The 72089-nt window shown below is 40.1% G+C and overlaps 3 protein-coding genes across 8 annotated transcripts; 1 reads left to right on the plus strand and 2 right to left on the minus strand.

The window, feature by feature from the left end:
- Nucleotides 1–3641: 3641 nt before the first annotated feature.
- Nucleotides 3642–20267, minus strand: LOC133545410 (zinc finger and SCAN domain-containing protein 31-like). 2 transcript variants are annotated; one of them, XR_009804820.1, is made up of 4 exons: nucleotides 19848–20267; nucleotides 12386–12568; nucleotides 4950–5521; nucleotides 3642–4865 (listed from the first exon to the last, which is right to left on the minus strand). XR_009804820.1 is itself a non-coding variant. In XM_061890977.1 (4 exons), exons 1-4 carry the CDS (start codon nucleotides 19960–19962, stop codon nucleotides 3823–3825), a joined length of 1689 nt encoding a protein of 562 aa, XP_061746961.1. In that variant the 5' UTR covers nucleotides 19963–20267; the 3' UTR covers nucleotides 3642–3822. The 2 variants fall into 2 exon arrangements, 1 of the variants encoding a protein (XP_061746961.1); XM_061890977.1 differs by having other exon boundaries at nucleotides 5174–5521.
- A 2464-nt stretch (nucleotides 20268–22731) lies between these two features.
- On the minus strand, nucleotides 22732–31872 carry LOC133544970 (zinc finger protein 182-like). Of its 2 annotated transcripts, XR_009804691.1 has the most exons (3): nucleotides 31360–31872; nucleotides 24674–24747; nucleotides 22732–24558 (listed from the first exon to the last, which is right to left on the minus strand). XR_009804691.1 is itself a non-coding variant. In XM_061890232.1 (2 exons), exons 1-2 carry the CDS (start codon nucleotides 31544–31546, stop codon nucleotides 23801–23803), a joined length of 1134 nt encoding a protein of 377 aa, XP_061746216.1. In that variant the 5' UTR covers nucleotides 31547–31870; the 3' UTR covers nucleotides 22732–23800. The 2 variants fall into 2 exon arrangements, 1 of the variants encoding a protein (XP_061746216.1); XM_061890232.1 differs by having other exon boundaries at nucleotides 22732–24747; nucleotides 31360–31870.
- Nucleotides 31873–31894: 22 nt separating this feature from the next.
- LOC133544972 (uncharacterized) lies at nucleotides 31895–47167 on the plus strand. Of its 4 annotated transcripts, XM_061890235.1 has the most exons (10): nucleotides 31895–32327; nucleotides 37825–37958; nucleotides 38028–38266; nucleotides 42736–42827; nucleotides 42943–43026; nucleotides 43116–43172; nucleotides 43272–43409; nucleotides 43600–43820; nucleotides 44144–44303; nucleotides 46992–47167. In XM_061890235.1, exons 3-10 carry the CDS (start codon nucleotides 38142–38144, stop codon nucleotides 47135–47137), a joined length of 1023 nt encoding a protein of 340 aa, XP_061746219.1. In that variant the 5' UTR covers nucleotides 31895–32327; nucleotides 37825–37958; nucleotides 38028–38141; the 3' UTR covers nucleotides 47138–47167. The 4 variants fall into 4 exon arrangements, with proteins under 4 accessions (XP_061746219.1, XP_061746217.1, XP_061746220.1 ...); XM_061890233.1 differs by having other exon boundaries at nucleotides 37825–38266; XM_061890236.1 differs by having other exon boundaries at nucleotides 37825–38257.
- The last annotated feature ends 24922 nt before the right edge of the window (nucleotides 47168–72089 follow it).

Below are 72089 nucleotides of genomic sequence, written 5' to 3' on the forward strand. Positions count from 1 at the left end.
CTCTTCATAAACCCTCAGTCTTCTCTTGAAGTCTTTGAATGTCACGTTGTCCTCATTTTGTGTAACGTGGACAGCAAGTGGTCTGAATGAGTCTGGCCGTCCATTCAAAATGGTGGCCACAAGCAGCCCGTCACTCATGTTCTCTCCTGCATCACGAAGAGCTGAAATTATATTCTCAGCCCTTATCATATAATCAGTCACAGTCTCATTACCTTCCATTTTTATGGTGGTCAATGAAGTGTACAGGTTTAGAATCCTGGACTTGCTCTTTCCAGAATAATGTTCTCTTAATAATTTCAAGGCTTTCCTTCCATCATCGGCGGCGTCATGTCTTATCAACGATAGGCTCTTATCATCTAGTGCGTTCACTAATTGAGCATAACAATCGGCATTCTTCGCTGGATCTGCCGCGATGGCAGCCTCGCCAGTGTGCTCTCTCAAAATGGTGTCTTTTAGCTTCATGATGTGTAAACGGCTGAGGAATCTTGTTTCCCATAAGTCATACTTATCTTCTGTTCCATCGAAGACAATCTGCAGTTGTAGCATTCCTGCTCCGGCCATTTTCACTTGTATTCTTTTTATAGTTGGCTATCTCCAAAATGTTGCTCAGGCTGTGGCTTGTAGAGTCCTCAATTTTCGCGGGGTTCTCTCGGCGCCATCTTTATCCGAGCTCGCCTAGTAGCTTCTCCTGGCTAACAGTTCTTCTTACTTCTGTTACCTTGTTGTTGCTCTAGACTTGCGTTACTGGGCCCATAACCTGATGAGCATCGTGCGTTGCGGTGGAGATGTAGTCAAACTCTCATGAGACACACTTTGCCTTTGGTCTTGTAGATATATTTATTGTATCGGCAGCATCGTAAATGTGCTGCCGCTAGACACACAAATTGAACTCATGACCCCGGAACAGGAAACATGGGTGTCAGGTAACACAGAGGTAAACACTGCCCTCAAATGGACACAATGAGTAAGGGTGTACAACAGTACAACACTTAACACAAAGAAATCATAAAGGTGAGTTTTGTTGATGTTGTTGACTTATGTGCTAATCAGACATATTTGGTCGCGGCGTGACTGCCAGCTAATCGATGCAAACATGCTATTAAGGCTAGCTGTATTTACATTTGAAACTATATTACATTTCCTTCCACCCACATTTAATGTGAAAAAAACACTTACCAATCGACGGATTTAAGTTGCTCCAGTGTCACAAGATGCGAAAGTCCTGATCGTTTGGTCCGCACATTTTACCGGCGATGCTAACGCAGCTATTCGGCCATGCTATGGCTATGAATAGCGTCAATAGCTATTCGCTCAATAGCTTCAGTTTCTTCTTCAATACTTTCATACAACAGCCATCCGTTTCAAAACATGCATAATCTGTTGAATCGCTTAAGCCGCTGAAATCCGAGTCTGAATCCGAGCTAATGTCGCTATGTCTTGCTGTGGTATTCGCCATTGTTTGTTTGTATTGACAGCACTGTATGACGTCACAGGAAAATGGACAGTGTCTTCGCAGAGAGCAAAAAAAAGGCACTTTAAAGCTTTTTTTTAGGGATATTCCGGGACCGGTAAAATTTTGAAAAAAAATTCAAAAAATACAACAAGCCACTGGGAACTGATTTTTATTGTTTTTAACCCTTTTGAAATTCTAATAATGTTCTCCTTTAACTTCGGCATGCGCAGCTTCTCTCGGTCAACTTTAACACAGCGTATTTAAGCCAGGACACTCACCCTTTTCCTTCTTTGCATGGGGCTCGGTCTGTGTCCCTCTGTAACTGTTATTTTCTGCCGCCTGTTTTTACGGGCTTTAGATCCTCGTGCACGGCTTCTTTTGCGGGCTATTCCAGTGCTTCTCAGCGTCTCTTTTATGATTCCATTCAGCTGTGCTGCGTGTTTCTACAAGTTCATTAGAAAGTGTGGAGGGTATTTGCGATTATTTAGTCCTTCCATCTCGTTTGAATCCTACCGATGGTCACACACTGATGCATAAAACCGCTAGCCGTTGCCTTGTAAATGTTACGATTAAAAAATACAGGGAGAGCTTAAAAACACATTTAAAAATCGAGGGCACACGCCGACGACAAACACTGCGGCTGCCTTGAAGCGCCACCTATCTGCAGAATTTGGAAAAATGGTGAATGGATTATTTAGACCCAACAAATCATAAAGACAAACATTTTAAAATTGTACAAAAGACAATTGTTGAAATGATGTATAAAGTAAATAATAATATGCTTCCTGAAGTGGTCCAGAAGATGTGTCAGATGTGAACCAGTACATATGTATATCATATAAAGGTGCTAATCTTTGGGATCAATAACAATTAGATATAAAAATATGTAACACTTCAATATTTCAAGCACCTATAAAAAACACTATTATGAATAAGTCTAAAATTGCATTTTGAATATATATACACACTAGAGTTGCGCGGTTTGCGGTCTCATCCGCGGGTCGGGCGGTTGACATGACGAAAAAATAGATTATAATTAGATTCGGGCGGGTGGCGGTTGAACCATCCGGAAATATTTGATATGCATGGTTCTGGGATCGGTATCCTTTGCAAATCAAAGTGCCATTTGAGACCCGTGTCACAAAGCGAAGAAGACAATAAGAGACGCTATTATTCTCCTGAATGACTGCAGGTAGTCACCCAGATAATAAGTATTATGGCGTGCTATGAGTCCATTGGCTTTGTCGCCTTCTACAGCATGTACGATCTGCTTGTCAGTCCAGCATCATGTTGTGTGTAGCTTCCGCGGCAACACACACACGACTGCAAGGCATACTGGGTGACACAGAGTACACTAATGGTTGTGATATAAACAATTTTAACACTCTTAGTAATATGCACCACGCTGTGAAGCCACAACAATTAAGAACGACAAACACATTTCGGGAGAACATCCTCACAGTAACACAACATAAACGCAACACAACAAATACCCAGAATCCTTTGTATTCATGACAATTCCTGACTATTTTATACACCTCACTAGCAGCAAACCCCGCCCACCTTACCGACGGGGCGCGGGGGTGTAAAATATATTCAGGAAGTGTCACTGATACAAAGGATTATGGGTATTTGTTGTGTTGCGTTTATGTTGTGTTACTGTGAGGATGTTCTATATCACAACCATCAGTGTACTCTGTATCACCCAGTATGCCTTTCAATCTTGTAGCGTATTTGCGGAAGCTGTACACAACATGTTGCCGGACCAACAATCGGTTCGTACATGTTGTTGAAGGTGTCTAAGGCAATGACTTCACAGCACGCCCATATTCTTGTTATCAGGATGAACGCAATTGGATAGTCGCAGGCACGTTAGTGACTCCAATTGTCTTCATTACTTTGTGAAGCAGGATTAAATAGTTCTTTGAGGGGTAAAGGCGGACAACCTCTGATGTATTTCAGCGGGCGGTTGGCGGACGGGTACGGTCCTGATAGAATGTTGGTTCGGGTGGACGGCGGGTGGATGACGACTTTGGTTCTGCGGATGCGGATGATTATAATTACCTATCCGCGCATCTTTAATATACACACATTAAATATTTATTTTATGTAAAATATGTCTTGTACTGTTTATACTCACCTTTTCAGTCAAATTTTTCTGTTCAATTTTTAATAAAAGTACACAACGTTGCATAATATAATGCATGTATTTGACTGAAAAAAGCACTGATATAAAATATCTAATCTATAAATGTAGAAGCATATTAAAAGATTGTTACACAAACAACAATGTCACATATGTTATACGTGCTGATGTTGTTAGAAAGTCAAAATTAAAGTCTTGACAGTTTATTTCAAATCCTGCAGTTTCATTTGCTGCTGCTGTTCTCACCAGCACACTTGTGTTTCTTACACTGGTACTTATAAGAGAATCTTTCACCACACACACTGCAACTCAACACTTTCTCTCCTGTGTGTGTTCTCATGTGTGCTACAAGGTTTGGTCGTTGACAAAAGCTTCTGTTGCAGATTGAACAGGAATGTGATTTTTCACCAGTGTGTGTTCTCATGTGTCTTTTCAAATTGTGACTTTCTCTAAAGCTTTTTCCACAGATTGAACAGGAAAACGTTTTTTCACCAGTGTGCGTTCTCTTGTGTACTTCCAAATGGTTTCTTTGTACAAAACTTTTACTACAGATTGAACAGACATAAGGTTTTTCTCCGGTATGTATTCTCATGTGTACTTTCAAATTCTGACTTAGTCCACAACTTTTACCACATACTGAGCAGATAAATGCTTTTTCTCCAGTGTGTATTCTCATATGTGTTTTCAGATTACTATGGTCATTAAAAGTTTTGTCACAGAGAGAACATTTGAAGTGAGTGTTGTCAGTGTGACATGTCTTATCATCTTTAGAGTCTTCATCATCAGTGTCAGGAGAGTGTGACGTTGTGTCCTCACTATCTGATAGTGGAGCTAAGAGCTTGTCTGCTTGTGATCCTCCACAGAGGTCTCCATCAGCTTCTGTTGTCATGTGTTGTGTTGAGCTGCTGCTTGGAGGCACCTCCTCTCTCTTCTCCTCACTTTCACCTTTGACCTCATCATATTCACTCTTCACAGGGACACCAGTCACTGGGAACTCCTCCAAACATTTAGGCTGACTGATGCGGTGTTCCTCCTCTTCCTCTTTAATGTGCGGCAACTCTTGGTCCTCCTCTTCCTCTTTATAGTAGGGGGTCAGTGGGTCCTCCTCTTCATTTTTGATGTGTAAGTTCAGTGGGTCCTCCGCTTGCCCTTTAATGTGAAGGGTCAGTTTCACATTACGGGTCTGTGGCGTCTCATGTTCCTCTTTAATGTGGTGGGGCTGTGGCTCCTCTTCCTGCTCACAAGAAAGATGTTCTTCTTCGACATCTACAAGAAAACAAACATTCTTTAGAAAAGTTCAGCTTTGCTCAGTCACATGAGACATTGTCCTGCACCAACATATGATCTCACAATCTCATCAGTTTCCCCCTCACAGCAGTCAGGGTACTTCCAGCTGACACATAAAGAAGACCTTCAGGGGAATGCCTTCCCAGGCCAACATCCAATTCACCTTATTCATATAAAAACATCCTAAAAGTCATTCCTGCAATCCTTAATGGTAGATGCCATACGTGAAATTGTGCTGTTCTCCCTCAGAATAAGTCATACACACAAGAAACCTTTGACCTCATCACCTTCACTCGTCACAGGGACACCAGTCACTGGGAACTCCGCCACCCTTTCAATATGCTCTCCCTCCTGACTGATGTTGTATTCCACCTCCTCTTCTTTAATGTGGTAGGTCTGTGGCGCCTCCTCTTCCTCTTTAAAGTGGGGGGTCAGTGGTTCATCCTTGTTCCATTTAATGGTGGGGGTCAGTGGATCCTTCACTTTCTTTATAAAGTGTAGGGTCTCTTCGTCTTTTGTGTGGTTGGGGAGTGGGTTCTTGTCTTCCTCTTTCAAGTAAGAGGGCTGTGGTTCCTCCTTCACCATCCTGAAGCTCCACTCCTGTTGCTCAGAGAGAAGATTTTCTTCACGGACGTCTGCAAGACACATTACAATGACTTTTATTAGAAATAAACAGGACTTTTCCTAATGTGTTTGTTTCAACTCTGAAGGTGCAGGCAGGGAAAAGGATAAGCCCACACAAACCCTCATGGTCACACAAGACATTATTCTATCCTTCCTGGGTGGGCCCACACAAACACACACACGCATTAAAGTCCTACTGAAACCCACTACTACCGACCGCGCAGTCTGCTAGTTTATATATCAATGATGAAATATTAACATTGCAACACATGCCAATACGGCCGGTTTAGTTTACTAACTCACGATTTTAAATTTCCCGCGGAGTTTCTTGTTGAAAACGTCGCGGAATGATGACGCGTGCGCGTGACGTCTCGGGTTGAAGGGGACATATTAGCCCAGCACCACACACGGCTAAAAGTCGTCTCTTTTCATCGCATAATTACTAAGTAATTTGGACATCTGTGTTGCTGAATCTTTTGCAATTTGTTCAATTAATAATGGAGACTATAAAGAAGAATGCTGTTGGTGGAAAGCGGTGGATTGCAGCTGCCTTTAGCAACCGAGACAAAGCCGGTGTTTCTTTGTTTGTTGTTTAACACAAAGCGGTCAAACGAACATGTTTTCTGTGTCAACCAGCAAGGTTTTGGATGAGAAAATTGTGATATTAAGTCAGCTCTTACCGGAGACTTTAGTGGATTACGCGACTTCCTCCTGCAGCTGTCAAAAAGGCGGCTGTGATCTTGGCTCCTCCATTGGCTTCTCTGAGAGACACTGGCGTTCACCGCAGTCATCAGACTTTCAGGTATGTCTTTACAATCTCACTAAAACATTATTAAAACATTAAGCAGATAAGCGATCCTTTAGAATTATCCTAGTAAATGTGTCTAATTACATCTGAAACGGTCCCACTGCCGCCGCCTGGAGCCGTCGCTTTTTCTTTTTTTTTGTGCTTCACTCTTACTTTCCTTATCCACGAATCTTGCATCCTCGCTCAAATTATTGGGGAAAATGTCGCTTTCTCGGTCCGAATAGCTCTTGCTGCCGGAGGCTCACATTATAAACAATAAGAGGAGCCCTACAACCCGTGACGTCACGCGCACATCGTCTGCTACTTCCGGTAAAGGCAATGCTTTTATATGAGCGACCAAAAGTTGCAAACTTTATCGTCGATGTTCTCTACTAAATCCTTTCAGCAAAAATATGGCAATATCACAAAATGATCAAGTATGACACATAGAATGGACCTGCTATCCCCGTTTGAATAAGAAAATCTCATTTCAGTAGGCCTTTAACATGCCACACATAGCACCCTCTCCATTTTGTTAGAGTTCCAACAAGTTCACATACACGCTCCTGTCAAATGAAGTATATTACATATATAGAGTTGACATAGACACAATAGGTTAATTGGCAACACTAAATGGGCCCTAGTGTGTGCATGTGAGAGTGAATGCTGTCTGTCTATCTGTGTTGGCCCTAGGATGAGGTGACGACTTGTCCAGGGTGTACTCCGCCTTCCGCCCGAATGCAGCTGAGATTGGCTCCAGCACCCCCCGCAACCCCGAAAGGGACAAGCGATAGAAAAGGGATGGATGGCTGGACATGGACACATATTTCATAGATTTTCAAAACAACTGGCTTCCGACAAATCAGACTGTTAGTATCAGACTGTAAAATACATGGTCATCTTTAATGGATTGATCGGTCAAATCATACTGTCACTGACCTACTGAACACATCAAAATCCGGGGGCGTGGCTTAGAGGTCATGAATCATTTTCATTGATGGGTTTTTGACTATTTGACAGAGAGTGGGTCCTATATCCTCTTATGGCCCCCACCTGTGGAACAGCCTGCCAGAGAGCCTCAGGACTGTAGAGACCGTTGATATTTTTTTAAAAGGGCTAAGGACACACCTTTTTAATCAGACTTTTTACTGATCATGTTCAACTCTTGTTTATTATTATTCATTGTATTGTTTACTATCAGTGTGCCTAAGAATTATTGGGGGCAATCCCTCTTAGTGTCATTTTTAATAAAGCTATTGAGTTCTTCTTCTTGAAGTTTCCGTCATATATTGCGAAAACTGGCAGATGATTACTAATGTTGGTTATAACTAGACCACTCGTAATGTTGTTATCACAATCATTAGTAACAATATGATCAATAAGGGTGGCACAGTGTCCTGTGATTCTGCTTGGCTTTGTGATTTTAGGATATAAACCGATGCTGAACATTATATCGATGAAGTTATCAATGGACTTTTGCTTGTTAGGGTTCAGTAAGTCAATATTTAAGTCACCAGATAAGAAAATTATTTTTTGACCATTATCCATGTTATTTTCCTTGATCCAATTTTCAAATGTTTATATACTTGACTTAGGTGATCTATATATACAACCGATGAATATCTGTTTGCTTTTTTTCCTGACATATTTCAATGGTTATAAATTCTACGAAACCAGTAAAGTAAATAAAAACAGAATACAATGATTTGCAAATCGTTTTCAACCTATATACACCTGAATAGACTGCAAAGACAAGATACTTGACGTTTGAACAGGAAAACGTTATTTTTTGCAAATATTAGCTCATTTGGAGTTTGATGCCTGCAACATGTTTCAAAAAAGCTGGCACAAGTGGCAAAAAAGAATGATAAAGTTGAGGAATGCTCATCAAACACTTATTTGGAACATCCCACAGGTGAACAGGATAATTGGGAACAGGTGGGTGCCATGACTGGGTATAAAAGGAGCTTCCATGAAATGCTCAGTCATCCACAAACAAGGATGGGGTGAGGGTCACCACTTTGTGAAAAAAAGCGTAAGCAATTTTTTCGAACAGTATAATAACATTTCTCAAGGAGCTATTGCAAGGAATTAATGGATTTCACCATCTACGATCCGTAATATCATCAAAAGGTCCAGAGAATCTGGAGAAATCACTGCATGTAAGCGATGATATTACCGACCTTCTATCTCTCAGGCGGTACTGCATCTAAAAACCGACATGAGTGTGTAAAAGATATCATTACATGGGCTCAGGAACACTTAAAAAAAACACTGTCAGTAACTAGAGTTTGTCGCTACATCTGTAAGTGCAAGTTAAAACTCTACTATAGATAGTCAAAGCCATGTATCAACAACACCCAGAAACACTGGTGGCTTTGCTGGGCCCCAGCTCATCTAAGATGTACTGATGCAAAGTGGAAAAGTGTTCTGTGGTCTGACGAGTCTACATTTTAAATTGTTTTTGGAACCTGTGGACGTCGTATACTCGGGACCAAAGAAGAAAAGAACCACCCTGAATTTTCTCGGCGCAAAATTCAAAAGCCAGAATCTACGATGGTAGAGGGGTGTATTAGTGCCCAAGACATGGGTATCTTAAACATCTGTGAAGGCACCATTAATGCTGAAAGGTACATACAGGTTTTGAAGCAACATATGTTGCCATCCAAGCAACGTTATCATGGACACCCCTGCTTATTTCAGCAAGACAATGCCAAGCCACGTGTTACAACAGCGTGGCTTCATAGTAAAAGAGTGCAGGTACTAGACTGGCCTGCCTGTAGTCCAGACCTGTCTCCCATTGAAAATGTGTAGCGCAATATGAAGCCTAAAATAATACAACAGAGACCCCGGACTGTTGAACAACTAAAGCTGTACATCAAGCAAGAATGGGAAAGAATTCCACCAGAACAGCTTCAAAATCTGGTCTCCTCAGTTCCCAAACGTTTACTGAGTGTTGGTAAAGGGGAACATTATCACAATTTCAAAATGGTTAAAACCAATAAAAATCAGTTCCCAGTGGCTTATTTTATTTTTTGAAGTTTTTTTCAAAATTGTACCCGTCCCGGAATATCCCTAAAAAAAAGCTTTAAAGTACCTTATTTTCGCTATTTGCGAAGCCACTGTCCATTTTCCTGTGACGTCATCCAGTGCTGCCAATACAAACAAACAATAGCACAGCACGATATAGCGACATTAGCTCGGATTCAGACTCGAATTTCAGCGGCTTAAGCGATTCAACAGGTCATGTATTGAAACGGAGGGTTGGAGTATGGAGGCAGATAGCGAAAACGAAATTGAAGAAGGAACTGAAGCTATTGAGCGAATAGCTATTGACGCTATTCGGCCATGTCTGCCTTAGCATCGCCGGTAAAATGTGCAGACCAACGATCGGAAGTTCCGCATCTTGTGACACTGGATCAACTTAAATCTGTTGATTGATAAGTGTTTGTTTGGCATTAAATGTGGGTGGAAGGAAACGCTGGATGTAAATATAGTTTCAAATGTACATACAGCTAGCCTAAATAGCATGTTAGCATCGATTAGAGTGCAGTCATGCCGCGACCAAATATGTCTGATTAGCACATAAGTCAACAACATCAACAAAACTCACCTTTGTGATTTTGTTGACTTTATCGTTGCAAATGCATCTGCAGGTTATCCATACATCTCTGTACTATGTCTGTCTTAGCATCGCCGGTAAAATGTGCAGACACTCCGGCACATTCAATGGGGGTCTGGCGGCAGATTTCTTTGACTTTATCGTTGGAAATGCATCTGCTTTGAGTGTCGCAGGATATCCACACAATCTTGCCATCTCTGTAGTAGCAGAGCTATCGTCGGTAAAGTGTGCAGAACAAACAACTGACCATTTCGTCGGCCTTCCCCACACCCTCGTATTTTGAACAAATTTCGTCCAATTTCTTGCCACTTTCGCATCTTTGGGCCACTGGTGCAACTTGAATCCCTCCCTGTTAGTGTTGTTACACTCTCCGACAACACACCGTCGAGGCATGATGTCTCCAAGGTTCCAGAAAATAGTCGAAAAAATGGAAAATAACAGAGCTGAGACGCGGTGTTTGTAATGTGAGAAAATGAAAATGGCGGCTTTATCACCTAAGTGACGTCACGTTCTGACGTCATTGCTTCGGGAGCGATAAATAGAAAGGCGTTTAAATCGTCAAAATTCACCCATTTAGAGTTCGGAAATCGGTTAAAAAATATATGGTCTTTTTTCTGCAACATCAAGGTATATATTGACGCTTACATAGGTCTGGTGATAATGTTCCCCTTTAAAAGGAAAATCCATGTAACACAGTGGTAAAAATGCCCTTGTGACATTTTTTTCTCAATGTGCAGCTGCCTTTAAATTCTAAGTTAATGATTATTTGCAAAAAAACAATACGTTTCTCAGTTCGCACATTAAATATCTTGTCTTTGCAGTCTATTCAATTGAATATAAGTTGAAAAAGATTTGCAAATCATTGTATTCTGTTTTTGTATACGAATTAAACAACGTGCCAACTTCACTGCTTTTGGGTTTTGTAAGACAAAGTGAACATGGTAAATGGGTTGTACTTGTATAGCGCTTTTTTACCCCTTTTTAAAGGGGAACATTATCACAATTTCAAAAGGGTTAAAAACAATAAAAATCAGTTCCCAGTGGCTTGTTTTATTTTTCAAAGTTTTTTTTCAAAATTTTACACCTCACGGAATATCCCTAAAAAAAGCTTTAAAGTTCTTGATTTTCCCTATTTGCGATGGGACTGTCCATTTCCCTGTGACGTCATACAGGGCTGCCAATACAAACAACATGGCGGTTACCACAGCAAGATATAGCAACATTAGCTCGGATTCAAACTCGGATTTCAGCGGCTTAAGCGATTCAACAGATTACGCATGTATTGAAACAGATGTTCGGAGATTGGAGGCAGATAGCGAAAACGAATTTGAAGAAGAAATTGAAGCTATTGAGCGAATAGCTATTGACGCTATTCGGCCATAAAATGGGTGTACCTAATGAAGTGGCCCATAGCATGGCTGCCTTATTAGCATCGCCGGTAAAATGTGCAGACCAAACGATCAGGACTTTCACATCTTGTGACACTGGAGCAACTTAAATCCGTCGATTGGTAAGTGTTTGTTTCGCATTAAATGTGGGTATCTAGTTTCAAATGTACATTCAGCTAGCGTAAATAACATGTTGGCATCGATTAGCGTAGCATGTTAGCATCGATTAGCTGGCAGTCATGCTGCGACCAAATGTCTGATTAACACATAAGTCAACAACATCAACAAAACTCACCTTTGTGATTTTGTTGACTTAATCGTTGCAAATGCATCTGCAGGTTATCCATACATCTCTGTGCCATCTGTCTTAGCATCGCCGGGAAAATGTGCAGACACTGTGGCACATTCAATGGGGGTCTGGCGGAAGATTTCTTGCCAGTGGTGCAACTTGAATCCCTCCCTGTTAGTGTTGTTACACCCTCCGACAACACACTGACGAGGCATGATGTCTCCAAGGTTCCAAAAAATAGTCGAAAAAATGGAAAATAATAGAGCTGAGACCCGGTGTTTGTAATGTGTTGAAAATGAAAATGGCGGCTGTATTACCTCGGTGACGTCACGTTCTGACGTCATCGCTAAAAGACCGATAAACAGAAAGGCGTTTAAGTTGCCAAAATTCACCCATTTAGAGTTTGGAAATTGGTTAAAAAAATACATGGTCTTTTTTCTGCAACATCAAGGTATATATTGACGCTTGCATAGGTTTGGTGATAATGTTCCCCTTTAAGGAGCCCAAAGCGTTTTGACACTATTTCCACATTCGCCCATTCACACACTGAATGCAGGAGCTGCAAGGCATGCAAGGCGCTCACTAGGATCCATCAGGAGCAAGGGTGAAGTGTCTTGCCCAAGGACACAACGGACGTGACTAGGATGGTAAAAGGTGAGGATTGAACCAGTAACCCTCAGATTGCTGGCACAGCCACTCTACCAACTTCGCCACGCTGTCCCCAGAACCGTCCAGTTGTGATGGATTGAATGCCCTGAGAATAAAAAGATATGTGGATGTTGTGCTTACTTGGACTGTGATGAAGCTGTGAGGACTCAGGTGGTTTGTCTTCATGCTCTTCAGTCTTCACAGAGACAACAGTCAGTGGAAACTTGCTGAGATCAGCCTCCTCCTGCCCTAGAAGACACTCTTCCTCCTGAGTGATCCACACTTCCTCCTCTTCCTTTTTAATGTGAGGGGGCTGCTGGATGTCTGTTGGGTAAATTAGTAAATAAGATTAAGAGAGGATATAAATAGTTTTTGACTGACACTGTTAACACAATGTGTTATTTTGTGTGTTGTGTTAAAAGTGTGTAGTTAATAAAAACACACGAAAGACTTCCTTTTGTCTCAGCCTCTAAAATTACTTCAAAAGTGGTACAGTGAGTAAAAAAAAAAACAGGCTTGGAAATTTGGAGGGTGGGGATTTGAAAAGTCCTTCTAAAAAGTAACCAGAATTGATCGAGGTTTTCTTAATTTATAACATGACCGTGAAGTGCTTTGACAGGCTGGTCAAAGGTCACATCGGCTCTATCCTATCCCACTTCACTTTGCATATCAAAGCGTTTCACCGAGGATAATAATAATAATAATGGATTAAATTTATACAGCACTTTTACTCAAAGCTGCTTCACAGAGAAGTGAGAACCCATCATTCAATCACTCCATGTTCACACGAGGTGGTGGTAAGGGATGTCATAACCACCGCACTACACCTGTCCCTGCAACACCTGGGGGGAAAAATTAAAACAATGGTCCGGATGTTGTTTGTGGATTTCAGCTTGGTCTTTAACACCATAATCCCACAGCACCTGATCAACAAAATGGGCCCACTAAGACTGAACACACCCCTGTAATACTAAATACAGGACTTTTTAATAATGTGTACGGGGGAGGGAAAAACAGATCAGACACCATTATGCAGAGCACAGGCATTCCACCGGGTTGTATTTTCAGCCCCCTACTTTTTACACCCTGATGACCCATGACTGTTGTGGTCCGCACAACACAAACCACAACGTTATATATGTGGATGACACAACAGTGGTGGGTCTCATCCATGACGACAAGAAGCACTACAGAGAGGAGGTGGAACTTTTTTTTTACGGGCAGCAGCAGGGTTTCTACAGGTATCAGCAAATATAATGTATTTGTGTATTAATAATGCAATTTTTAATACCACTTACAAAAAAATCAATGCCCATGTCCAAACCACATATGATTATACTTAGTTTAAAGCATAGAGTGCCAAAACATATCTGTTTCCAGCTGTGGTCTGTATGGTACTCAGTTGTAATACACTTTTCCACCACCTGTGGCAGTAATGACAACATCAAACAAACAGAAGAAGTCATAGAGAAGTTATGACTAAAGTGGTGAAACTGTTTTTTATGTGCACTTTAAATTTGTTGGCAGTTTAGTTAAGAAACCTATTAACTATTAGTTTATGTAGTATTCTAGTTCTACTCAGTTCAGGTCATTTTTTTTTTAGTTGTGCAAAAACTTTTAAGATGAATATAATCTCAGAGAAAAATATAATTTAAAACATTTGTACGTACAACACTTAAGACCTTCAGTATATCAGTATGTGGAATTAGATTAATGGAATGGATTAAGCAAAGACATCAAACAATGTACTAATATAATCCACTTCAAGAAACTCTTCAAACGTAGTGTGTACAAAGTAAAAAGAAGAAACATGATAAATATTCTGAATTTATTTCATCCATCCATTTATTTTCTAGATACTCTTATTTATATCACCATATGAAATAGAACTTACTTTATTTTTAATGTTATTACCTATGGAGTATATAGTGCAGGGGTCACCAACCTTTTTGAAACCAAGAGCTACCTCTTGGGTACTGATTAATGCGAAGGGCTACTAGTTTGATACACACTTAAATAAATTGCCAGAAATAGCCCATCCATCCATTTTCTACCGCTTATTCCCTTTGGGGTCTCGGGGGGCGCTGGCTGGCGCCTATCTCAGCTACAATTTTTTTTTTTTTCCAAGATGGCGCTGATGTAGTGGCTGCTGTAGGCAGGAGCTCTGTGCTCTTGTTTCATCCTTTTGTGTTTCCCTCTTGTTTTCATGTCTTATTATATTTTTTTGCCTTTTGGTCCGGGACCCTTTGGGACTGTGTGACAAGGAATGGCACTTTCGTGACCTCTGTGGTGCTTTTTTTGTGGACTTCTGGATCTGCCTCCCGGGAGCCTTTTGGCTATGGAGACCAGCTGCTGGGTGTCTGCTACACCAGAGTATGTTTGGATGTACTGGAGGAGATGCGGATGAGGGGACAGGGCTGGGGAGCTAGCACTGAGCGCTGGGACGGGGAGGCTCCGCAGTGTCTTGACTGGGTGAGCAGGTGTTGGACACCTCAGTCACCTTGGACGTATCCTCGCTCATCCATTCGGACTGGACACTGGCCGAGAGTGGAGTCGGCTGTCTTGGTTGCTTTGTTGGGTCTGCTCCTGTCTCTGGCCATGCTCCCTCCTCCCCAGCGGACGATGGCGTGGAACACCGCAGAGGCCACCACAGTGGACATGTTTCTTTTACTTTTTATTCATAGCTGTATGTAGAAGTGTCTGCTTGTATCTGCTGCTTTAATGTCTTAAATGTCCTCTGTGTTCTTTGATGTTTGATGTTTCCCTCTTACACACATGTGAGAGGGATGTGTACCATGGTTATGAGTTGTTTTTTTATTTTATTTTTATTTATTTGTTTTTTTCCCTTGGCCTCAGTCTGCACCTCCTCTCCAGGGCCCAGGCAAAGACCGATTTTTTAAATTTTATTTTAATCTTCTATTTTTTTTCTCCCCCCCTTTGTTTACCTTTATCTCATCTTTATTGTAAGGGGCACTGGAAGCCGGCAGACCCGTCAGCGATCCTGTTCTGTCTCCCTGTAATGTTTGTCTAAACTTGAATGGGATTGTGCTGAAAATTTTAATTTTCCTGAAGGAACTCTCCTGACGGAATAAATAAAGTACTATCTAATCTAATCTAACCTGGACAAGTCGCCACCTCATCGCAGGGCCAACACAGATAGACAACATTCACACTCACATTCACACACTAGGGACCATTTAGTGTTGCCAATCAACCTATCCCCAGGTGCATGTCTTTGGAAATTGCCAGAAAGAGCCAATTTGCTCAATTTATCTTTAATAAAAAAAATGGGTATTTCTGTCTGTCATTCCGTCGTACATTTTTTTCTTTTTACAGAATGTTTTTTGTAGAGAATAAAAGATGAAAAAAACACTTAATTGAAAGGTTTAAAAGAGGAGAAAACTGGAAAAAAATGAAAATAAAATTTTGAAACATAGTTTATCTTCAATTTCGACTCTTTCAAATACAAAATTCAACCGAAAAAAAGAAGAGAAAAAATATTTTTGAAAAAATTAAAAAAATAATTTATTGAACATCATTAGTAGTTTTTCCTGATTAAGATTAATTTTAGAATTTTGAAATATATATAAATAGGTTAAAATCCAATCTGCTTTTTGTTAGAATATATAACAAATTGGACCAAGCTATATTTCCAACAAAAACAAATCATTATTTCTTCTAGATTTTCCAGAACTATAACTTTAAAAGGAATTCAAAAGACTTTGAAATAAGATTTAAATTTGATTCTACAGATTTTCTAGATTTGCCAGAATATTTTTATTTTTTTTATTTTAATCATAATAAGTTAGAAGAAATATTTCACAAATATTCTTCGTCTAAAAAACAGAAGCTAAAATGAAAAAAAATATATTATTATGCTTTACAATAAAAAAAATTAATTATTTGAACATTTATTTAAATTGTCAGGAAAGAAGAGGAAGGAATTTAAAAGGTAAAAAGGTGTTTGTGTTTAAAAATCTTCAAATCATTTTTAAGGTTGTATATTTTCTCTAAAATTGTCTTTCTGAAAGTTATAAGAAGCAAAGTAAAAAAATGAATGGTGGTGGTAACCATGGTAACCTACAGTACCCTTGTTATTTTGTGTCTCAGGAACTTTGACGGCTGTGGCTTAAAGGCCAGTTACAGTTGAGTTTCGAATAGTTTTGTTGTCTTCACAAGTCTCCCGCTCTCTTGTTCTATTTCCTCTTACCCGGCCGTCCCTTATTTGGGCACATGGAAACAACCGGAAAGAATATAAACTGTATAAACAAAATAAATACAACATTTGTTACTTGAAATTAATAGTGATCTGATCCGATAACAACTAAATAAGAATTCCTGCATACCATAAATTACTTTCTCGGGTTGTACGGTATACCAGTATTAGTATAGTACCGCGATACTAATGAATCATAGTTGGTGCTGTACCGCCTCTAAAAAGTACCAATCCCCCACTCTCCCATTGTGTCATTGCTGGTTTACAAGCAGAGGAGCATGTTCGGCAGCGCACAAACACAGAGTACTTACAAGCAGACACGGTGTGTAGACAAAGAAGGGAGAACGGACGCATTTTGGTCTAAAAACTAATGATAAAGGTGAAGTTATAACTGAAACGCCCTCAGGAAAAGGTGCTTTTAGACATGGCTAGCTAGGTAGCAGCTAAGGTCGATTCCACAGTCGGCAGTGTTTTAGCTACTTCTAAATCACAAATTCTCGCCTCCATGGTGACAAATAAAGTATGTTTCTTATAAGTATCATCCCTGCAGGAAGAGGAATAGCTAAACATGCTTCACTACACACCTTAGGAGGATACAATAGCTCACCGGTGTCACAATGTAAACAAACACCATTGGTGGATCTACACCTAACATCCGCTGTAGTGATACCAAGTACAGGAGTGTCTCTCGAGTATCTCGTCGATACTATGATAACATCGATATTTTTTAATCATCACAAAATCTTCTTTTGATTTTTTTATTCATATTATGTTTATAAAGTCAGGAAATATGTCCATGAGGACTTTGAAAATGACTGATGTATGATCCTGTAACTACTTAATATTGGATTGATGCCTAAATTTGTGGTATTATCCAAAACAAATGTAAAGTATCAAACAACAGAGGAATAAGTGATTATTACATTTTAACAGAAGCCTTGATGGAACATGTTAAAATAGAAAGTCACCGACCCCCACCCACATCTGCAGTCCTCTCCAAGGTTTCTCATAGTCATTCACATTGACGTCCCACTGTGTTGTGAGTTTTTCCTTGCCCGTATGTGGGCTTTGTGCCGCGGATGTCGTTGTGGCTTGTGCAGCCCTTTGAGACACTTGTGATTTAGGGCTATATAAATAAACATTGATTAATTGATTGATTGATGATTGAAAGTAAGCAGATATTAACAGTAAATGAACAAGTAGATTAATAATTCATTTTCTACCACTTGTCCTTAATATTTTTTTACAAAATAATAGAATATGAATGACACAATATGTTACTGCATATGTCAGCAGACTAGTTGGGGATAGGTTGATTGGCAACACTAAATTGCCGCTAGTGTGTGAATGTGAGCGTGAATGTTGTCTGTCTATCTGTGTTGGCCCTGCGATGAGGTAGTGACTTGTCCAGGGTGTACCCCGCCTTCCGCCCGATTGTAGCTGAGATAGGCGCCAGCGCCCCCCGCGACCCCAAAAGGGAATAAGCGGTAGAAAATGGATGGATGGATAGTTAGGAGTCTTTGTTTGCTTACTTATTCTAAAAGACAAGTTGTCTTGTATGTTCACTATTTTATTTAAGGACAAACTTGCAATAAGAAACATATGTTTAATGTACCCTGAGATTTTTTGTTAAAATAAAGCCAATAATGCAATTTTTTGTGGTCTCTTTTATTCAGAAAAGCATCAAAAAGTCCTGAAAAGAATCAAAATACATTTTGGTATAGATTCCGGACTTTCCATTCTTAAATAATAAAACCAGACCAGATTAAATGTTACACAGCTCCAAAAAAAGTCTACACCCCACTGACATAAACCTCTTATAAATATTGTGTGGCTAAACTGTCTCGTTTTCATGAATCAATCAATCAATGTTTACTTATATAGCCTTAAATCACAAGTGTCTCAAAGAGCTGCACAAGCCACAGCGACATCCTCGGCTCAGATCCCACATTATCACATATAATTAGTGTTGCAGCTATCCATTATTTTAGTAATCAATTAATCTATTGATATAATTGTTTGTTCAATTAATCGAGTAATCAAAAAACACACATTATAGTTGAAATAAAAAAATATCTTTCTGATGATTTTTTTTCCTACAAATCATATAACATCGAAATTGCACTTTTAACATGTTAGAATCATTATATCAGGGTTTCTACAAGTATCAGCGAATCCAATTTAATGTTTTTTTAATACCCCAAAAATTGCTAGCTAAAAATATATAATGCAAACATCTGAACCCATATGGTTATTCTATATAGCCAATAGCTTACAATTGCCTGTATACATATAATTGTAAGCATTTGACAATGATGATGTTGAATAGTAGAAAAGTTTAAATTACCTTAGACCAGGGGTCGGGAACCTTTTTGGCTGAGAGAGTCATGAAAGCCAAATATTTCAAAATGTATTTCCGTGAGAGCCACATAATATTTTTTAACACTGAATACAACTAAATGCGTGCATTTTTAAGTAAGACCAACATTTTTAGAATATAATAAGTCCCTTATTCTTTTTAATAAAATTGTTATTTTAAAGTTAACCAATAATAAATATAATACTTCTTACCAATAATGCGACATCTTGAACAGGTGCGATAGAAAACGGATGGATGGATTAAAATGGATGAGAATGTTTTATAATTTGAACCTTATTTTTAACACTGTGATTACCAGCGGAATTATTAATTACTTATCATGCTAAATAAATGTAATGTAAATAAAATACTATCTACTCTAATCTAATCCAATGTTAAGCAATGTCAGCTAAGATTTATCCGAGAGCCAGATGCAGTCATCAAAAGAGCCACATCTGGCTCTAGAGCCATAAGTTCCCTACCTCTGTCTTAGAATATCTAGTGAATTAGAATTGCCTCTCAAGACTGTTTCATCCGAGAATTTTTTTTTTTCTGTGGTAACTGAGTGTTCTGAATTTGTGCACGTCCATAGACAATAACCAATTAAAAGGTTCCGCCTATCAATCATCAAACTGTACCGTCAATCAAAATTATTAGAGGGGAACTGCACTTAAGCATTCTAAAATAACACCCAATTTAGAATGAGTTGATTAACATAATATACCCAGTAGTCGTTTTATTGTATCTCTTTTAAACATGCGGGGTTTTTTCCTTCTAAATTTGACATGTAATACTATCTGTTGAATAATAATAAGAACAACAAAACACATTCTGTAAGCTTCTTAATATTTACGCGTTATAAATTGAGAGGCAAGTATTTAAAAGTGTAACACATTTAAAATGGTACTAGTTGGAGGCAGTGCATCATCCCCACAAGACAAGTCACCTTCTTATACACACTATGTTTAAGAAAAGTGTTGTTAATCAAATATAAAGTTACGAAAGTTGTGCGTAAGAAGTAAACAAACCGTTTCTGTGTAACACAACTTGATGTTTCTCGAAAACAGCGCCCAGTAGTTGATTGTTCTCCTCTTTTGTTCTAGAAAGTTCCTCCTCGTACTCTGCTATCGTTCTTTCACACATTTTCACACAATCACAACACTTTACACTCACATTTGATCTCTACTTAGCGATGTGTTGATAACGTCCGCGTCTCTTTGTTAGCAGCTAACAAGCTAAGCTAACTAGCACGAGTCGCTTCTCAGCTTCACAGTACTGACTAACTAAGCAACGCAAAGATTCTTGCAGACCGAGACGTTCTACCCTGAAATAAATAAATATGCCTCTTGTACGACATAAGTATTTACAAAATAGCGAACAAATAATAACACTGATGTATTTATTAGCGCCCGCCTTTACTTCCTCTTTATTTCCATGTTATTTTACGACAGTTGGGACACTTATACGTCACGAGCCAGCCCGGCTATGCTCTCGCGAGATGTTCCGTGCTTTAGAAACGTTTTAAAAGCGATTAAATAAATTGTATTAATAGTTTTATATTGTTACATTATATAGTAGTCTTATATTACACGTTTATATTGTTCATTAATATGATAAAATATTTGTCCTGCACTCCACCCTTTTCCGGGCGAGAACCATGGACTCGGACTTGGAGGTGCTGAATCTCATTCCGGTCGCTTCACACTCGGCTGCGAACCGATCCAGCGAGAGCTGAAGATCCCGGTCAGATGAAGCCATCAGGACCACATCATCTGCAAAAAGCAGAGACCTAATCCTGCGGTTACCAAACCGGAACCCCTCAACGCCTTGACTGCGCCTAGAAATTCTGTCCATAAAAGTTATGAACAGAATAGGTGACAAAGGACAGCCTTGGCGGAGTCCAACCCTCACTGGAAATGTGTTCGACTTACTGCCGACAATGCGAACCAAGCTCTGGCACTGATCGTACAGGGAACGGACCGCCACAATAAGACAGTCCGATACCCCATACTCTCTGAGCACTCCCCACAGGAAAAGGGTGGAGTGCCATCTCCGGGTTGGGGAGGAGACCCTGCCCCAAGTGGAGGAGTTCAAGTACCTAGGAGTCTTGTTCACGAGTGAGGGAAGAGTGGATCGTGAGATCGACAGGCGGATCGGTGCGGCGTCTTCAGTAATGCGGACGTTGTACCGATCCGTTGTGGTGAAGAAGGAGCTGAGCCGGAAGGCAAAGCTCTCAATTTACCGGTCGATCTACGTTCCCATCCTCACCTATGGTCATGAGCTTTGGGTCATGACCGAAAGGATAAGATCACGGGTACAAGCGGCCGAAATGAGTTTCCTCCGCCGTGTGGCGAGGCTCTCCCTTAGAGATAGGGTGAGAAGCTCTGCCATCCGGGAGGAACTCAAAGTGAAGTCGCTGCTCCTCCACATCGAGAGGAGCCAGATGAGGTGGTTCGGGCATCTGGTCAGGATGCCACCCGAACGACTCCCTAGGGAGGTGTTTAGGGCACGTCCAACCGGTAGGAGGCCACGGGGAAGACCCAGGACACGTTGGGAAGACTATGTCTCCCGGCTGGCCTGGGAACACCTCGGGATCCCCCGGGAAGAGCTGGACGAAGTGGCTGGGGAGAGGGAAGTCTGGGTTTCCCTGCTTAGGCTGTTGCCCCCGCGACCCGACCTCGGATAAGCGGAAGATGATGGATGGATGGATATTTGTCCTGCAATACAAGTATTTTATAGCGCTTTAAGTACTCTTAACATTTAAAAAAATAGACTTTATGTTAACTATAACCCATAAATTACAACATGATGCCTGCCAAAAGGTGATTTGCAGTATGTTTTGAAATTATTGACACATATTTTCTGGTTCAAAGTTAATGGATTGAAATCTGAAAAGTTAAAAATATAATACTACTTATTCAGTACTGTTGACTTGTTGCAATACCTAAAAGCTGAAATCTTCCCATAACTATACATTATGGCAGTGGTTCTCAAATGGGGGTACACGTACCCCTGGGGGTACTTGAAGGTATGCCAGGGGGTACGTGAGATTTTTTTTTTAATATTCTAAAAATAGCAACAATTCAAAAATCCTTTATAAATATATTTATTGAATAATACTTCAACAAAATATGAATGTTAGTTGATAAACTGTGACAAGAAATGCAACAATGCAATATTCAGTGTTGACAGCTAGATTTTTTTGTGGAAATGTTCCATAAATCTAATAATAATAATAATAATAATAGATTGTATTTGTAAAAAGCACTTTACGTTGAGCAAAAAACCTCAAAGTGCCACAATGTGAAAAATTGTGCTACTAATAAAAAAAGATAAAAGATAAATAAAATATTAAACTAGAAACAGCCCGAAAGCTAGAACCAGCATGTATGTCTATAAAAAGGCTTTTTAAAATTAAAAAAGGGGGTTTTAAGCCTTTTTTAATAGCATCCATGTCAAATATTGACGTTAAAGATTTCTTTTTTTGTGAAATGTTTAGAATGAAGTTCATGAATCCAGATGGATCTCTATTGCAATCCCCAAAGAGGGCACTTTAAGTTGATGATTACTTCTATGTGTAGAAATCTTTATCTATAATTGAATCACTTGTTTATTTTTCAACAAGTTTTTAGTTATTCTTATATCTTTTTTTCCAACTAGTTCAAGAAAGACCACTACAAATAAGCAAAATGTTGCACTGTTATACAATTTAATAAATAAGAAACTGATGACATAGTGCTGTATTTTACTTCTTTATCTTTTTTTCAACCAAAATTGCTTTGCTCTGATTAGGGGGTACTTGAATAAAAAAAAACGTTCACAGGGGGTACATCACTGAAAAAAGGTTGAGAACCATTGCATTATGGCACTTAATATAAAGTGATGTGGAAAATATTTACTTACTGACACATCTTTTCTGCAATAAATCAATCAATCAATGTTTATTTATACAGCCCCAAATCACAAATGTCTCAAAGGAATGCACAAACCATTACGACTACAACATCCTCGGAAGAACCCACAAAAGGGCAAGGAAAACTCACTCCCAGTGGGCAGGGAGAATTCACATCCAGTGGGATGCCAGTGACAATGCTGACTATGAGAAACCTTGGAGAGGACCTCAGATGTGGGCAACAGAGCTAAATTGCCCCCCCCCCCCCCCTTCCTGGGCAAACGACACCCTCTCCATCTTCACAGGACTTTGGGTATTCATTCCACTGGTGTACTGTATGTAAATGAGCATGGAGGGTGGGACTTCTGAGAATGTATAATTGTCATGTCAAATTCTAAAGGAGTTAGAACAAGCTGGAACGATTGGATGTGTCGTTCTGGTTTGGTCTCGCTTTGCAAAGCTTGTTATTATTTGTTAGTTACTTTAATAAATAATTTTAAAGCTATTTGTCACTAAAGGATTGTCTTTAAGAAATTTCCACGACAAACCCAATAATGGGAATGTTTGTTTTATCCACGAATATAACTTCGATAAAATAACAACAAAAAAAAACATCGTTCCTCAAACAATTCAGCCATTTTCTCTCCTTTTTATATTGCATAAAGGTCTGGGGACATACATATAAAACAATCACAACACAATCATCATATTATAAAAGAGAGTAATAAAGATCATTAATAAAATGGATTATAGAGAGACAACAAATGATTCATAAAGTCACACATTTTAAAAGTTAATAAATGACAACTGTTCAAATGATGTATAAAGTAAATAATAATATGCTCCCTGAAGTGGTCCAGAAGATGTTTCAGATGTGAACCAGTAAATATGTATATCATATAAAGGTGCTAATCTATGGGATTATTAACAATTAGAAATACAAATATGTAATACTTCCCTATTTCAAACTAGCTCATCTATAAATGTAGAAGCATATTAAACACAAACAACAATGTCACACATGTATGTGCCGATGATGTTAGAAAGTCAAAATTAAAGTCTTGACAGTTTATTTCAAATCCTGCAGTTTCATTTGCTGCTGCTGTTCTCACCAGCACACTTGTGTTTCTCACACTGGTACTTATAAGAGAATCTTTCACCACACACACTGCAACTCAACACTTTCTCTCCTGTGTGTCTTCTCATGTGTGCTACAAGGTTTGATCGGTCACAATAGCTTCTGTTGCAGAATGAACATTTGAAAGGTTTCTCACCAGTGTGTATTCTCATGTGTACTTTCAAATTCCCACTAAGTAAAAAACATTTACCACATACTGAGCAAGAAAAAGGTTTTTCTCCAGTGTGTGTTCTCATGTGTCTTTTCAGATAACTACGGTATTTAAATGTTTTGTCACAGTGAGAACATTTCAAGTGAGTGTCGTCAGTGTGACATGTCTTATCATCTTTAGAGTCTTCATCATCAGTGTCAGGAGAGTGTGACGTTGTGTCCTCACTATCTGATAGTGGAGCTAAGAGCTTGTCTGCTTGTGATCCTCCACAGTGGTCTCCATCAGCTTCTGTTGTCATGTGTTGTGTTGAGCTGCTGCTTGGAGGCTCCCCACCTCCCCTCTCCTCACTTTCACCTTTGACCTCATCTTCTTCACCCTTCACAGGGACACCAGTCACTGGGAACTCCTCCAACCATTTAGGCTGACTGATGCGGTGTTCCCCCTCTTCCTCTTTAATGTGCGGCATCTCTTGGTCCTCCTCTTCCTCTTTAAAGTGGCGGGTCAGTGGGTCCTCCTCTTCATTTTTGATGTGTAAGATCAGTGGGTCCTCCGCTTGCCCTTTAATGTGAAGTATCAGTTTAACATTACGGGTCTGTGACGTCTCATGTTCCTCTTTAATGTGAGGGGGCTGTGGCTCCTCTCCTCCCTCTTTAATGTGTTGGTAATGTGGTACCTCTTCTTCCTCTTTAATGTGGTGGGGCTGTGGCTCCTCTTCCTGCTCACGAGAAAGATGTTCTTCTTCGACATCTACAAGAAAACAAACATTCTTTAGAAAAGTTCAGCTTTGCTCAGTCACATGAGACATTGTCCTGCACCAACATATGATCCCACAATCTCATCAGTTTCCCCCTCACAGCAGTCAGGGTACTTCCAGCTGACACATGAAGAGGATTGTCAGGGGAAGGCCTTCCCAGGCCAACGTCCAATTCACCTCATTCATATAAAACATCCTAAAAGTCATTCCTGCAATCCTTAATGGTAGACGCCATACGTGAAAGTGTGCTGTTCTCCCTCAGAATAAGTCATTTTTCACACAGGAAATAATGTGCCACACGCCAGCCTCCACGCAGTAGTACTAGTGATGAGCTCCCCCTGCTGGTGGACAATAATTAGTGATTTTCACATTTATCTTTAGAGACATGTCTGCTCTAAAAATAGCAGGAGCATAGTCAACATCCATCCATCCATTTTCTACCGCTTGTCCTGTTCGAGGTCAAGCAATGTTGGCCAAAAAAGATGACATCTGTTTTGCTTTCATTTAGATAGTTAAACTGGGAAGAATAAATCAGATTACTGACTACTCTTTCAAAAGATAGCTTGTTTACCTTATTAATAATAGTAATATTGAATTAATTTAGTGTGTTTCTAGACACTCAAATTGTGTTACAGTGAGAACTGAGAAGACATCATTCATGCAGGCCACATATTCAATGTGGTAAGCTACATTTAATTATTATAATAATATTAACTAGATGAAGTAATTCCTGAAATAAATGTATGTGAATGCTCCAATGCTGAAGTTCAACTGAAAGGTTGACAGAATGTAGTATGAATGTAAGAATAGTTTGAATGTTGGAATGGTTTGAATGTTGAAGAGTTTGAATTTCGGGAAAACTGGGATTTGTTTAAGTTCTTAAACCAATATGCTTTTTTTTGTCCTGACTCAGAGGAATGTTTTGACAGTGGAACAGTTTAAATGGGTTGAACAATGTGAAAAGAGTCATCGCACTGAAGAAGGTTGGAAATAAGGTTAGAAAAAAACAGGAATTCCTGGAAATTTTTTGAATGTGGAAAACTGGTTGTTTGAATTTCCAGGATGAATTGTATGTGTTGAAGGTGGAATGCTTTGAAACATGTGGGGATTGTGGAAATTTGAAAAATGGATATTTACTTTTGAATGAGGAAAATGTCCCTAAAAACAGGGAATTCCAGAAAATCCGTGAATTTCTTTCAATAAGTGTTGAAAGGGAGCACACAGTTCCTGAACACACTGAATATTTTGAAGTTGGAACGGTTTGAATCAGATGAAAAATGTGGGAGTTGTGGAACTTTCATTGTATTCCTTTCAATGGGAATTTCATGGAATGTTTTGAGAATTTCGGGGAAAGCGGGATTTTTTTTTTGAAAACGCTAAAAAATGTGAATGTTCTGAATGAGTTGAAATGGTTGGTGTTAGAATTTTTCAAATCGGTTGAAGTCGTAACATTCTTAATTGAGAAACGGTTTTATGGAATTCCTTGAATTTCGGGAAAACCGGGAATTTTTCCAATTCAAAGAAACAATTTGTTTTCTGTCATGATTAAGAGGAATGATTTGACGGTGCTACGGTTGAAGTGGGTTGAAAAATTTTGTAATTTCAATTTCCAGAATTAGTGGAATATGTTGAAGGTGGAATTGTTTGAATTGGTTGAAAAATGTGGAAATGATGGCATTTTGAAAAATGGCCAATTCATTTTGAATGGGGAAAAATTTCACGGAAGACGTGGAAGTCTGGGAATTTTGGGAATATGTCAAGGAAACCCTGTGATTGCCGAATAGGCTGAACAGTTTGAAGTTGGAACGGTGTGAACTGGATAAAAAATGTTGGAGTTGTGGAACTTTGAAAAGTGTACCATTTTTTTCAATGAGAATTTAATGAAAATTTGGGAATTTTGGGAAAAGCGGAATTCTTTCTAAAAAATGCTAAAATATATGAATGTTCTGAATGAGTGAATGGTTGGTGTTGGAAATTTTTTAATCGATCGAGAAATGTTGAAGTAGTAAACATTTTTTGTTGAGAAATAGTATAATAGAATTCCTGGAATTTTGGGAAAAACAGGAATTTTTCCAGAGAAAAAAAAAACTTTGTTTTTTGTCCTCATTAAGAGGAATGATTTGCTGGTGGAACGGTTGAAGTGGTTTGAAAAATGTGGTCGACACAAAAAAGGGTAAAAAAAAAAAAAAAAAAAAGGGTTTGAAAAAAAACGGGAATTTGGGGTATTCTTTGAAATTTTTTGAACTTGGAAAAATGATAGTTTGAATGTCCAGGTTTAGTGAAATATGTTGAAGATGGAATGATTTGAATCACTTGAAAATAGTGGAAATGGTGGAAGTTTGAAAAACAGCCAAATCATTTTGAATGGGAAAAATTACTAAGCACTTATTTATTCTTGTTTCAAGCTACTTTAGCAGCTAGCTTAGCTCTTAGCTTGCCTGTCCTTTGTGTGTAACATGTTTAGCTATGTTCTACAGTCCTTCAGTGATAATAATACCTGTACGAAATGTAATGTATTTGCTGCAATGGAGGATGTAAGAAGATACAGTTAGCTGTAGTGGCAACTAATTCCTCTGGTCGGCCAACTGAACATAAAAATACAAATCAGCATTTAACAATCTTGACGTTTGGGGTCTTTGTGAGTGGAAAAAATTTAATTTCACAATTTTGCGAAACAAGAAGACCTGGCAATAAAGTCCCATACTAAATCAGAGTTTTAAGATTTGATGGATATGAAGGCCTAGTAGTACAAAGTTTAGTTTCTACACAGTTTGGTGAATATATGTATGTAATAAAAATGCCTGCGATGAGGTGGCGACTTGTCCAGGGTGTACTCCACCTCCTGCCTGAATGCAGCTGAGATAGGCTCCTGCGACCCCCGGATGGAAAATGGATGGATGGATGGAAGAAAAATTCATCTGTTTACTGTTGTCTTATGTCAGTTTTGTTAAACTAAAATATTATTTGTTAAAGCTTTGTACAAGTTTAAAACGATCGCAATGCTAATTTTTGTTAGCCTATTAATGTGGTCATCCATTGTATGTTAGCATTAAGCTGGTGGCACAAAAGCCAACTTTTTTCCTGTATGGTTGTACTGTTTTTTTTAGGTTTATACCAAACTGTATTGTTGATTGAACAAGATTGTTACATGTATGTGGAGGTCTTTTGCAGGCTCCTCAAACACACGGCGGAAAAAGCGCGGCGTCACCCCGGTGTGTGTACGGATGTGTCGAAGGTACGTAGACACGGAAAACTCCCCCACAATGGTAATAAACTTCCTCGTCCTCTACATCAGTGGTCCCCAAACTTTTTGTATCCGCGGACCGGTCAACGCTTAATAATTTGTCCCGCGGCCCGGGGTGGGTGTCCTTTTATTTTAATTTTTTTTTCTTTGTCATGAAAAAGGGACGTTTTTTTCATGAAAAAGGGAGGTTTTTGTGGTTGGTGCACTAATTGTAAGTGTATATTGTGTTTTTTATGTTGATTTAATAAAAAATATTTATTTATTTAGTTAAAAAAAAAATACAAATTAATAAAAAATTATTCTGCGGCCCGGTAGAGCCCCCCCCCCCCCCCTTTTTTTTAAACAGCCTCAAATCGCCTCCACACATCAAGCTGAGAACAGCAGCACACTTTCCCCTTCACAATAATAGGTCTGACTGCGCTAACAAAATAAAGGTTCCAAAAAAGCACCTCACACAACCATAATGAACTTATTGATGCATTGACCCAAAGTATGGGTCAAAATTGTCCAAAGATGTATTTCACCAATAAATGTGAGAGATTTTGCGTTTAATTAACAAACATTGTATACATTTTTGACAAAAAAAAGCACACACTTAAATTGTAGTAAAAAAATAAGTTTAAAAGGTAAAAAATTGAACTAAAAACAATTAAAACATAAAATTAAATGTTATTGTTTTTTTATTTTGTTGTTGTTATTTAAATTTATTTTTATTATTTTTTTTACTTCTTGTGGTTGATTTGTTACTAACTCATGTCTGTTTTTTTAAACTATATTTAAAGTTTAATTTTGGTAATAAAATAAATTAATGAATAATTGTGTAATTAATCGTGATTACAATATCAATCAAAATGATGGTGATTATTATTTTTGCCACAATGGTCCAGCCCTAACTGTACCCTTTTTAAACAGAGGGTGTAAAACACAATCTATTCTCCATGTTTCATTAACTGAAGTTTATCTTTCATGCATCTCAAGGATATAAATATCATTCCATAATGTGTCTTTACCCATCCATCCATCCATTTTCTACCTCTTGTCCCTTTTTGGATCACAGAGGGGCGGAAGGCCGGCTACACCCTGGAAAATTCCATAAAACCTTTAAACAAGTTATTACTGGAAATGTTAACCTCATTAGAAATGTATCCTCCAGTTTATGGCTATTATAAGACATATTTCCTGAGGATATACATTTTTACAGCATGTTTTAAAGAGATAGCATTTAAAAATGACTTCTGGGTATATTATATTGCTCAACTAATTCTTATTTAGGGGTCTTAGTGAGAGGAATAGAGGCGCTCCCATTGACTTCAATGTTAGAATTACAAACCCCGTTTCCATATGAGTTGGGAAATTGTGTTAGATGTAAATATAAACGGAATACAATGATTTGCAAATCCTTTTCAGCCCATATTCAATTGAATGCACTACAAAGATAATATATTTGATGTTCAAACTAATAAATTTTGTTTTTTTGCAAAGAATAATTAACTTAGAATTTCATTGCTGCAACATGTGCCAAAGTAGTTAGGAAAGGGCATGTTAACCACTGTGTTACATCACCTTTTCTTTTAACAACACTCAATAAACGTTTGGGAACTGAGTAAACTAATCGTTGAAGCTTTGAAAGTGGAATTCTTTCCCATTCTTGTTTTATGAAGAGCTTCAGTCGTTCAAAAGTCCGGGGTCTCCGCTGTTGTATTTTACGCTTCATAATGCGCCACACATTTTCGATGTGAGACAGGTCTGGACTGCAGGCGGGCCAGGAAAGTACCCGCACTCTTTTACTACGAAGCCACGCTGTTGTAAGACGGGGCTTGGCATTGTATTGTTGAAATAAATAGGGGCGTCCATGATAACGTTGCTTGGATGACAACATATGCTGCTCCAAAACCTGTGTGGACCATTCAGCATCAATGGTGCCTTCACAGATGTGTAAGTTACCCATGCCTTGGGCACTAATACACCCCCATACCATCACAGATGCTGGCTTTTGAACTTTGCGACTATAACAATCCGGATGGTTATTTTCCTCTTTGTTCCGGAGGACACCACGTCCGCAGTTTCCAAATATAATTTGAAATGTGAACTCGTCAGACCACAGAACACTTTTCCACTTTGCATCAGTCCATCATAGATGATTTCGGGCCCAGCGAAGCCGGCGGTGTTTGTGGGTATTGTTGATAAATTAGTTTTGCTTTGCATAGTAGATTTAACTTGCACTTACAGATGTAGCAACCAACTGTAGTTACTGACAGTGGTTTTATGAAGGGTTCCTGAGCCCATGTGGTGATATCATTTACACACTGGGGTTGGTTTTTGATGCAGTACCACCTGGGGAGTCAAAGGTCCATAGTATCATTGCTTATGTGCAGTGATTTCTCCAGATTCTCTGAACCTTTTGATGATTTTACGGACCGTAGATGGTAAAATCCCAAAATGCCTTGCAATAGCTCGTTGAGAAATGTCGTTCTAAAACTGTTCGACAATTTGCTTACAAAGTGGTGACCCTCGCCCCAGCCTTGTTTGTGAATTACTTAGCATTTCATGGAAGCTGCTTTTATACCCAATCATGGCACCCACCTGTTCCCAATTAGCCTGCACACATGTGGGATGTTCCAAATAAGTGTTTGATGAGCATTCCTTAACTTTATCAGTATTTATTCTCACCTTTCCCAACTTCTTTGTCATGTGTTGGTGGCATCAAATTCTAAAGTTAATGATTATTTGCACCAAAAAAATGTTTATCTGTTTGAACATCAAATATGTTGTCTTTGTAGCATATTCAACTGAAAATTGGTTGAAAATGATTTGCAAATCATTGTATTCCGTCTATATTTACATCTAACACAAATTCCCAACTCAAATGGAAACGGGGTTTGTAGGATAGTTAAGATTTTCCTAAAGTTTGTTTGCGACTTAGAATGCATAACAAATAAAAACATATTATTGTCTTACATAAGGATTGTGAATGATAGGCAAAATAAATAAAAAAAATATCAGACCCCCTTCGATAATTTATCTACATCCTGTGAACGGGTTGATGCTGTGGTGAAAGTGAGAAAATAAATACATGTCAGGAAAATGCAAATTTCAGCAAAAATGGCTGGCAAATTTTTAAAAACCTGGTTAAAGATTGTTGGCGGTAAACCCAGAGAGGCATGTGTGTGTTATAAGATGATGTTATAATTACTTTATTATTTAGGTATAGGGGGCCCCATCATGGGGCCCATCCCCCGGCCCAGCTCTGACTTGTTCCACCACTGGTCATTTTGATTATATTATATATTTCAAATGTCATGTTCTTGTTATTTGTCAAATATAAAGTTAGTAAACATGTGAGAGAAAGAAGTCAACAAACCGGTTCTGTGTATCACAACTTGATGATTCTTGACAACAGCGTCCAGTAGTTGATTGTAATCCTCTTTAGTTCTAGAAAGTTCCGCCTCGTATTCTGCTATCGTTCTTTCGAACACTACAAATATTTCTTCAACGGCAGCAGTTAGTCGCTGATTCACCAACGCTCTCAACATTTGTAATTTACACATTTTCACACAATCACAACACTTTACTCTCACACTTGATCTCTACTTAGCGATGTGTTGATAACTTCTGTGTCTTCTGTTAGCAACTAACAAGCTAAGCTAACTAGCGAGCTAAGCTATCTAACAAGCAAAGATAGCAGGAGAAGCGGCACAGTGCTTCTAGCGCATCGAGACGATTGTATCCCTAAATAAAGAATCAAATGTATATTTTATACGCTGTAAATATTTCAAACTGGAGAACAAATACTAAGACTGACTTTTTAACGTCCTGCGCGCTTCTTTCTCCGTCGAATTGCTTTCACGACATTTAGCGCACTTGACGTTACAAGGCAGTGAGATGTCTATGAGCAGTACTGCCTTGTAACGTCAAGTGTGCTAACTGTCGTGAAAGCACTTCGACGAAGAAAAAAAGTGCACCAGGCTAATAAGTCAGTCTATTTATTTCGTTTCCAGTTTGCAATACTTACGTCGTATAAAATACATCTTTGATTCTTTCTTTAAGGATAAAGTCGTCTCGATGAGCTAGAAGCACTGCGCCGCTTCTCGTGCTATCGTTTCTTGTTAGTTAGCTTAGCTCGCTAGTTAGCGTAGCTTGTTAGCTGCTAACAGAAGACAGAAGTTATCAAAACATTGCTAAGTAGAGATCAAGTGTGAGAGTAAAGTGTTGTGATTGTGTGAAAATGTGCGAAAGAACGATAGCAAAGTAAAGAGGAGAAGGAGCGACAACCTCAACTACTGGATGTTTATTATAAGAAACATCATCAAGTTGTGTTACACAGAACAGGTTTGTTTACTTCTTACTCTCACATATTCACTAACATTGATTATTAACACTATTCTTCAATATATGGTGTGTAAGAAGTTGTGAGGATGATGCATTTCGTCTGCTACTTGCAACGTGGTCTTGCCACCACGTGGTTGTCGGTGTTGTGTCGAATTTAACTACCCGCAAAGATGAGTTACATATCCCAGTCCATTTGTACAAAAAATGTAAATCTTCAATTCTAGTCTCCTCACTTGTTTATACAGATAGTTAGTAGGACAAAATAATCTCGTTCATTATCTTGTTACATGATATATGTCCTTTCTATTTTCTAATGTTAAGGGGAACTCCACTTTTTAAAGTGTTGTAATCATTCAATATCTCTATGTAAGACAAGCACACATGTGTTACTTACAAGAAACTAGGTGAGTACAAAAATAATATAAAATATTAAGTCTAAGCCTAGGCCCCTGGGGAGGGGTCCAAAGTGAGGCCAAGGGGGGGAAAAACTCATAGACATAGCACACATAAACATGTGTGTAAGAGGGAAACATCAAAGAACACAAAGGACATTAAATACATTAAAAGAGCAGAGCTGATGCAACCAGCTGCCACTCCAACAGTGCCATTTCTACATACAGCTACAAAAGTCAAACAAAAGATAATTAACCAATGATATATTTTGCGCACACACGATCGCAATTGATTTAAGTAAAGTCTGATTGTCATTAAAACAGTTAGCGCCATCTTTTGACACTTTGCACGCTACATCGCTACGAAGGTGAGCCGCGTAAATAAGACCGCCCACAAAAACGGCGCTTCCTGAATGTATGAAAAAAACTTGACTAGACCCGCTCATCGGTAGTGCATTTTATAATCCGGTGCGCCCTATGGTCCGGAAAATACGGTACCGTGAAATAGATTTCTCTTCAACATTCTCTCCGTAGTTTTGCCAAAAACAAGAAGAGAAGGAAAAACACACACACACACACACAAAGCTTTATTGACAATAACAAAATTTAAAAAAGTACTGACGATTTGAGGAAAAATGCCACATTTGAGTCATCCACACCGGAGAATAACTAGATTGTTGAACAAAAAAATATGGAACTAAAAAAGTTCTGCAACAAAGATCACAAAAAACAAGATTTGGAAAATGATATAGATCCATTTATTAATGTTCTCTCCCACATCAGTAATAATTGTTTGTATTATAAAGATGAAGAATATAATAAAATATAAATAATAATATAGTAAAAAGGGAATACAATGATTTACAAATCCTTTTCAATTTATATTCAATTCAGTAGACTGCAAAGACAAGTTATTTAACGTTCCCACTGAGAAACTTTTTTTTTTTTGCAAATAGTTATTAACTTAGAATTTAATGGCAGCAAGACATTGCAAAACAGTTGTCACAGGGGCGTTGTTACCACTGTTACATGGCCTTTCCTTTTAACAACACCCAGTAAACGTTTGGGAACTGAGGAGACACAGTTTTGAAGCTTTTCAGGTGGAATTCTTTCCCATTCTTGCTTGATGTACAGCTTAAGTTGTTCAACAGTTCGGGGTCTCGATTGTCCTATTTTAGGCTTCATAATGCGCCACACATTTCAATCCTTTCAATCCGGTTTCAGGGCAAATCACTCCACGGAGACAGCCCTCGCAAAAATGACTAATGATCTATTGCTAACGATGGATTCTGATGCGTCATCAATGTTGCTGCTCCTCGATCTTAGCGCTGCTTTCGATACTGTCGATCATAATATTTTATTAGAAAGTATCAAAACACGAATTGGTATGTCAGACTTAGCCCTGTCTTGGTTTAACTCTTATCTTACTGATAGGATGCAGTGTGTCTCCCATAACAATGTGACCTCGGACTACGTTAAGGTAACGTGTGGAGTTCCCCAGGGTTCGGTCCTTGTTCCTGCACTCTTCAGCATCTACATGCTGCCGCCAGGTGACATCATACGCAAATACGGTGTTAGCTTTCACTGTTATGCTGATGACACCCAACTCTACATGCCCCTAAAGCTGACCAACACGCCGGACTGTAGTCAGCTGGAGGCGTGTCTTAATGAAATTAAACAATGGATGTCCGCTAACTTTTTGCAACTCAACGCCAAAAAAACGGAAAAACTGATTATCGGTCCTGCTAGACACCGAACTCTATTTAATAATACAACTCTAACATTTGACAACCAAACAATTAAACAAGGCGACACGGTAAAGAATCTGGGTGTTATCTTCGACCCAACTCTCTCCTTTGAGTCACACATTAAAAGCGTTACTAAAACGGCCTTCTTTCATCTCCGTAATATCGCTAAAATTCGCTCCATTCTGTCCACTAAAGACGCTGAGATCATTATCCATGGGTTTGTTACGTCTCGCCTCGATTACTGTAACGTATTATTTTCGGGTCTCCCCATGTCTAGCATTAAAAGATTACAGTTGGTACAAAATGCGGCTGCTAGACTTTTGACAAGAACAAGAAAGTTTGATCACATTACGCCTGTACTGGCTCACCTGCACTGGCTTCCTGTGCACTTAAGATGTGACTTTAAGGTTTTACTACTTACGTATAAAATACTACACGGTCTAGCTCCATCCTATCTTGCCGATTGTATTGTACCATATGTCCCGGCAAGAAATCTGCGTTCAAAGGACTCCGGCTTATTAGTGATTCCCAAAGCCCAAAAAAAGTCTGCGGGCTATAGAGCTTTTTCATTTCGGGCTCCAGTACTCTGGAATGCCCTCCCGGTAACAGTTCGAGATGCCACCTCAGTAGAAGCATTTAAGTCTCACCTTAAAACTCATTTGTATACTCTAGCCTTTAAATAGACTCCCTTTTTAGACCAGTTGATCTGCCGCTTCTTTTCTTTTTCTTCTATGTCCCACTCTCCTTTGTGGAGGGGGTCTGGTCCGGTCCGGTGGCCATGTACTGCTTGCCTGTGTATCGGCTGGGGACATCTCTGCGCTGCTGATCCGCCTCCGCTTGGGATGGTTTCCTGCTGGCTCCGCTGTGAACGGGACTCTCGCTGCTGTGTTGGATCCGCTTTGGACTGGACTCTCGCGACTGTGTTGGATCCATTATGGATTGAACTTTCACAGTATCATGTTAGACCCGCTCGACATCCATTGCTTTCCTCCTCTCCAAGGTTCTCATAGTCATCATTGTCACCGACGTCCCACTGGGTCATTATTGTCACCGATGTCCCACTGGGTGTGAGTTTTCCTTGCCCTTATGTGGGCCTACCGAGGATGTCGTAGTGGTTTCTGCAGCCCTTTGAGACACTAGTGATTTAGGGCTATATAAGTAAACATTGATTGATTGATTGACATTTTTGATGGGAGACAATTCTGGACTACAGGCAGGCCAGTCTTGTACCTGCACTCTTTTACTATGAAGCCACGCTGTTGTGACACGTGGCTTGGCATTGTCTTGCTGAAATAAGTAGGGGCATCCATGAAATAGACCTTGCTTGGATGGCAACATATGTTGCTCCAAAACCTATATGTATCTTTCAGCATTAATGGTGCCTTCACAGATGTGTAAGTTACTCATGCCTTGAGTACTGACTCACCCCCATACCATCACAGATGCTGGCTTTTGAACTTTGCGCCTAGAAAAATCCGGATGGTTCTTTTCTTCTTTGGTCTGGAGGATACGACGTCCACAGTTTCCAAAACAATTTGAAATGTAGACTCGTCATACCACAGAACACTTTTCCACTTTGCATTAGTCCATCTTAGATGAGCTGGGGCCCAGCGAAGTCGCAAGTGTTTCTGGGTGTTGTTGATAAATGGCTTTGGCTATGCATAGTAGAGTTTTAACTTGCACTTACAGATGTAGCGACCAACTGTAGTTACTGACAGTGGTTTTCTGCCTATGTGGTCATATCCTTTACACACTGATGTCGCTTTTAAATGCAGTACCGCCTGAGGGATCAGAGGCCCGTAATATCATCGCTTACGTGCAGTGATTTCTCCAGATTCTCTAAACCTTTTGATATTACGGGCCGCAGAACTTGAAATCCCTAAATTCCTTGCAGTAGCTTGTTGAGAGATATTGTTATTAAACTTTTTGACAATTTGCTCACACATTTTTTCCAAAAGTTGGTGCCCTCACCCTATCCTTGTTTGTGAATGACTGAGCATTTCATGGAAGCTGCTGTTTCCCAATTAGCCTGTTCACCTGTAGGATGTTCCAAGTAAGTGTTTGATGAGCATTCCTCAACTTTCTCACTCTTTTTTCCACTTGTGCAAGCTTTTGTGAAACATGTTGCTGGCATCAAACACCAAATTAACTGATATTTGCAAAAAAAAAAAAAAGTTTTCCAGTTCAAACGTTAAGTAACTTGTCTTTGCAGTCTATTCAATTGAATATAGGTTGAAAGGGATTTGCAAATCATTGTATTCTGCTTTTATTCACCATTTACACAATGTGCCAACTTTACTGGTTTTGGGTTTTTTAGAATGTATAACCATTGAAATATGTCAGGAAAAAAGCAAACACATATTCATCAGTTGTATATATAGATCACCTAAGTCAAGTATAGAAACATTTGAAGATTAAATCAAGGCAAATTACATGGACAATGGTCAACAGATAATGTTCTTATCTGGTGACTTTAATATTGACTTACTTAACCCTAAAAAGCAAAAGTCCATTGATGACATCATCGTCAGCATCAGTTTATATCCTAAAATCACAAAGCCAAGCAGAATCACCGGACACTGTGCCACGCTTATTGATCATATTTTTACCAATGATTTTGATAACACTACAAGTGGTCTACTTATAACCAACATTAGTCATCATCTGCCAGTTTTCGCAATATACAATAATTCTCAGACACACTGATAGAAAACAATACAATGAATAATAATAGTTGAACATGATCAGTAAAAAGTCTGATTAAAAAGGTGTGTCCTTAGCCCTTTTTTAAAAAATATCAGCGGTCTCTGCAGTCCTGAGGCTCTCTGGCAGGCTGTTCCACAGGTGGGGGCCATAAGAGAACATAACACCCACTCTCTGTCAAATAGTCAAAAACAGATCAATCAAAATGGTTTATGACCTTTAAGCCACGCCCCCGGATGTTGATGTGATCAATAGGTCACTGACAGTATGATTTGACCGATCAATCCATTAAAGATGACCATGTATTTTACAGTCTGATACTAACAGTCTGATTTGTCGGATGTCAGTTGTTTTGAAAATCTATGAAGGATTTGTCTATGAAGGATTTGTGTTATTGTGTTCGTGTGCGTGCGTGCGTGCGTGCGTGCGTGCGTGTGCGTGCGTGCGTGTGCGTGCGTGCGTGCTTTGTGCGCGCGCGCGCGTCTGTGTGTTTTTTTGTGGGCCCACCCAGGAAGGATAGAAGAATGTCTTGTGCTACCATGAGGGTTTGTGTGGGCTCATTTTTTTCCTTGTGTGCCACTTCAGAGTAGAAACAAACACATTCGGAAAAGTTCTGATTATTTCTCATAAAAGTCATTGTAATGTGTCTTGCAGACGTCTGTGAACAACATCTTCTCTCTGAGCAACAGGAGTGGAGCTTCAGGATGGTAAAGGAGGAGCCACCGCCCTCTTACTTTAAAGAGGAAGACAAGGACCCACTCACCCCCCACTTCAAAGAGGAAGAAGAGGTGCCAGAGACCCCACATTTTAAAAAGAAATTGAATGATCCACTGACCCCCAACATTAAACTGAACAAAGAGGAACCACTGACCGACCACTTTAAAAAGGAAGAAGAATAGCCACAGACCTCCTGCATTAAAGAAGAAGAGGAGGAACACACCGTCAGTCAGGTGGGAGAGCATTTTGAAGGAATGTTGGCGTTCCCAGTGACTGGTGTCCCTGTGACGAGTGAAGATGATGAGGTGAAAGGTGAAAGTGAGGAGAAGAGAGAGGAGGTGCCTCCAAGCAGTGCTGCCAACACCTCAAGGTTGGCATGGTAACGTAGTTTTCCTTAGATTATATGCATCTATTGTGTTTGGGAATTGTAAGGAAACTGCTCCTAACTTGGCTCCGAGGTCCGTTAACCGTAAGACTGCCGGCATTAATAGCAGACAGGATGTCAGGCAAACTCCAGTCCATGAGGCCCTACGTGCCAATTGAGTTTGCCAGGAGACCACGGTCGCTTAGGGAGTTGGACCGTTGGAAGGCAACTGAATTCCGACAGTTCTTACTGTACACTGGCCCTCTGGTGCTGGCAGGATTCCTGGACCGGAACATGTACTCTAATTTCATGCTCCTGTCAACTGCTATATCCATGTTGGTAAGCCCTGAACATCTCAACTATGCTGGACAAATGCTAAAATCTTTTGTCAACCATTTTGGTGAGCTTTATGGGACAGACCAGATTGTGTACAATTTCCACTGTCTGGTCCACCTGGCAGACGAGGTGAAGAGGCATGGCTGTCTGGACTCCTTTTCAGCGTTCCCATATGAGAATCACCTTGGGAAAATATAAAACTACCGTATTTTTCGGAATATAAGCGATTTATACTCCGGAGCAACTTATGTGTGAAAATATTAACATATTACCATAAAATGGGGTTAGTGCGTCTGCCTCACAATACGAAGTTCCTTCAGTCCTGGGTTCAAATCCAGGCTCGGGATCTTTCTGTGTGGAGTTTGCATGTTCTCCCCGTGAATGCGTGGGTTCCCTCCGGGTACTCCGGCTTCCTCCCACTTCCAAAGACATGCACCTGGGGATAGGTTGATTGGCAACACTAAATTGCCCCTAGTGTGTGAATGTGAATGTGAGTGTGAATGTTGTCTGTCTATCTGTGTTGGCCCTGCGATGAGGTGGCGACTTGTCCAGGGTGTACCCTGCCTTCCGCCCGATTGTAGCTGAGATAGGCGCCAGCGCCCCCCGCGACCCCGAAAGGGAATAAGCGGTAGAAAATGGATGGATGGATGGATTACCATAAAATATCAAATATTATTTATCTCATTCACGTATGAGACGAGCTGGATGTCAGCAATCGTCACACACACACGTCAACCAATGAAAATTCGGCCGAGGCGGGTCATGGCTAGGGGTGTAACGGTACGTGTATTTGTATTGAACCGTTTCGGTACGGGGGTTTCGGTTCGGTACGAGGGTGTATCGAAAGAGTTTGTTTTCTAAAGTCTTAAAGGGGAACATTATCACCAAACCTATGCAAGCGTCAATATATACCTTGATGTTGCAGAAAAAAGACCATGTATTTTTTTAACCGATTTCCGAACTCTAAATGGGTGAATTTTGGCAAATTAAACGCCTTTCTGTTTATCGGTCTTTTAGCGATGACGTCAGAACGTGACGTCACCGAGGCAACACACCCCCCATTTTCATTTTCACATTACAAACACCGGGTCTCAGCTCTGTTATTTTCCATTTTTTCGACTATTTTTGGGAACCTTGGAGACATCATGCCTCGTCGGTGTGTTGTCGGAGGGTGTAACAACACTAACAGGGAGGGATTCAAGTTGCACCACTGGCAAGAAATCTGCCGCCAGACCCCCATTGAATTTGCCAGAGTGTCTGCACATTTTACCGGCGATGCTAAGACAGACATGGCACAGAGATGTATGGATAACCTGCAGATGCATTTGCAATGATTAAGTCAATGAAATAACAAAGGTGAATTTTGTTGATGTTGTTGACTTATGTGCTAATCAGACATATGTGGTCGCAGCATGACTGCCAGCTAATCGATGCTAACATGCTACGTTAATCGATGCTAACATGCTATTTACGCTAGCTGTATGTACATTTGAAACTAGATACCCACATTTAATGTGAAACAAACACTTACCAATCGACGGATTTAAGTTGCTCCAGTGTCACAAGATGCGAAAGTCCTGATCGTTTGGTCTGCACATTTTACCGGCAATGCTAATAAGGCAGCCATGCTATGGGCCACTTCATTAGTTACACCCATGCTATGGCAGAATAGCGTCAATAGCTATTCGCTCAATAGCTTCAGTTTCTTCTTCAATTTCGTTTTCGCTATCTGCCTCCATACTCCGACCATCTGTTTCAATACATGCGTAATCTGTTGAATCGCTTAAGCCGCTGAAATCCGAGTCTGAATCCGAGGTAATGTCGCTATATCTTGCTGTGGTAACCGCCATGTTGTTTGTATTGGCAGCCCTGTATGACGTCACAGGGAAATGGACAGTCGCATCGCAAATAGCGAAAATCAAGAACTTTAAAGCTTTTTTAGGGATATTCCGGGAGGTGCAAAATTTTGAAAAAACTTCGAAAAATAAAACAAGCCACTGAGAACTGTTTTTTATCGTTTTTAATCCTTTTGAAATTGTGATAATGTTACCCTTTAACAAGCTGCTCTGCTTTCTGCCTCTGTCTGAGCAGTGAGCACCCAGCATTGTCCCGCCCACACAACCATCTGATTGGTTACATAAAAAGCCAATCAGCAGTGCGTATTCAGAACGCATGTTGTAAATGCTTCATTGTCGAGCAGACATGTGTTTAGCAGCGGACATCGTACACTCCCCAAATTATAAAAAACACTTTCCAGTCACAACTATTACAAACATCACTATGAGTCCGTTGACATTTTAGGAACTTAAACTGCAGTTCAGCTCGCTCACAGTTCTGACTTGAGGTGATCTGAAGGCCAATTAGCTTTTAGCGTTACGTTAGCTCATTTTGCTGTGCGTGTGTTAGGGGCAGTAAAGCCCTGTCTGTCTGTTATTTCACATGAACTAACATGAACTCCATAGATTTCAGGGATGAATAGTCCCTCCTATTGCTATTGTACTACTTTTCAGCTATAGTTACATTAATCGAACGTATTTAGCAGCCTAGTTTTGAATGGCAGGGTGCCTGTTATCCATCCATCCATTTTCTACCGCTTATTCCCTTTTGGGGTTGCGGGGGGCGCCGGCGCCTATCTCAGCTACAACCTGGGGATAGATTGATTGGCAACACTAAATTGACTCTGACGTAAGCGACGTACCGATAGAAGAGGAAGCGGCGCATTGTCTTCCTTTGGAGTTGGCAGAATTGTTTAGAAGCGACACCGAAAACGAAGATCTCATGGGATTTGGCAATCAGGTGTGACAGATTGTTTGGTAAATGTATAGCATGTTCTATATGTTATAGTTATTTGAATGACTCTTACCATAATATGTTATGTTAACATACCAGGCACGTTCTCGGTTATTTAATTGTCATATAACAGCCTGTTGTTCACTATTCTTTATTTATTTTTAATTGCCTTTCAAATGTCAATCAATCAATGTTCATTTATATAGCCCTAAATCACTAGTGTCTCAAAGGGCTGCACAAACCACAACACAAACCACTACGACATCCTCGGTAGGCCCACATAAGGGCAAGGAAAACTCACTCCCAGTGGGACGTCGGTGACAATGATGACTATGAGAACCTTGGAGAGGACCACATATGTGAGCAACCCCCCCTCCCTCTAGGGGACCGAAAGCAATGGATGTCGAGCGTGTCTAACATGATACTGTGAAAAGTTCAGTTCATAGTGGATCCAACACAGCCGCGAGAGTCCAGTCCAAAGCGGATCCAACACAGCAGCGAGAGTCCCGTCCATAGCGGAGCCAGCAGGAAACCATCCCAAGCGGAGGCGGATCAGCAGCGCAGAGATGTCCCCAGCCGATACACAGGCAAGCGGTCCATCCTGGGTCCCGACTCTAGACGAGTGGTCCGTCCTGGGTCCCGACTCTGGACAGCCAGAACTTCATCCATGGACATCGGACCTGACCCTCTCCACAAGGGAGAGTGAGACATAGGAGAAAAATAAAAGAAACGGCAGATCAACTGGTCTAAAAAGGGAGTCTATTTGAAAGCTGTTCTTGTTGGATTTTATCTAATAAATTTCCCCCAAAAATGCAACTTATACTCCAGTGCGACGTATATATATTTTTTCCCTTCTTTTTTATGCATTTTCGGCAGGTGCGACTTATACTCCGGTGCGGCTTATACTCCGAAAGCTACGGTAATTAGAAAACCTGATTTCCCTCGAGCTCAGCTCATTCGGTGCCTTTCGTAGGTCACAGCTCCCAAATCAGATGCTGAAAAGGGAGCATTTTGTGGGCCCAATTGTTGTTGGCATGGAAGTTCATGCACAATATGGGGAAATGCAATGTGAAAGGTGGACCGTCAAATTGTCAACAGGGGACAACATGTTTCTGGTGGGGGATAAAGTCTGCCTTATCAAAAACATTATCAAAAATGATAATGGTGTGTACGCTATTTACAAAGAATTTTCAGTGTAAGCCAGTATAAGTGTGTTCTGTCTTGTTTTTGTCATGTTTCTACAGTAATAGGAAGGTTATTTCCGGTAGCAGTCAAAAATAGACCAGAGAGGCTTGTACTATATGTATATTTGGCAATTTTGGTATTGCAATAATCCTAATGATATGGTTACCCAACAGCCATCGTCTCTGGGACTCGGATGATAGCGAAGAAGACCCGGGAAATGGTGACCTCGCATCTCTGGGGTTGGCAAGCCAATTGCACAGGCAGAGTAAGGAAAAACCTCTTAACATCTCAAAAACGAAACCACCACATTAATATTAAAGATATGGTTAACATTCTTAGCGCTAAAGATATTCCTCCCTCCCTTTTATCTCTTCTCCCAGCTCCACCATCTCGCCGAGTGCCAGCAAGAGTCATTAGTACCGGTACTCGTCAACCCAACTCCTCAACTGGAGATAACTTTCGAGGTAAAGACTGATCTCCAAAATAATATCTCAGCATCCATTAACCATGGTTAACAGATCACAACCATTTAATACCAATTTATCTCCCTTAGCACCTCACCATGGGGAAGGACCAGCACCTGCATTAAACATGCAGAGAGTTACACAAGGTAGGGACTGATCTCTGAAATATTAGTGAATAGATAGACCCCTTGGGTATTATCAGTCATGGTTAACTGATGACTCTCTCACAATGCCCACCTCACTAGGAACAGCAGTCCCTCCTCGACTCCCTCCACCCAAAGCACCAGCCCTCAACATGTGGCAGACAGAGGAGCCTGGATCCAGACTGGCCTACAGGCCAACATGGCGAGGGGGAAGAATGGCCGACAACATTTCCTGCTCTGGTGAGCAATAACTGAAAATACCGGATGGTCATTGTGTGCCACAGATTTTGGAAAAAATTAAAATTCACAACCAATCACATATTTTCTTCCAACTTTGTCATTAACTAAGATCAGTAGCTAATGTCGGGATTATGAGTAATGAGGATAAACACTGAAACATGATATATTTTATACTGCTGTTTGTCAACAGCGGCTGAGGTCCAGATCTTTCGCCTGCTGGAAACTATGAAACACACCCAAGACCAGCTGATGGCGAAGGTCAACTTCTTAACCAGCAGGTTGACCAGTACCCCGGGGCCAGAAGTGGAAATGCCGGCCAATATCCAGTTTCCACTGGAACAGTTGGAGGCAGTGGAGGCATTTGAGGCACTTTTGAAGGAACCATCAAATGGTCCAGCTCGACAAAGAGTGGTGAGGTTTCTTACCTAATAAGAATGGTGCCATTAGGTGTATTGATTGTCCATGGTTATGCAAATAATCTATCGAATCAGCCCTGATGACCAGGCCTGTCCTGAACCACATTTTCCCAGTGGTAAGATTATGTCAGTGAGCCACAATCTGCCTGGTTTAACATTGTGTGTAAAGGTAGCATAGTTCCATGAGCCAAAAGAACAGGTTCTGTTTTTTTTTTTTTACATTTCCGGACGCTTTCAACAGGAACAAAAACATTTTAAATGCAACTTAAGCTTAAAAATGTTTACCTGTTTGTTTAAATAGATGTATTTGCCTTTTAGATTTCTTCTTTGGCCACCATTGGAGGCCAGGATGTGAAGCGGGTGACCTGGAACATCCTGGGCAGGATCTTCACAGATGAGGTTTCACATCAGATCAATTGGAAGGGTGTCAACAACAAAAAGGCCTTTAGCAGGATGGCAACAAAGACCTTGCTTTTCAGTAAGCATATAATTCAAAGTTATATTACATACGTACATTCAAAGTCAATAGTGAGGGCAGCCTTAAAAATCGTAGCAACCACCATACCTGTAGTTGCTTCCAAACTATTTCTCTTGGTGAGATTAACGTGACGCTTCAACTGATGTTTGTCGACTTCCTTTATTGCGTTTCTTCGCATGTTCAAAGAAACTGAAATAAAGTAATACGAAATCACATGAGGTAGTGAAAACATTCCTGTTAACTGAGTAATGATAATAACAAAAATCCTACCTTTCTGACAACATGCACTTTGCCGTGAGACTCCCTCCTTTTGATTCCTTTTGTCGCTGGCACTGTAAACGGCGTTGACAATGGCTGCGATTCTCTCCGCCTCTAATTGAGTGGTTAATTGGACTTGTTCACATTGCCTCGTGCGCTGCAGCTGGCTACCTAACGTGATACGTTTGGAGTTGAAAACTCGTGTCCGACTTCTAAGCCGACGTCACCATATCACGTGACCCATAACATCGCGGGAGCAAGTTTTCAGGAGGCGTTCCTTGTCTGTTTCCTTTGTAGTGTGAGACAGCGCGGTCTGCGACTGCAACCGGCTCGCCGACGCCCCTTCACAGCGGAATGGTTCCTATTGGTTATAAGTTCAGTGACGTGTGTTCAGGTCCGCACTCGGCTATTTATATGATGTGATGTCTTGTTAATACGCCTACATGAATACAAACATAGAATGATAGTACAAATACAGTTGTGATCAAAATTATTCAACCCCCACACAATTTTGGTGTTTTAGCAAGTTGGACATTTATTCCGTATTTGGTTTATAGTCATATCAAATAAAGATGTGTCAAATAGATACAAATGCAACTTCAATTGTAACACTGTATTTTACAAAATACCAAAAAAGGACATTTTTCTTAATATCTCATTGACAAAATTATTCAACCCCCTGGTTACGTGCATCTTTATTACTTATTAGAACACCCTTTGGCAGTAATGACATCCTTCAAACGTGATACATAACCGGACACAAGCTTCTTGCAACCATCTACATCTTTGCCCATTCCTCTTGGGCAAAGGCCTCCAGTTCATTCATATTCTTGGGCTTGCGTGCTGCAACTGCCTTCTTCAAGTCCCACCACAGGTTTTCTATAGGATTTAGGTCTGGCGACTGGGAAGGCCACTCCAGAGTCTTCCAGCCCTTCTTCTGCAACCACTCTGATGTCGCTTGGGATCGTTGTCCTGTTGGAAGGTCCAACGTGTCCCAAGCCTCAGCTTCGTCACTGACTTCATGACATTTGCAGCTAATATATCCTGCTAGGAAATAGAATTCATAATGCTTTGAACGCGCTGGAGATTCCCGGTACCTCAGGCACAGAAACAGCCCCACCATGATTAACAGTAGGCAAGGTGTTCTTCTCTTTGTAAGCTTCATTTTTTCTCCTCCAGACATAACGTTGATTCATAGGCCCAAAGTGTTCCACTTTTGTCTCATCACTCCATAGAACAGTTTCCCAAAACCTTTGGGGTTCGTCCAAATGATTTTTGGCATACTGGAGTCTATTTTTCTTGTGCCTGGTAGTCAGAATTGGGGTGCGCCTGGGAGTTCTGGCATGGAGGCCTTCATCTCGTAGTGTGCGCCTTATTGTCTGGGACGAAACCTGCGTTCCCCCCTCTGCAATGTCCTGTTGTAGTTCCTCAGCTGTTACCCGGGGGTTTTTCACGACTGTACGCTTCAAATACCGGACAGCAGTTGCACACAGCATCCTCTTTCTACCACGCCCAGGTAGTGTTTCCACTGTGCCTTTAGCTTTAAACTTGCAAATTATGCTCCCAACTGTGTCTCTTGGAATGTGTAATGCCTTTGCTATTTTCTTTAATCCATATCCTTTCTTATGAAGAGAAATTACCTCCTCTCTTAACTTCTTTGACCACTCCCTGGACTTCACCTTGTTGCAAATACACCATTGACCATCTACAAGAAGCTGAGCGTTACAGTCTTTTTCAATCAGTTTAATTGTTGCTCATTATGGTTCTAATCACATCTACACCTGATTGAAAATACCTTATTCAAATTCTGTTCTTAAGAGTTATGATCTTCATGGGGTTGAATAATTTTGTCAATGAGATATTAAGAGAAATGACACTGTTTGGTATGTTACAAAATATAATGTTGTAATTCAAGTTGCATTTGTCTATTTAATGCATCTTTATTTGATATGACTATAAACAAAATACGGAATAAATGTCCAACTTGCTAAAACACCCAAATTGTGTGGGGGTTGAATAATTTTGATCACAACTGTATAATAAGAAAATAATGTCAACTTCCCAAAGTTGGGTTATGGATATTTATTTATGCCCCCCCATTGGCCCTCTCCGTCGCCGTCATCTAACAGAGCCAAACAAACCTGACAAAACCACACAGATTTCTCCACATACAGTACTCTGATCAAGGAACCAAGTAACGATATTGTTTGAACATTATGGATGTGTTGCACACCTATACCCTGATCACAAACTCATAGTTTACGCACCTCTTATTTCAACCACCTCCTGTAACTTTAAGTCATGTTTCTTTTTCAAATGTAATCTCCTTAATACCTGTCTCATATTTTGTATTGTGTAAGCATACTTGGCTTTGGATGCTACATACCATAAACATAAACGTATCTGTCTTGTAATCTTATTTGATTACAGGTGCTGTGAGAAAAAATGTGGAGACAAGGTCAGCCACGGATGCCGAGGTCACCAAACACGCGATCAGGTGGTTCAACCTGGCGGCGGATCGGGCAGCGAGGAGACGAGTCCCGCCTCCACCTCCACAGACAGATCAGGAGGAATAGAAATGTATCAATAAACAACCTTTTATTTAACTTCTTGTCATTCACCAGTTATTCATTTTCTGATATGTTAGCTGTGCATGGAGCAGCATTTCGTTGAAGTTGTAGTCTAATAGATTAAATATTTATATTTACTATTTATTCATATATATATATATTTATATATTATATACTTTACAGAGTGAATTGACCATTTTCTGTTTCTGCCTATTGACAATATTGTTAGTTTAAAAATACAAGGCAATGCATATTTAAGTTTAGGCCAATATTGCTGTGGTAGGGCCTAGTGATAGTGTTAGTTTCCTATTTTATTCTACAGCAAGAAAAGAAAGGGATTTTGAAAAGAAGATAAACGGGTCCAAATGAGCCAGGGTTTTTATGAGTCCGTTGCTGGTCCACGGCGCATGTACAGTTGTGATCAAAATTATTCAACCCCCACACAATTTTGGTGTTTTAGCAAGTTGTACATTTGTTCCGTATTTTGTTTATAGTCATATCAAAGATGTATTAAATAGACGAATGCAATTTGAAGTACAACATTATATTTTGTAACATACCAAACAGTGTCATTTCTCTTAATATTTCATTGACAAAATTATTCAACCCCTTGAAGATCATAACTCTTAAGAACAGAATTTAAATAAGGTCTTTTCAATCAGGTGTTGAAAACACCTGTAGATGTGATTAGAACCATAACGAGCAACAATTAAACTGATTGAAAAAGACTGTGACGCTCAGCTTCTTGTAGATGGTCAATGGTGTATTTGCAACATGGTGAAGTCCAGGGAGTGGTCAAAGAAGTCAAGAGAGGAGGTAATTTCTCTTCATAAGAAAGGATTTGGATATAAGAAAATAGCAAAGGCATTACACATTCCAAGAGACACAGTTGGGAGCATAATTCGCAAGTTTAAAGCTAAAGGCACAGTGGAAACACTACCTGGGCGTGGTAGAAAGAGAATGCTGTACGGTATTTGAAGCGCACAGTGGTGAAAAACTCCCAGGTAACAGCTGAGGAACTACAACAGGACATTGCAGAGGGGAGAACGCAGGTTTCGTCCCAGACAATAAGGCGCGCACTACGAGATGAAGGCCTCCATGCCAGAACTCCCAGGCGCACCCCACTTCTGACTACCAGGCACAAGAAAAATAGACTCCAGTATGCCAAAAATCATATGGACAAACCCCAAAGGTTTTGGGAAACTGTTCTATGGAGTGATGAGACAAAAGTGGAACTCTTTGGGCCTATGAATCAAAGTTATGTCTGGAGGAGAAAAAATTAAGCTTACAAAGAGAAGAACACCTTGCCTACTGTTAATCATGGTGGGGCTGTTTCTGTGCCTGAGGTACCGGGAATCTCCAGCGCGTTCAAAGCATTATGAATTCTATTTCTTACCAGGATATATTAGCTGCAAATGTCATGAAGTCAGTGACGAAGCTGAGGCTTGGGAGATGTTGGACCTTCCAACAGGACAACGATCCCAAGCATACCTCCAAATCAACATCAGAGTGGTTGCAGAAGAAGGGCTGGAAGACTCTGGAGTGGCCTTCCCAGTCGCCAGACCTAAATCCTATAGAAAACCTGTGGTGGGACTTGAAGAAGGCAGTTGCAGCATGCAAGCCTAAGACTATGAATGAACGGGAGGCCTTTGCCCAAGAGGAATGGGCTATAATCCCTGTAGATGGTTGCAAAAAGCTTGTGTCCGGTTATGTATCACGTTTGAAGGATGTAATTACTGCCAAAGGGTGTTCTACTAAGTACTAAAGATGCATGTAACTAGTGGGTTGAATCATTTTGTCAATGAGATATTAAGAAAAATGTCCTTTTTAAGTATTTTGTAAAATACAGTGTTACAATAGAAGTTCATCCATCCATCCATCATCTTCCGCTTATCCGAGGTCGGGTCGCGGGGGCAGCAGCCTAAGCAGGGAAGCCCAGACTTCCCTATCTCCAGCCACTTCGTCTAGCTCTTCCCGGGGGATCCCGAGGCGTTCCCAGGCCAGCCGGGAGACATAGTCTTTCCAACGTGTCCTGGGTCTTCCCCGTGGCCTCCTACCAGCTGGACGTGCCCTAAACACATCCCTAGGGAGGCGTTCGGGTGGCATCCTGACCAGATGCCCGAACCACCTCATCTGGCTCCTCTCGATGTGGAGGAGCAGCGGCTTTACGTTGAGCTCCTCCCGGATGGCAGAGCTTCTCACCCTATCTCTAAGGGAGAGACCCGCCACCCGGCGGAGGAAACTCATTTCGGCCGCTTGTACCCGTGATCTTATCCTTTCGGTCATGACCCAAAGCTCATGACCATAGGTGAGGATGGGAACGTAGATCGACCGGTAAATTGAGAGCTTTGCCTTCCGGCTCAGCTCCTTCTTCACCACAACGAATCGATACAACGTCCGCATTACTGAAGACGCCGCACCGATCCGCCTGTCGATCTCATGATCCACTCTTCCCTCACTCGTGAACAAGACTCCTAAGTACTTGAACTCCTCCACTTGGGGCAGGGTCTCCTCCCCAACCCGGAGATGGCACTCCACCCTTTTCCGGGCGAGAACCATGGACTCGGACTTGGAGGTGCTGATTCTCATTCCGGTCGCTTCACACTCGGCTGCGAACCGATCCAGTGAGAGCTGAAGATCCCGGTCAGATGAAGCCATCAGGACCACATCATCTGCAAAAAGCAGAGACCTAATCCTGCGGTCACCAAACCGGAACCCCTCAACGCCTTGGCTGCGCCTAGAAATTCTGTCCATAAAAGTTATGAACAGAATCGGTGACAAAGGACAGCCTTGGCGGAGTCCAACCTTCACTGGAAACGTGTCCGACTTACTGCCAGCAATGCGGACCAAGCTCTGGCACTGATCATACAGGGAGCGGACTGCCACAATAAGACATTCCGATACCCCATACTCTCTGAGCACTCCCCACAGGACTTCCCGAGGGACACGGTCGAATGCCTTCTCCAAGTCCACAAAGCACATGTAGACTGGTTGGGCAAACTCCCATGCACCCTCAAGGACCCTGCCGAGAGTATAGAGCTGGTCCACAGTTCCACGACCAGGACGAAAACCACACTGTTCCTCCTGAATCCGAGGTTCGACTATCCGGCGAAGCCTCCTCTCCAGTACACCTGAATAAACCTTACCGGGAAGGCTGAGGAGTGTGATCCCACGATAGTTGGAACACACCCTCCGGTCCCCCTTCTTAAAGAGAGGGACCACCACCCCGGTCTGCCAATCCAGAGGTACCGCCCCCGATGTCCACGCGATGCTGCAGAGTCTTGTTAACCAAGACAGCCCCACAGCATCCAGAGCCTTAAGGAACTCCGGGCGGATCTCATCCACCCCCGGGGCCTTGCCGCCGAGGAGCTTTTTAACTACCTCAGCGACCTCAGCCCCAGAAATAGGAGAGTCCACTACAGATTCCCCAGGTACCGCTTCCTCAAAGAAAGACGTGTTGGTGGGATTGAGGAGGTCTTCGAAGTATTCCCTCCACCGATCCACAACATCCGCAGTCGAAGTCAGCAGAACACCATCCGCACCATACACGGTGTTGATAGTGCACTGCTTCCCCTTCCTGAGGCGCCGTATGGTGGTCCAGAATCGCTTCGAAGCCGTCCGGAAGTCGTTTTCCATGGCTTCCCCGAACTCTTCCCATGTCCGAGTTTTTGCCTCCGCGACCGCTAAAGCTGCACACCGCTTGGCCCGTCGGTACCCGTCCACTGCCTCCGGAGTCCTATGAGCCAAAATAACCCGATAGGACTCCTTCTTCAGCTTGACGGCATCCCTCACTGCTGGTGTCCACCAACGGGTTCTGGGATTACCGCCACGACAGGCACCAACAACCTTGCGGCCACAGCTCCAATCAGCCGCCTCGACAATAGAGGTTCGGAACATGGTCCACTCGGACTCAATGTCCCGCACCTCCCTCGTGACATGTTCAAAGTTCTCCCGGAGGTGTGAATTGAAACTCTCTCTGACAGGAGACTCTGCCAGACGTTCCCAGCAGACCCTCACAATGCGCTTGGGCCTGCCAGGTCTGTCCGGCATCCTCCCCCACCATCGCAGCCAACTCACCACCAGGTGGTGATCGGTAGAAAGCTCCGCCCCTCTCTTCACCCGAGTGTCCAAAACATAAGGCCGCAAATCCGATGACACAACTACAAAGTCGATCATGGAACTGCGGCCTAGGGTGTCCTGGTGCCAAGTGCACATATGGACACCCTTATGTTTGAACATGGTGTTTGTTATCGACAAACTGTGACGAGCACAAAAGTACAATAACAAAACACCACTCGGGTTTAGATCCGGGCGACCATTCTTCCCAATCACGCCTCTCCAGGTTTCACTGTCGTTGCCAACATGAGCGTTGAAGTCTCCCAGTAGGACAAGGGAATCACCCGGAGGAGCACTTTCCAGTACTCCCTCGAGTGTACCCAAAAAGGGTGGGTATTCTGAACTGCTGTTTGGTGCGTAAGCACAAACAACAGTCAGGACCCGTCCCCCCACCCGAAGGCGAAGGGAAGCTACCCTCTCGTCCACCGGGTTGAACTCAAACGTACAGGCTTTGAGCCGGGGGGCAACCAGAATTGCCACCCCAGCCCGTCGCCTCTCACTGCCGGCAACGCCAGAGTGGAAGAGGGTCCAGTCCCTCTCGAGAGAACTGGTTCCAGAGCCCTTGCTGTGCGTCGAGGTGAGTCCGACTATATCCAGCCGGAACTTCTCTACCTCGCGCACTAGCTCAGGCTCCTTCCCCCCCAGTGAGGTGACGTTCCACGTCCCAAGAGCTAGCTTCTGTAGCCGAGGATCGGACCGCCAAGTGCCCTGCCTTCGGCTGCCGCCCAGCTCACAATGCACCCGACCTCTATGGCCCCTCCTATGAGTGGTGAGCCCATTGGAGGGATGACCCACGTTGCCTCTTCGGGCTGTGCCCGGCCGGGCCCCATGGGAACAGGCCCGACCACCAGGCGCTCGCCATCGTGCCCCAACTCCGGGCCTGGCTCCAGAGCGGGGCCCCGATGACCCACGTCCGGGCGAGGGAAATCTGGGTTCATTTCGTTGTAATTCCATAGAAGTCTTTGAGCTGCTCTTTGTCTGATCACTCACCTAGGACCTGTTTGTCTTGGGAGACCCTACCAGGGGGCATGAAAACCCCCAGACAACATAGCTCCTAGGATCATTGGGACACGCAAACTCCTCTACCACGGTAAGGTAGCAGCTCAGAGAGGAGCAGAATATAGAAGTTGCATTTGTCTATTTGACACATCTTTATTTGATATGACTATGAACAAAATACGGAATAAATGTCCGACTTTCTAAAACACCATTATTGTGTGGGGGTGGAATAATTTTGATCACAACTGTATGTGCGGGTCTCAAGCGCACCCGCCGCGGAGGTAAGGTTTTGATCATGGATGCGGAGCTGATCCAGCTTGGAGCCACGGCGGGTCCGCAACCCGCCTTCATTGATCTCGAGATTATTGTGCTAAAAGTAAACAGTAACAAAAATGTATTATTTATTTTTTAACACTTTTATGAGTAGGACACTTTTGGATCCCTAATTATTTTAGTGTGATTTGTTTTTAAGTGTCATTGCTCAAAAAATAATAATGAATCAAAATCCAAAATTAATTATATAATCTCAAATATTCCACCTAAAAAAGTTATTGGGGAAAAATATTGCATATTTTGTGTATTTTCCCTTTTTTTCCCCTAATGTTGATCTAGAGATTTAAAACGTGAAATAATAAAAAATAATAATTCTGAATAATATCACATTTTTTATATTTTTTTGGACCATAACCCTTTGGGGTCCCCGGGATCATAACTGAGTGGAGGCCTAAATGTATATTTTCATACATATATTGTATTGGTTTTTAGAATAACAATTATGAAAATGGCCCACGCTTGCTGTGATTTTTCAGTGTGTGGCCCTCAGTGGAAAAAGTTTGGACACCCCTGTTTTAAGGGATCTGGACTGAGCTGTTATGTGGCCATTAGCTTTGGGTTCAGTTATTTTGCAGGTGCAGAAGGTTAGATAGTGGTCGCTAAGACCACAGATCATGACCTCACTATTTTTTATGTTATCATTAGATCATCTGTTTATGGTATCTTATCATTGGAACATATTATTAGATACTTTTTTATGGTATCATGTTATCAAGGATCATGTCATCATTGGATCATCTTTTTATGGTGTCATGGATCATGTTATCATTGGATCATCTTTTTATGGTGTCTTGGATCATCTTAATCATGTTATCATTGGATCATCTATATCAGTGGTGGCCAACCACCGGGCCGCAGAATAATGTTTTATTATTTTTTATTAAAAAATAAAGAAATAAATGAATAAATAAATAAATAAATAACTTTTTTTTTTTATTAAATCAACATAAAAAACACAATATACACTTACAATTAGTGCACCAACCACAAAAACCTCCCTTTTTCATGACAAAAACGTCATTTTTTCATGACAAAGAAAAAAAAAAAAGGGATCCCCCCCGGCCCGCGGGACAAATTATTAAGCGTTGACAGGTCCGCGGATACAAAAAGGTTGGGGAACACTGATCTATATGGCATCATGTTATCTTTGGATCGTCTTTTTATGGTATCATGTTATCATGGATCATCTTTTTATGTAATGTCATGGATCATCTTAATCATGTTATCATTGGATCATCTTTTTATGGTATCATGGATCATCTTAATCATGTTATCATTGGATCATCCTTTTGGTATCATGTTATCATTGGATCATCTTTTTATGGTATGTTTTCATGGATCATCTTATAATATGGTTGGACCTGGGTTAGTTTTAGTGTGGTAACATGCTGCCCTCTAGTGGCATGAGTGACAACTGGCTGTTGGACCTGTGTTAGTTTCAGTGTGGTAACATGCTGCCCCCTAGTGGCAGGAGTTACGAATGGTTGTTGGACCTGGGTTAGTTTCAGTGTGGTAACATGCGGCCCTCTAGTGGCAGGAGTTACGAATGGTTGTTGGACCTGGGTTAGTTTCAGTGTGGTAACATGCTGCCCTCTAGTGGCAGGAGTTACGAATGGTTGTTGGACCTGGGTTAGTTTCAGTGTGGTAACATGCTGCCCTCTAGTGGCAGGAGTTACGAATGGTTGTTGGACCTGGGTTAGTATTAGTGTGGTAACATGCTGCCCTCTAGTGGCAGGAGTTACGAATGGTTGTTGGACCTGGGTTAGTTTCAGTGTGGTAACATGCTGCCCTCTAGTGGCAGGAGTTACGAATGGTTGTTGGACCTGGGTTAGTTTCAGTGTGGTAACATGCTGCCCTCTAGTGGCAGGAGTTACGAATGGTTGTTGGACCTGGGTTAGTTTCAGTGTGGTAAGATGCTGCCCTCTAGTGTGACAACAGGCTGTTGGACCTGAGTTAGTATCAGTGTGGTAACATATGCTGCCCCCAAGTGGCAGGAGTTACGAATGGTTGTTGGACCTGGGTTAGTATCAGTGTGGTAACATGCTGCCCTCTAGTGGCAGGAGTTACGAATGGTTGTTGGACCTGGGTTAGTTTCAGTGTGGTAACATGCGGCCCTCTAGTGGCAGGAGTTACGAATGGTTGTTGAACCTTGGTTAGATTCAGTGTGGTAACATGCTGCCCTCTAGTGGCAGGAGTTACGAATGGTTGTTGGACCTGGGTTAGTTTCAGTGTGGTAACTTGCTGCCCTCTAGTGGCAGGAGTTACGAATGGTTGTTGGACCTGGGTTAGATTCAGTGTGGTAACATGCTGCCCTCTAGTGTGACAACAGGCTGTTGGACTTGAGTTAGTATCAGTGTGGTAACATGCTGCCCTCTAGTGGCAGGAGTTACGAATGGTTGTTGGACCTGGGTTAGTTTCAGTGTGATAACATGCTGCCCTCTAGTGGCAGGAGTAACAAATGGCTGTTGGACCTGGGTTAGTTTTAGTGTGGTAACATGTTGCCCTCTAGTGGCAGGAGTCACAAATGGTTGTTGGACCTGAGTTAGTTTCAGTGTGGTAACATGCTGCCCTCTAGTGGCAGGAGTTACGAATGGTTGTTGGACCTGGGTTAGATTCAGTGTGGTAACATGCTGCCCTCTAGTGTGACAACAGGCTGTTGGACTTGAGTTAGTATCAGTGTGGTAACATGCTGCCCTCTAGTGGCAGGAGTTACGAATGGTTGTTGGACCTGGGTTAGTTTCAGTGTGGTAACATGCTGCCCTCTAGTGGCAGGAGTCACAAATGGTTGTTGGACCTGAGTTAGTTTCAGTGTGGTAACATGCTGCCCTCTAGTGTGACAACAGGCTGTTGGACCTGAGTTAGTATCAGTGTGGTAACATATGCTGCCCCCAAGTGGCAGGAGTTACGAATGGTTGTTGGACCTGGGTTAGTATCAGTGTGGTAACATGCTGCCCTCTAGTGGCAGGAGTTACGAATGGTTGTTGGACCTGGGTTAGTTTCAGTGTGGTAACATGCTGCCCTCTAGTGGCAGAAGTCACGAATGGTTGTTGGACCTGGGTTAGTTTGCCTTCTCTTATCTGACCGACCACATCAAACATGAGGTGGACGCTGGACTTTCAGAAGGCCTTTGACACCGTAAACCACGCTATACTGTTGGATAAGCTCAGAGCAATCGGATTTGATAAAACCTCATCGAGCTGGATGCAATCTTGCTTGGAGGGAAGGAAACAGGTGGTAGAAGTGAACGGTACCGTGTGTGTGTGGAGTCCCCCAAGGCAGTATATTAGGGCCTTTACTGTTCCTAATATAAGTAAACGACATCAGCATATTTGCCAACCTTGAAACCTCTGGATTCGGGAGATGGAGGGGGTGTTCGGTGGTAGCAGGGGTGTATATTGGAGCGTCCCGGAAGAGTTAGTGCTGCAATGGGTTCTGGGTATTTGTTTTGTTGTGTTTATGTTGTGTTACGGTGCGGATGTTCTCACCAAACAAGAATGACAAACACATTTCGAGAGAACATCCGCACCGTAACACAACATAAACACAACAGAAAAATACCAACATTCCCTTGCAGCACTAACTCTTCCGGGATGCTACAATATTCACCCCCTCCCCCCTATAGGGGAGACCCAGGTGCAATGGTTGTCGAGTGGGTCTGACAAAATAGTGTGAGAGTCCAGTCCATAGTGGATCCAACATAATGTTATGTTAGATCCACTGCTACAGGGTGTTAGCAAATGACTTTGGCTGGGGGGCGGGACTTCCGGGAGAGATAGGGAAGTGACGTTGTTGATAGGAAGTAGGAGTTCGAGTAGGAGAGACACTTTTTTTTTTTATAAACCTTTAGTTATAAATTACATTTACAAACAGTTGAAAACAATAATCAAAGTAAGTACAAAAATTGTACAAAACAGCGCCCGGGGCTTGAAAATTCAAAGGAAAATAAAATGCAAAAAATAATATATATCAGGCATGTGATTTTTCCGTCTAAAGTCGGAAATACGTCTTTTCTAATCTTGGGGGGAAAAAATTGTCTTCAGTTTTTTGTTTCGACCCTAAGTCAAGATTAATTTACTTGCCAATTCGTCTTTTGTAATCAAGACATAGCTTGTATTACGCCGTAGTTGATTGGTCGATATGTTCCTTGTGACCAATCAGGACATCGGTTATGAATGATGACATCATTACCGCCATTTTCCAAATGTAACCGATGTCGGTTCTTGAGAGGAAGGACGCTTCACGAGTAAAATAAATTGATAAACATGTCGAAAATAAGTTTTGATGGGACCAGATGGAAAGGGGAATCACTGATACTGTTGGGAAGAAGGAAGTTCGACTGTGTTCGGCGATTTTATTCGGAAAATCGATCGTCCCAGAAAAGTTTTGTGCACGTGGTGTCATGATGATATTGACTATGGATCACAAGGTTTCAAAGCTTTGGAAGTACATGCAAAACAGCAAAAACATATGAAACAACTTGAAACAAGGAAAACAAAATTTTCACTAGCTGGTACTTTTGGATGTCAACCGAAAGTGAGCAAATCTTAAGGAATTCATTCTTTGTTTACATCGACAACTGCCAGAGACATCGAGAGGAAAGATCCACCCAAACAACCCACTTCAGTTGCAGACAGGCTAGTTAATAATGAGGTAACCTAAAAAATATTTGCTTGCGAAATACGCATGTTTGTTTTAAATATTAACCAATTATTGCTTTGTGAAATATAAATGGGTTTTTCTAAAAAATAAAAAGCCACGTGAAAATATTTTATGAAATTACAGAAACTCAAAGAGTCGCATTATTGATTCCAGTTAACAATTTATTTGAAATAAATTAGCATATAATACTATTTTGTAATATTAAGTTCTTATGGAGTCTCTTGAAACAATATTGTCAGTTGTGTAACAATCTTGAAGGTAAATATTTTCACACTTGTTCCATGCAATATGTCAGTGTCCTCACATTATTATTATTTCCTATTTTCAAATATGAGTAAAAAATACTAAACATGTTTAGTTATTTTCATAAATTTATATCCTATTTTGGCGAAAAGAATGAAATGTTTACATTTGGAATTGTGTTATATTAATAACTAAACTTGTAGGCAATTAGGCATATAGATTAAAACTATGAATTGTTAGTTGTTATGTATTTTACATTTAATGCTACTTTCTGATAGCATATATCATATAATAGTCTTAACTTTAAATATGGCTTTGCACTTTGTTTATTTTATATATATATTATATATAAAATAAAGTGCAAAGCCATAGGCTCACTCAATTTCAGTAAATAACTTACAATTGGAACACAGCATCATTGTTTTCACAGCTTTTTGATTGTTAGAGGTAGAGTTCTAAATCTTTTTTAAAGGCACAAAAGACAGGTCGGGTATTGAGAATTTTACATTATTGAGAATTTTACATTTATGAATGAGGTTGCAAAGGTAAAATTCATATTTAAATTTGTGTTCATACAGTGTAAAACCAAATATCCCATATTTAAAACAAAGCACAAATTTGTCATGAATATTGTACAGGATGAAGCGACAGATGCCCTGTTATAGTGATGGAGTGCTTTCACAAGTCCAAAATAGGTGGTATGTTACAAAAGGTGCAGGTAACATCAATGTCCTTCTTGTATCTAACCATCAGTCTTTACAGGGTAATAACCATGAATGATTTTAAAAGATCTCTCTTTGACTTTGTTGCTAAGTAAATAGCTGTTAGGAAGGGACCAGGTTTTGACGCAACAGATGTCATTCACAACATTATTCCAGAGCGCGATTACATAGGAGACCGACACACAATCATTTTGGGATAAGCTACGGAATTTTTCTGATCAAGGCAAAGTTTCCCCACAGGAGTTTCAAGAGGATCATTCACCATTTTTACAGCAGAAAGAGGAGATGAGTAAGCCCTGTACAACATAACAACACCTGTTGGAATGTACAACATAACACCTGTTATTCGGGCTGAATAAAAAAATGTCCATGAAAAAAGTCAGCTTAGTTTTAAAAGCTCTGACTGTTGTGTACATTTCATGTAAGAGAATATAGGATATACTTTCTGTCAAAAAGTGATGACGTCATATACATTGAATCCCAAAACATAATACAAACTAAAGTCCCGCCCCCTGACTTCCGTGTATAAGTCCCGCCTTCTAGCATCTGGCGGCGATTTGATAAGATTTATATAGATTTCATTTGACAGGTCTTGGAAAGATGTGAAAACAATAATCTACATATTTAATTAGAATTGATGACAGCTAGAGTCATTTTGTGTATTGTGGTGCAATGGATGGTGTTATGTTGTACATTCCAACAGGTGTCGTTAAGTTGTACATTCCAACAGGTGTTATGTTGTACATTCCAACAGGTCTTGTTAAGTTGTACATTCCAACAGGTGTTGTTATGTTGTACATTCCAACAGGTGTTATGTTGTACATTCCAACAGGTCTTGTTAAGTTGTACATTCCAACAGGTGTTATGTTGTACATTCCAACAGGTGTTGTTAAGTTGTACATTCCAACAGGTATTGTTATGTTGTACATTCCAACATGTGTTATGTTGTACATTCCAACATGTGTTATGTTGTACATTCCAACAGGTGTTGTTATGTCTTACATTCCAACATGTGTTATGTTGTACATTCCAACAGGTGTTGTTATGTTGTACATTCCAACAGGTGTTGTTATGTTGTACATTCCAACAGGTGTTGTTATGTTGTACATTCCAACATGTGTTATGTTGTACATTCCAACAGGTGTTGTTATGTTTTACATTCCAACAGGTGTTATGTTGTACATTCCAATAGGTGTTGTTATGTGGTACATTCCAACAGGTGTTGTTATGTGGTACATTCCAACAGGTGTTGTTATGTTGTACATTCCAACAGGTGTTGTTATGTTTTACATTCCAACAGGTGTTATGTTGTACATTCCAATAGGTGTTGTTATGTGGTACATTCCAACAGGTGTTGTTATGTGGTACATTCCAACAGGTGATATGTTGTACATTCCAACAGGTGTTGTTATGTTGTACATTCCAACAGGTGTTATGTTGTACATTCCAACAGGTGTTATGTTGTACATTCCAACAGGTGTTGTTAAGTTGTACATTCCAACAGGTGTTGTTAAGTTGTACATTCCAACAGGTGTTATGTTGTACATTCCAACAGGTCTTGTTAAGTTGTACATTCAAACAGGTGTTATGTTGTACATTCCAACAGGTGTTGTTAAGTTGTACATTCCAACAGGTGTTGTTATGTTGTACATTCCAACATGTGTTATGTTGTACATTCCAACAGGTGTCGTTAAGTTGTACATTCCAACAGGTGTTATGTTGTACATTCCAACAGGTCTTGTTAAGTTGTACATTCCAACAGGTGTTGTTATGTTGTACATTCCAACAGGTGTTATGTTGTACATTCCAACAGGTCTTGTTAAGTTGTACATTCCAACAGGTGTTATGTTGTACATTCCAACAGGTGTTGTTAAGTTGTACATTCCAACAGGTGTTGTTAAGTTGTACATTCCAACAGGTATTGTTATGTTGTACATTCCAACAGGTGTTATGTTGTACATTCCAACAGGTCTTGTTAAGTTGTACATTCCAACAGGTGTTATGTTGTACATTCCAACAGGTGTTGTTAAGTTGTACATTCCAACAGGTGTTGTTAAGTTGTACATTCCAACAGGTATTGTTATGTTGTACATTCCAACATGTGTTATGTTGTACATTCCAACATGTGTTATGTTGTACATTCCAACAGGTGTTGTTATGTCTTACATTCCAACATGTGTTATGTTGTACATTCCAACAGGTGTTGTTATGTTGTACATTCCAACAGGTGTTGTTATGTTGTACATTCCAACAGGTGTTGTTATGTTGTACATTCCAACATGTGTTATGTTGTACATTCCAACAGGTGTTGTTATGTTTTACATTCCAACAGGTGTTATGTTGTACATTCCAATAGGTGTTGTTATGTGGTACATTCCAACAGGTGTTGTTATGTGGTACATTCCAACAGGTGTTGTTATGTTGTACATTCCAACAGGTGTTGTTATGTTTTACATTCCAACAGGTGTTATGTTGTACATTCCAATAGGTGTTGTTATGTGGTACATTCCAACAGGTGTTGTTATGTGGTACATTCCAACAGGTGATATGTTGTACATTCCAACAGGTGTTGTTATGTTGTACATTCCAACAGGTGTTATGTTGTACATTCCAACAGGTGTTATGTTGTACATTCCAACAGGTGTTGTTAAGTTGTACATTCCAACAGGTGTTGTTAAGTTGTACATTCCAACAGGTGTTATGTTGTACATTCCAACAGGTCTTGTTAAGTTGTACATTCAAACAGGTGTTATGTTGTACATTCCAACAGGTGTTGTTAAGTTGTACATTCCAACAGGTGTTGTTATGTTGTACATTCCAACATGTGTTATGTTGTACATTCCAACAGGTGTCGTTAAGTTGTACATTCCAACAGGTGTTATGTTGTACATTCCAACAGGTCTTGTTAAGTTGTACATTCCAACAGGTGTTGTTATGTTGTACATTCCAACAGGTGTTATGTTGTACATTCCAACAGGTCTTGTTAAGTTGTACATTCCAACAGGTGTTATGTTGTACATTCCAACAGGTGTTGTTAAGTTGTACATTCCAACAGGTGTTGTTAAGTTGTACATTCCAACAGGTATTGTTATGTTGTACATTCCAACATGTGTTATGTTGTACATTCCAACATGTGTTATGTTGTACATTCCAACAGGTGTTGTTATGTCTTACATTCCAACATGTGTTATGTTGTACATTCCAACAGGTGTTGTTATGTTGTACATTCCAACAGGTGTTGTTATGTTGTACATTCCAACAGGTGTTGTTATGTTGTACATTCCAACATGTGTTATGTTGTACATTCCAACAGGTGTTGTTATGTTTTACATTCCAACAGGTGTTATGTTGTACATTCCAATAGGTGTTGTTATGTGGTACATTCCAACAGGTGTTGTTATGTGGTACATTCCAACAGGTGTTGTTATGTTGTACATTCCAACAGGTGTTGTTATGTTTTACATTCCAACAGGTGTTATGTTGTACATTCCAATAGGTGTTGTTATGTGGTACATTCCAACAGGTGTTGTTATGTGGTACATTCCAACAGGTGATATGTTGTACATTCCAACAGGTGTTGTTATGTTGTACATTCCAACAGGTGTAATGTTGTACATTCCAACAGGTGTTATGTTGTACATTCCAACAGGTGTTGTTAAGTTGTACATTCCAACAGGTGTTGTTAAGTTGTACATTCCAACAGGTGTTATGTTGTACATTCCAACAGGTCTTGTTAAGTTGTACATTCAAACAGGTGTTATGTTGTACATTCCAACAGGTGTTGTTAAGTTGTACATTCCAACAGGTGTTGTTATGTTGTACATTCCAACATGTGTTATGTTGTACATTCCAACAGGTGTTGTTATGTTGTACATTCCAACAGGTGTTGTTATGTTGTACATTCCAACAGGTGTTATGTTGTACATTCCAACAGGTGTTGTTATGTTGTACATTCCAACAGGTGTTATGTTGTACATTCCAACAGGTCTTGTTAAGTTGTACATTCCAACAGGTGTTATGTTGTACATTCCAACAGGTGTTGTTAAGTTGTACATTCCAACAGGTGTTGTTAAGTTGTACATTCCAACAGGTGTTGTTAAGTTGTACATTCCAACAGGTATTGTTATGTTGTACATTCCAACATGTGTTATGTTGTACATTCCAACAGGTGTTGTTATGTCTTACATTCCAACATGTGTTATGTTGTACATTCCAACAGGTGTTGTTATGTTGTACATTCCAACAGGTGTTGTTATGTTGTACATTCCAACATGTGTTATGTTGTACATTCCAACAGGTGTTGTTATGTTTTACATTCCAACAGGTGTAATGTTGTACATTCCAATAGGTGTTGTTATGTGGTACATTCCAACAGGTGTTGTTATGTGGTACATTCCAACAGGTGATATGTTGTACATTCCAACAGGTGTTGTTATGTTGTACATTCCAACAGGTGTTATGTTGTACATTCCAACAGGTGTTATGTTGTACATTCCAACAGGTTTTGTTAAGTTGTACATTCCAACAGGTGTTGTTAAGTTGTACATTCCAACAGGTGTTATGTTGTACATTCCAACAGGTCTTGTTAAGTTGTACATTCAAACAGGTGTTATGTTGTACATTCCAACAGGTGTTGTTAAGTTGTACATTCCAACAGGTGTTGTTATGTTGTACATTCCAACATGTGTTATGTTGTACATTCCAACAGGTGTTGTTATGTTGTACATTCCAACAGGTGTTGTTATGTTGTACATTCCAACAGGTGTTGTTATGTTGTACATTCCAACAGGTGTTATGTTGTACATTCCAACAGGTGTTGTTATGTTGTACATTCCAACATGTGTTATGTTGTACATTCCAACAGGTGTTGTTATGTTTTACATTCCAACAGGTGTTGTTATGTTGTACATTCCAACATGTGTTATGTTGTACATTCCAACAGGTGTTGTTATGTGGTACATTCCAACAGGTCTTGTTAAGTTGTACATTCCAACAGGTGTTATGTTGTACATTCCAACAGGTGTTGTTAAGTTGTACATTCCAACAGGTGTTGTTATGTTGTACATTCCAACATGTGTTATGTTGTACATTCCAACAGGTGTTGTTATGTTGTACATTCCAACAGGTGTTGTTATGTTGTACTTTCCAACAGGTGTTGTTATGTTGTACATTCCAACAGGTGTTGTTATGTTTTACATTCCAACAGGTGTTGTTATGTTGTACATTCCAACATGTGTTATGTTGTACATTCCAACAGGTGTTGTTATGTTTTACATTCCAACAGGTGTTATGTTGTACATTCCAACAGGTGTTGTTATGTGGTACATTCAAACAGGTGTTGTTATGTTTTACATTCCAACAGGTGTTATGTTGTACATACCAACAGGTGATATGTTGTACATTCCAACAGGTGTTATGTTGTACATACCAACAGGTGATAAGTTGTACATTCCAACAGGTGTTATGTTGTACATTCCAACATGTGTTGTTATGTGGTACATTCCAACAGGTCTTGTTAAGTTGTACATTACAACAGGTGTTATGTTGTACATTCCAACAGGTGTTGTTAAGTTATACATTCCAACAGGTGTTGTTATGTTGTACATTCCAACATGTGTTATGTTGTACATTCCAACATGTGTTATGTTGTACATTCCAACATGTGTTATGTTGTACATTCCAACATGTGTTATGTTGTACATTCCAACAGGTGTTGTTATGTTGTACATTCCAACATGTGTTATGTTGTACATTCCAACAGGTGTTGTTATGTTGTACATTCCAACAGGTGTTATGTTTTACATTCCAACAGGTGTTGTTATGTTGTACATTCCAACATGTGTTGTGTTGTACATTCCAACAGGTGTTGTTATGTTTTACATTCCAACATGTGTTATGTTGTACATTCCAACAGGTGTTGTTATGTGGTACATTCCAACAGGTGTTATGTTGTACATTCCAACAGGTGTTATGTTGTACATTCCAACAGGTGATATGTTGTACATTCCAACAGGTGTTGTTATGTTGTACATTCCAACAGGTGTTATGTTGTACATTCCAACAGGTGTTATGTTGTACATTCCAACAGGTGTTGTTAAGTTGTACATTCCAACAGGTGTTGTTAATTTGTACATTCCAACAGGTGTTATGTTGTACATTCCAACAGGTGTTGTTAAGTTGTACATTCCAACAGGTGTTATGTTGTACATTCCAACAGGTGTTGTTAAGTTGTACATTCCAACAGGTGTTGTTAAGTTGTACATTCCAACAGGTGTTGTTATGTTGTACATTCCAACATGTGTTATGTTGTACATTCCAACAGGTGTTGTTATGTTGTACACTCCAACAGGTGTTATGTTCTACATTCCAACAGGTGTTGTTATGTTGTACATTCCAACAGGTGTTGTTATGTTGTACATTCCAACATGTGTTATGTTGTACATTCCAACAGGTGTTGTTATGTTTTACATTCCAACAGGTGTTGTTATGTTGTACATTCCAACATGTGTTATGTTGTACATTCCAACAGGTGTTATGTTCTACATTCCAACAGGTGTTGTTATGTTTTACATTCCAACAGGTGTTATGTTGTACATTCCAACAGGTGTTGTTATGTTGTACATTCCAACAGGTGTTGTTATGTTGTACATTCCAACAGGTGTTGTTATGTTGTACATTCCAACAGGTGTTGTTATGTTGTAAATTCCAACAGGTGTTGTTATGTTGTACATTCCAACAGGTGTTGTTATGTTTTACATTCCAACAGGTGTTATGTTGTACATTCCAACAGGTGTTGTTATGTTGTACATTCCAACATGTGTTATGTTGTACATTCCAACATGTGTTGTTATGTTTTACATTCCAACAGGTGTTGTTATGTTGTACATTCCAACAGTGTTATGTTGTACATTCCAACAGGTGTTGTTATGTGGTACATTCCAACAGGTGATATGTTGTACATTCCAACAGGTGTTGTTATGTTGTACATTCCAACAGGTGTTGTTATGTTGTACATTCCAACAGGTGTTATGTTGTACATTCCAACAGGTGTTATGTTGTACATTCCAACAGGTGTTGTTAAGTTGTACATTCCAACAGGTGTTGTTAATTTGTACATTCCAACAGGTGTTGTTAATTTGTACATTCCAACAGGTGTTGTTAATTTGTACATTCCAACAGGTGTTATGTTGTACATTCCAACAGGTGTTGTTAAGTTGTACATTCCAACAGGTGTTGTTATGTTGTACATTCCAACATGTGTTATGTTGTACATTCCAACAGGTGTTATGTTGTACATTCCAACAGGTGTTGTTATGTTGTACATTCCAACAGGTGTTGTTATGTTTTACATTCCAACAGGTGTTGTTATGTTTTACATTCCAACAGGTGTTGTTATGTTGTACATTCCAACATGTGTTATGTTGTACATTCCAACAGGTGTTGTTATGTTTTACATTCCAACATGTGTTATGTTGTACATTCCAACAGGTGTTGTTATGTTTTACATTCCAACAGGTGTTGTTATGTTGTACATTCCAACATGTGTTATGTTGTACATTCCAACAGGTGTTGTTATGTTTTACATTCCAACATGTGTTATGTTGTACATTCCAACAGGTGTTGTTATGTTTTACATTCCAACAGGTGTTGTTATGTTGTACATTCCAACAGGTGTTATGTTTTACATTCCAACAGGTGTTGTTATGTTGTACATTCCAACATGTGTTGTGTTGTACATTCCAACAGGTGTTGTTATGTTTTACATTCCAACAGGTGTTATGTTGTACATTCCAACAGGTGTTGTTATGTGGTACATTCCAACAGGTGTTATGTTGTACATTCCAACAGGTGTTATGTTGTACATTCCAACAGGTGATATGTTGTACATTCCAACAGGTGTTGTTATGTTGTACATTCCAACAGGTGTTATGTTGTACATTCCAACAGGTGTTATGTTGTACATTCCAACAGGTGTTGTTAAGTTGTACATTCCAACAGGTGTTGTTAATTTGTACATTCCAACAGGTGTTATGTTGTACATTCCAACAGGTGTTGTTAAGTTGTACATTCCAACAGGTGTTATGTTGTACATTCCAACAGGTGTTGTTAAGTTGTACATTCCAACAGGTGTTGTTAAGTTGTACATTCCAACAGGTGTTGTTATGTTGTACATTCCAACATGTGTTATGTTGTACATTCCAACAGGTGTTGTTATGTTGTACACTCCAACAGGTGTTATGTTCTACATTCCAACAGGTGTTGTTATGTTGTACATTCCAACAGGTGTTGTTATGTTGTACATTCCAACATGTGTTATGTTGTACATTCCAACAGGTGTTGTTATGTTTTACATTCCAACAGGTGTTGTTATGTTGTACATTCCAACATGTGTTATGTTGTACATTCCAACAGGTGTTATGTTCTACATTCCAACAGGTGTTGTTATGTTTTACATTCCAACAGGTGTTATGTTGTACATTCCAACAGGTGTTGTTATGTTGTACATTCCAACAGGTGTTGTTATGTTGTACATTCCAACAGGTGTTGTTATGTTGTACATTCCAACAGGTGTTGTTATGTTGTAAATTCCAACAGGTGTTGTTATGTTGTACATTCCAACAGGTGTTGTTATGTTTTACATTCCAACAGGTGTTATGTTGTACATTCCAACAGGTGTTGTTATGTTGTACATTCCAACATGTGTTATGTTGTACATTCCAACATGTGTTGTTATGTTTTACATTCCAACAGGTGTTGTTATGTTGTACATTCCAACAGTGTTATGTTGTACATTCCAACAGGTGTTGTTATGTGGTACATTCCAACAGGTGATATGTTGTACATTCCAACAGGTGTTGTTATGTTGTACATTCCAACAGGTGTTGTTATGTTGTACATTCCAACAGGTGTTATGTTGTACATTCCAACAGGTGTTATGTTGTACATTCCAACAGGTGTTGTTAAGTTGTACATTCCAACAGGTGTTGTTAATTTGTACATTCCAACAGGTGTTGTTAATTTGTACATTCCAACAGGTGTTGTTAATTTGTACATTCCAACAGGTGTTATGTTGTACATTCCAACAGGTGTTGTTAAGTTGTACATTCCAACAGGTGTTGTTATGTTGTACATTCCAACATGTGTTATGTTGTACATTCCAACAGGTGTTATGTTGTACATTCCAACAGGTGTTGTTATGTTGTACATTCCAACAGGTGTTGTTATGTTTTACATTCCAACAGGTGTTGTTATGTTTTACATTCCAACAGGTGTTGTTATGTTGTACATTCCAACATGTGTTATGTTGTACATTCCAACAGGTGTTGTTATGTTTTACATTCCAACATGTGTTATGTTGTACATTCCAACAGGTGTTGTTATGTTTTACATTCCAACAGGTGTTGTTATGTTGTACATTCCAACATGTGTTATGTTGTACATTCCAACAGGTGTTGTTATGTTTTACATTCCAACAGGTGTTATGTTGTACATTCCAACAGGTGTTGTTATGTTGTACATTCCAACAGGTGTTGTTATGTTGTACATTCCAACAGGTGTTATGTTGTAAATTCCAACTGGTGTTGTTATGTTGTACATTCCAACAGGTGTTGTTATGTTTTACATTCCAACAGGTGTTATGTTGTACATTCCAACAGGTGTTGTTATGTTGTACATTCCAACATGTGTTATGTTGTACATTCCAACATGTGTTGTTATGTTTTACATTCCAACATGTGTTGTTATGTTGTACATTCCAACATGTGTTGTTATGTTGTACATTCCAACAGGTGTTGTTATGTTTTACATTCCAACTGGTGTTGTTATGTTGTAAATTCCAACATGTGTTATGTTGTACATTCCAACAGGTGTTGCTATGTTTTACATTCCAACAGGTGTTATGTTGTACATTCCAACAGGTGTTGTTATGTTTTACATTCCAACAGGTGTTGTTATGTTGTACATTCCAACATGTGTTATGTTGTACATTCCAACAGGTGTTGTTATGTGGTACATTCCAACAGGTGGTGTTATGTTGTACATTCCAACAGGTGTTATGTTGTACATTCCAACAGGTGTTATGTTGTACATTCCAACAGCTGATATGTTGTACATTCCAACAGGTGATATGTTGTACATTCCAACAGGTGTTGTTATGTTGTACATTCCAACAGGTGTTATGTTGTACATTCCAACAGGTGTTGTTATGTTGTACATTCCAACATGTGTTATGTTGTACATTCCAACAGGTGTTGTTATGTTGTACATTCCAACAGGTGTTGTTATGTGGTACATTCCAGCAGGTGTTGTTATGTTTTACATTCCAACAGGTGTTATGTTGTACATTCCAAAGGTGTTGTTATGTGGTACATTCCAACAGGTGCTATGTTGTACATTCCAACAGGTGTTATGTTGTATATTCCAACAGGCGTTGTTATGTTGTACATTCCAACAGGTGTTATGTTGTACATTCCAACAGGTGTTGTTATGTGGTGCATTCCAACAGGTGTTGTTATGTTGTACATTCCAACAGGTGTTATGTTGTACATTCCAACAGGTGATATGTTGTACATTCCAACAGGTGTTGTTATGTTGTACATTCCAACAGGTGTCATGTTGTACATTCCAACAGGTGTTGTTATGTTGTACATTCCAACAGGTGTTATGTTGTACATTCCAACAGGTGTTGTTTTGTCTTACATTCCAACAGGTGTTGTTATGTTGTACATTCCAACAGGTGTTGTTATGTTGTACATTCCAACATGTGTTATGTTGTACATTCCAACAGGTGTTGTTATGTTGTACATTCCAACAGGTGTTGTTATGTTGTACATTCCAACAGGTGTTGTTATGTGGTACATTCCAACAGGTGGTGTTATGTTGTACATTCCAACAGGTGTTATGTTGTACATTCCAACAGGTGTTATGTTGTACATTCCAACAGGTGATATGTTGTACATTCCAACAGGTGATATGTTGTACATTCCAACAGGTGTTGTTATGTTGTACATTCCAACAGGTGTTATATTGTACATTCCAACAGGTGTTGTTATGTTGTACATTCCAACATGTGTTATGTTGTACATTCCAACAGGTGTTGTTATGTTGTACATTCCAACAGGTGTTGTTATGTGGTACATTCCAGCAGGTGTTGTTATGTTTTACATTCCAACAGGTGTTATGTTGTACATTCCAAAGGTGTTGTTATGTGGTACATTCCAACAGGTGCTATGTTGTACATTCCAACAGGTGTTATGTTGTATATTCCAACAGGCGTTGTTATGTTGTACATTCCAACAGGTGTTATGTTGTACATTCCAACAGGTGTTGTTATGTGGTACATTCCAACAGGTGTTGTTATGTTGTACATTCCAACAGGTGTTATGTTGTACATTCCAACAGGTGATATGTTGTACATTCCAACAGGTGTTGTTATGTTGTACATTCCAACAGGTGTTATGTTGTACATTCCAACAGGTGTTGTTATGTTGTACATTCCAACAGGTGTTATGTTGTACATTCCAACAGGTGTTGTTATGTTGTACATTCCAACAGGTGTTGTTATGTTGTACATTCCAACAGGTGTTGTTATGTTGTACATTCCAACATGTGTTATGTTGTACATTCCAACAGGTGTTGTTATGTTGTACATTCCAACAGGTGTTGTTATGTTGTACATTCCAACAGGTGTTATGTTTTACATTCCAACAGGTGTTGTTATGTTGTACATTCCAACAGGTGTTATGTTGTACATTCCAACAGGTGTTGTTATGTTGTACATTCCAACAGGTGTTATGTTGTACATTCCAACAGGTGATATGTTGTATATTCCAACAGGTGTTGTTATGTTGTACATTCCAACAGGTGTTATGTTGTACATTCCAACAGGTGTTGTTATTTTGTACATTCCAACAGGTGTTATGTTGTACATTCCAACAGGTGTTGTTATGTTGTACATTCCAACATGTGTTATGGTGTACATTCCAACAGGTGTTGTTATGTTGTACATTCCAACAGGTGTTGTTATGTTTTACATTCCAACAGGTGTTGTTATGTTGTACATTCCAACATGTGTTATGTTGTACATTCCAACAGGTGTTGTTATGTTGTACATTCCAACAGGTGTTGTTATGTTGTACATTCCAACAGGTGTTATGTTGTACATTCCAACAGGTGATATGTTGTATATTCCAACAGGTGTTGTTATTTTGTACATTCCAACAGGTGTTATGTTGTACATTCCAACAGGTCTAGGTCTTGTTATGTTGTACATTCCAACATCTGTTATGTTGTACATTCCAACAGGTCTTGTTATGTTGTACATTCCAACATCTGTTATGTTGTACATTCCAACAGGTGTTGTTATGTTTTACATTCCAACAGGTGTTATGTTGTACATTCCAAAGGTGTTGTTATGTGGTACATACCAACAGGTGTTATGTTGTACATTCCAACAGGTGTTGTTATGTTGTACATTCCAACAGGTGTTGTTATGTTGTACATTCCAACAGGTGTTGTTATGTTGTACATTCCAACAGCTGTCATGTTGTACATTCCAACAGGTGTTATGTTGTACATTCCAACAAGTGTTATGTTGTACATTCCAACAGGTGTTGTTATGTTGTACATTCCAACAGGTGTTATGTTGTACATTCGAACAAGTGTTGTTATGTTGTACATTCCAACAGGTGTTATATTGTACATTCCAACAGGTGTTATGTTGTACATTCCAACAGGTGTTGTTATGTTGTACATTCCAACAGGTGTTGTTATGTTGTACATTCCAACAGGTGTTGTTATGTTGTACATTCCAACAGGTGTTATGTTGTACATTCCAACAGGTGTTATGTTGTACATTCCAGCAGGTGTTATGTTGTACATCCCAACAGGTGTTATGTTGTACATTCCAAAAGGTGTTATGTTGTACATTCCAACATGTGTTATGTTGTACATTCCAACAGGTGTTGTTATGTTGTACATTCCAACAGGTGTTATGTTGTACATTCCAACAGGTGTTATGTTGTACATTCCAACAGGTGTTGTTATGTGGTACATTCCAACAGGTGTTGTTATGTGGTACATTCCAACAGGTGTTGTTATGTTGTACATTCCAACAGGTGTTATGTTGTACATTCCAACAGGTGATATGTTGTACATTCCAACAGGTGTTGTTATGTTGTACATTCCAACAGTTGTTATGTTGTACATTCCAACAGGTGTTGTTATGTTGTACATTCCAACAGGTGTTATGTTGTACATTCCAACAGGTGTTGTTATGTTGTACATTCCAACAGGTGTTGTTATGTTGTACATTCCAACAGGTGTTGTTATGTTGTACATTCCAACATGTGTTATGTTGTACATTCCAACAGGTGTTGTTATGTTGTACATTCCAACAGGTGTTGTTATGTTGTACATTCCAACAGGTGTTATGTTTTACATTCCAACAGGTGTTGTTATGTTGTACATTCCAACAGGTGTTATGTTGTACATTCCAACAGGTGTTGTTATGTTGTACATTCCAACAGGTGTTATGTTGTACATTCCAACAGGTGATATGTTGTATATTCCAACAGGTGTTGTTATGTTGTACATTCCAACAGGTGTTATGTTGTACATTCCAACAGGTGTTGTTATTTTGTACATTCCAACAGGTGTTATGTTGTACATTCCAACAGGTGTTGTTATGTTGTACATTCCAACATGTGTTATGGTGTACATTCCAACAGGTGTTGTTATGTTGTACATTCCAACAGGTGTTGTTATGTTTTACATTCCAACAGGTGTTGTTATGTTGTACATTCCAACATGTGTTATGTTGTACATTCCAACAGGTGTTGTTATGTTGTACATTCCAACAGGTGTTGTTATGTTGTACATTCCAACAG

Source organism: Nerophis ophidion, linkage group LG28 (genome assembly GCF_033978795.1).
Source record: "Nerophis ophidion isolate RoL-2023_Sa linkage group LG28, RoL_Noph_v1.0, whole genome shotgun sequence".
NCBI classification, from domain to species: domain Eukaryota; kingdom Metazoa; phylum Chordata; class Actinopteri; order Syngnathiformes; family Syngnathidae; genus Nerophis; species Nerophis ophidion.

Coding starts and splice junctions, on each gene's coding strand:
- LOC133545410 (XM_061890977.1), bottom strand. CDS start 19,962: ATGTGTGAAAGAACGATAGCAGAGTACGAGGAGGAACTTTCTAGAACA. Junction 12,569..19,847: donor AGTTGTGTTACACAGAAACG/GTTTGTTTACTT, acceptor TTTACCCAACAG/ACATCCAGCAGCCCCCTCAC. Junction 4,866..5,173: donor TGTCCCTGTGACGAGTGAAG/GTGATGAGGTCA, acceptor GTTTTCTTGTAG/ATGTCGAAGAAGAACATCTT.
- LOC133544970 (XM_061890232.1), bottom strand. CDS start 31,546: ATGTGTAAATTACAAATGTTGAGAGCGTTGGTGAATCAGCGACTAACT. Junction 24,748..31,359: donor AGTTGTGATACACAGAACCG/GTTTGTTGACTT, acceptor GTTTTCTTGTAG/ATGTCGAAGAAGAACATCTT.
- LOC133544972 (XM_061890233.1), top strand. CDS start 38,142: ATGTTGGCGTTCCCAGTGACTGGTGTCCCTGTGACGAGTGAAGATGAT. Junction 42,828..42,942: donor AAGCCAATTGCACAGGCAGA/GTAAGGAAAAAC, acceptor CTCTTCTCCCAG/CTCCACCATCTCGCCGAGTG. Junction 43,821..44,143: donor GTCCAGCTCGACAAAGAGTG/GTGAGGTTTCTT, acceptor TTTGCCTTTTAG/ATTTCTTCTTTGGCCACCAT.